The sequence below is a fragment of the Ursus americanus genome, chromosome 8 (assembly GCF_024610735.1).
Source record: "Ursus americanus isolate L20-20 chromosome 8, mUrsAme1.1.p, whole genome shotgun sequence".
NCBI lineage: Eukaryota > Metazoa > Chordata > Mammalia > Carnivora > Ursidae > Ursus > Ursus americanus.
In genome coordinates, this window is record NC_142134.1 from 75,809,447 (window position 1) to 75,881,535 (window position 72,089).

The 72,089-nt window shown below is 46.6% G+C and overlaps 1 protein-coding gene across 1 annotated transcript; it reads left to right on the top strand.

Moving 5' to 3' along the window:
- Positions 1-27,635: 27,635 nt before the first annotated feature.
- Positions 27,636-57,673, top strand: HS3ST1 (heparan sulfate-glucosamine 3-sulfotransferase 1). Its single transcript, XM_045771396.2, has 2 exons — positions 27,636-27,953; positions 55,609-57,673. Exon 2 carries the CDS (start codon positions 55,706-55,708, stop codon positions 56,651-56,653), a length of 948 nt encoding a protein of 315 aa, XP_045627352.1. The 5' UTR covers positions 27,636-27,953; positions 55,609-55,705; the 3' UTR covers positions 56,654-57,673.
- Positions 57,674-72,089: the final 14,416 nt, after the last annotated feature.

The window sequence follows — 72,089 nt, forward strand, 5'->3', positions numbered from 1 at the left end:
CAGTGCTTTCCACGTGAGTTCTGGGGCACAGGAAGATACCATAGCTAGACCACTCTAGGGACAGAAGGGAAAAAACCTATTCCTAGTCAAGGTCATGAAGTTCATAATTACACCTCTAATTTAACTTTAGGATTAATAAGTTCAATTTATTTCCACTTCAGTATGCCTAAATTGAATTTTAACCTACAACCCTAACTGAAATTGTGTCCCCTTTTATTTTTATTTTCTCTTTATGTTCCACTGACCACCATTTGCATTCATTTTATTGAACCTAAAGAATTGAAAGCACCTCATAAATTGCCTCTATTTATCCTTTCTCAACTGTTAGTATAGATACAAAGTAATTCAGCCTCTTATACAGGTATTATAAACACCATCCATACAATACTGGGTCCCATAGCGCCATATTTCCCAAGCCTGTGGCCTAATTTTCTAAGGATGCAATTTACAGGCTGAATGGCCTTTACCCACTCTCCTCTCTGGACCTCACTTAACTCATCTATAATGTATTTTTTAAAGCAAACAAACAAACAAACAAATGGAAAAAGAAAAGAAAAGAAAAAGCCAGATCTCAAATTCTGTGATTTGGGAATGAGTTAAGTCTGGGATCAAATCTGCGTCATTAGCGAAAAGACCTTGACAGTGAATGTGGAGCTGAGACAGCCTCCCCCCACCCCCCCATAAAACCAAACACTGAACGGCACTCAGCCATTCTTTCTCCATCTGAACCTGAAGATTAAAAGGATTAAACTGTGTGAAAGCACTTTATAAACTGAAACCATGTGTAAATTGTCTGCATTTTTATGACGAATTACCCCTCATGAGTTATCTCAGGCATTAAGGTATAAGGTGCTCACCTAAGTATCCGCAGCGAGGTCCTGACGAAGTCTGCGTGTCCTGGATTTCCGATTCAGTGCTCTCTCCACCCCCAGATTATGCAGCATTTCAAATATGAAAATGAATTCCATGGATGAGAAGCAATCATTCACCCATGGGCCGGGCTCTCATCTTTCCCTGCACACCTGTCAGGAAGACACCCAACCGGAAAAGCCCCGCTTACCTGAGATAAAGGCCAGTCCACGAAGGACTGCGGCGCCAGGTGGTCGCCCTTAGGTCGTGCAACACACAGCTGCATTAAGGTTGTAAGGCACGCAAGCCTTCCTGGCCTATTTCACTCCTGTCAGTTCCCAGGGATGACACTCCAAACTCTGAATCAGAGGCGCACCTTTGTTTCCATTCCAGTATAACCAAAGAAAGCAAGCTCATGATACAGCAGTTTAATTAGAGTATGCAAATCGCTACGCTCCCATTTCCCTCCTGTGTGTTCCAGGTCCTGCCTTCTTTCCAAGAGGAGAACGCAGCTCAGGAAGGGGGAGGCTGGAAACAAATAAAGCGAGCCATCTGCATGCCTCCATGGCAGAGTGGCGGGAGGGTGGTGAGGGGTGAAGGACCACAGACTCGCTGCCACAGGGGCCAGCACGTGACATGAGTCACATGTTGAGCCTGGGAGGTGTCTCTTTGCCGTGGCTGAAAAGTGGAAAGCATGCACTGCAAACAAGACATGACTTTTGTAAATGTCTTTTTAATAAGCATACATTACAGTATCCTCTTTCATGTACAGTTTTTGAGATCTGACATAGGCCAGTGTAACCACCACCACAATCGGGATACAGGAAAGCTCCATTAACACACAGCAACTGCTTTCTAGTCAAACCCTTTGAATCCATATTCTCCACCTGCCCTGTCACCCTGGCGACCACCACCAGTGCTTCATCCCTATAGCTTTGCCTTTTGCACAATGTCATATAAATGGAAATCTGGCTTTGTTCATTTGCATAATGTGTAATGTATTTGAAATTCGTCCCTGTTGCTGCGTGTATCAGTAATTTGTTCTTGTGTGTGGCCCTGGGGCGTTCTATCGAATGGATACACCACGGCTGTTCAGCCATTCATCACTTAAAGGACATTTGGGTTGTTTCTGGGTTTTGGTGATTACCAATGAAACTGCTACAAATACTTACATACATGTTTCTGTGTGACCTGTACTTTTGTGTCCTTGGGTAAATACATAGAAGTAGGACTGCTGAATCGTGGGATGAGTGCGTGTTTCAGTTTGTCAGGAATCACCAAACTGTTTTCCAAAGTGATTGTGCCCTTTTGCATGCCCACCTGCAGTGCCCACAGTGCTAGTCCACCCCTCACCAACACTTAGTATCGTCGGGTATGGTTGCTGTTGTTGTTACAGCAATTTAGCGAGTGTGAAGCGGCATTTCATTCTAGATTTCATCTGCATTCTTCTTATGACTGATGATGTCGAGCATCTGTTCACGGGCTCACTTGCCATCACCTATTCTCTTCAGTGAGATGTACATTCAAACCTTTTGTCCGATTTTAAATGAGTTGTTTTCTTATTCCCAAATTCAATAAACAATTTCGAAGCTTCCAGTTTTTATTAACTAATTTTTATTAAGTAGAAGCTGAACAGCCACAATTATTATAAACAGAATTTAAATCACAGATAGCAACAGAATGCTAAATTTTAAGAAGCCCAAATATTTATAGTTCTAGAACAATGTTTCCGAAAGAGTCGCGTATGAATGAATCACTTCGGGATCTTGTTAAAAAAGTAGCTTCTGATTCAGTGGGTCAGGGGTGGAGCTCGAGAATCTGTATTTCTAATAAGCTTACAGGTGACACTGATGTCAACGATGCCTACGTCACATTTTAACTAACAAGTGTCTAAAAGATCTTAGTTCAAATCTCCTTTTATAACCCCAAAACTGGCCAACACGCATCATGTAATTAAATCTTCCTTTACTTTTGGAAGAAAAAGGAACATGAAACTAATAAAGACATAAAGACCTCTGGAGGTACTGCTAGAACTTGAATAGGTGTGTCATAGAATTCCTGTGCCAAGTATCTGTCCAAAATTATGCTGTCACGTTGGTTGATTTTGCTAATAAAGAATAGAGGGATTTCCTCCTTGAAGTCATTCCAATAAAGAAATAGTTATCTATGTCCCTTATTAGGATCAGTGATTTTTTTACCCTCAAAATCTTTGTCGTAGTCACAAAACTTCTTGTATTTTTCTCCCCATTATGTGGAAGCAGGTGGGCTATGTTCAACCTAGAGCCTAATTTTATTGTCCACATCTCTTTGAGGCCTGGAATTTCTGTCTGATTGTTAATTTTAAAAGAATTGGAATCCTACTAGCCCAAAGAAGAAAATTATTTACGATTTTGGGAAATACAAAGACTTGTTGTAAAAAGGGTTATATATACTTTAGTGGGTAACCAAGATGAGCCATTGAGATTCAGGAAGAAAATATTAAAACTTCTATTTTCGTTCATTTTTAAATTTAAAAAATAGGAAAATTGCATTTCACTGTTGTCGAGTGTATCAATGGACACACGGGTCTTCATTCTGTCTCTATGCCATAAAGTAGAAGATAAAGAATTCCATTTTGCACAGAAGTTTTAAACATCTGAGAGAGATTTAAATGGAGATGTCCAGTGAACAGACTGGCAGTCACAAGAGGAGGAGGGCTGGACCCGTAAACCAATTAGGTGTCATAATGGAGAAGAGTGGATAGGATTGTTTGAGTAACAAAAGAAGGCATTCGTGGGAGGGAATTCAAACACTTCGATTTGAATTTCCCTGATGGCTAATGATTTTGCACATTTTTTCATGTGTCTGTTAGCCATTTGTATGTCATCATTGGAAAAGTGTCTGTTCATATCTTATGCCCATTTTATGATTTGTTTATTTGTTTCTCACGTATTGAGATTGAGAAGTTCTTTGTAGATCTTGGATACCAGTCTCTTATCTGTAGTGTCATTTGCAAATATATTCTCCCATTCCGTGGGCTGCCTCTTAGTTTTTTTGACTGTTTCCTTGACTGTGCAGAAGCTTTTTATCTTGATGAAGTCCCACAAGTTCATTTTATCTTTTGTTTCTCTTGCCTTTGGAGATGTGTCATGAAAAAGGTTGCTTTGGCCGATGTCATAGAGGTTGCTGCCTCTGCTCTCTTCTAGGATTTTGATGGATTCCTGTCTCACATCGAGGTCTTTCATCCATTTGGAGTTTATCTTTGTGTATGTTGTGAGAGAGTGGTCAAGTTTCATTCTCTTGCATGTAGCTGTCCAATTTTCCCAGCACCATTTATTGAAGAGACTGTCTTTTTTCCACCAGGTGTTTTTTCCCGCTTTATCAAAGATCAGTTGCCCAAAGAGCCGAGGGTCCATTTCTCTGTTCTCTATTCTGTTCCATTGGTCTATGTGTCTGTTTTTGTGCCAGTACCATGCTGTCTTTGTGATCACAGCTTTGTAGTACAGCTCGAAATCCGGCACTGTGATGCCCCCAGCTTTGTTTTTCCTTTTCAACAGTTCCTTGACAATTCGGAGTTTTAGTCAGTTAGAATGGCAAAAATTGACAAGGCAAGAAACAATTGCTGGAGAGGATGTGGAGAAAGGGGGTCCCTCCTACATTGTTGGTGGGGATGCAAGTTGGTACAGCCACTCTGGAAAACAGTGTGCAAGGTCCCTTAAAAAGTTAAAAATTGAGCTACTATGACCTAGCCATTGCACTACTGGGTATTTACCCCAAAGATATAGATGTAGTGAAGAGAAGGGCCATATGCACCCCAATGTTCATAGCAGCATTGTCCACAATAGCCAAATCGTGGAAGGAACCGAGATGCCCCTCAACAGATGATTGGATTAAGAAGTTGTGGTCCATATATACAATGGAATATTACTCAGCTATCAGAAAGAATGAGTTCTCAACATTTGCTGCAACATGGACGGCACTGGAGGAGATAATGCTAAGTGAAATAAGTCAAGCAGAGAAAGACAATTATCATATTGTTTCTCTCATCTATGGAACATAAGAACTAGGAAGATCGGTAGGAGAAGAAAGGGATAAAGAAAGGGGGGGGTAAACAGAAGGGGAAATGAAGCATGAGAGACTATGGACTCTGAGAAACAAACTGAGGGCTTCAGAGGGGAAGGGGTGGGGGAATGGGATAGACCGGTGATGGGTAGTAAGGAGGGCACGTATTGCATGGTGCACTGGGTGTTAACACAACTAATGAATCATCGAACTTTACATCAAAAACCAGGGATGTACTGTATGGTGACTAATGTAATATAATAAAAAACATTAAAATTTAAAAAAAAGCAATACAAAACAAAACAAAACACAACACAACACTTTGAGCTTCAGTAGAGGAGGAAGAACAATCAAGGGAAACCGAGGAAGCGGCCAAGAAGTCAAGAACCTGCATGGAGAAGCAGGTAGGCTCCTGGGAGAATGATATTTCAGAGAATATTAGACAGATGGGGCATCTGGGTGGCTCAGTCAGTTAAGCTCAGGGTCCAACTCTTGATTTTGGCTCAGGTCATGATCTCGGGGTTGTGGGATTGAGCCCTCTCCCCCCACCAGGCTCTGCACTCAGCACAGAATCTGCTTGGGATTCTTTCCCTCTGCCCTTTTCCCCACTTTCATGCTCTCTCTATCTCTCTCTAAAATACATCAATAAAATCTTCAAAAAAAAAATTAAAATAGCAGACAGAGTTTCAAGAAAGACTGATTAACCCCGTGAATTATTGGTAGAGGGCTTAGTAAAATGAGGGCAGAACATGCCTATTGGATTTGCTTATTGGGACCAATACCACTGGTGACCTCAGCAAGAGGACGACCATCTCTAAAGATCCCATGTGTAATATTGTGTATGCATAATTTTACCTAAATGGGTGTACACTTAAAAAAATAAAAAAAAAATAAAGATCTCATGTGCAAAATGCAAGCACATTTATTGTTGTAAACAGAGTTTGTTTTATTTGGGTGTAAATAAATACATGCATACTCCAAGTAAAATTTGGGGGGATTAAAGAATTGCAAAAGGTGACAAACAGAAATGTGTTTTAAATCGATTGCCAGTAACCCTATCATCGAAAGGCAATCTCTGTCATAATGTTGTGTGTCTAACTCCTGTGTGTTCTTACTTGGTAGGCTTTTGGCTTTTAAAAATCTCTTCCATATAATTGCGATTATATTTTATGCACTGATTTCTCACTTCACTTTTTAACAAACACATTCTAAATGCTTTGTAAGCATAGCATACCATAAAGGGAACATACCATATAGATATTCAGCCCATTTAGATCGTTTCCAATTTGAAGGCTATTATAAATAAAGCTGAAGGAGCATCTTTCTGAACAAACCTTCCCCTGATTATTTTGGATTATTTTCTCAGAGAGGAAGATCCATCCGGTAATTTCTAGGTCCTGTGTTATGAGTGCCTTCAAACTCTAAGGAAGGACCTACTTTAAACGAATATTGATGTGCTGTAGATGAAGAGAAAGACCCCAAATTGACCCCAAAACAAGAAAAACTCCTGGCAGATTTAATTCAGCAGCTTCCATGAATACAACGTCTATTTTCCTTTTCCTCGTGATTTGGAATATTACTTTTCCATCTTTTCCTTCAAAGGTCTAAAATTTCTCTAGTACTGAGAAGGAGAACATCACTTCCAAGAAAAAGAGAGTAGGGTGGGGGGAGAGAGAGAGAGGTGGGAAGGGAAGGGACGAGACAAGAAGAGAGAAGAAAAGGCCGTTTGCTGCCATTGATTTTAAGAAAGTCTTTGAGTCTTATGTAAACTTCTCTTTTTCTCCAAATATTTGCATTGCCAAAAGCTGGAGCGTTGGCACAGTAGACACTCACCAATTTTAGCTTCTCTGACCACCGACCTCCCCTGCCAGCTATCTGTAGTGTCCCATTTGGGAAACGTCAATTTGATAGAGTCTTGGGGAGAAGCACCTGCCCCTTCCTAGAAAAGGAAAAGCAACCACAGTTCTTCTAGTCTTGGCTTGAGTCACCAGGAGGTTAGCACATGGATTGGGTTCGACAAGTAGACAATCAATGCTGGGGTTTGGCTCTTGAGAGAGCGGTGCAATCATATGGGAACAGAGGTCAATCATCATTGCCATGGTGGTCTGAGCAGGCCAGCCCATGCCTGTGTTTGAGCTCTCCTGCAGTCCTTGATGTCAGCTCTTCCTGGTGATTACCGTCTCCACATCTGGTCCTCCTTGTTGTTCCATGAGCCCTGAGAATCCTTCAATAATCTCTCGCCTATGTTAACGTGAGTCAGTCTTCATTGCTTGTAAGGAAGTCTCTGCTTAGGCTCAATAAGCAGGGTCAAGTCACATGTAGGATTCTGGACTTTGTCTTTAGAGCAATAGAAAACCACTAATGGGTAAGAATTCTTTCAGCACAGGACAAATTATCTGTGGAGAGGGGAGGAGGCTGGAGGCCTAGGGAATGAATGAGCGTTGGGTAGAAAGAGTGGCAGCAGGAACAAAAAGGAATACACGGGTGAGGGCTTCAGGTCCTCAAGGAGCAGAAAGTGGGCTGCTTACCAGGAGCAAGGGCACTCTCACTTCTGCGTCATTCAGAGGCTCTGGACACCAGGGAAGGAGCATCGGGGGACTACATGTGTCTGGAAGCTGTTACAAGGACAAATGAGGATGCCCAGAAAGGCCTTTTATGCAGCTCCTGTGTAGACTCACAGATCTGTGTTTCTTCCACTTCATGGGGCCAAACATAATGAGTAATTTCTTAATAATCTGTTCCCCTGACAGCTCTCAACTCCTCCGTACTCATCTCTGACATGCAGAAACATGCCACACCAGCATAACGCCATCTCTCCCACCTTCAAGAAGAGTTTTCCAAGCTTCACTGATAAGATTCATCTGCAATTCTGGTTAAAAATTTAACTTTCCAGGCTCTTCCTTCAGAAGTTCTGATTCAGGGGGACAGGAGTGGAACCTGAGAATGATTTTTAACAAGTTCTGTCATGTGATACTTGTCATCATGGAAGTTTCAGAAGCATCCTGTAAAGTCTTTTACCTGATGAGGGTATGGAGTAGACATCTAGCAGGGATTTTCCTGGTCATCTGTAGTTTCATCCCACAAAGGGGTGATTTGAAGCCCAGAGCAAGTATTCTTGATTTTTCAGCAGCATCTCCTGGAGGGCTTGTAAAAATGCACATTGCTGCCCCCCCCCCCCCAGAGCTTCTGATTCAGAAGGTCTTGGTTGACATCTGAGCATTGATAGGTCTACAAAATTCTCAAGTGCAACTGAAGCTTCTGGTCCTGGACCGCATTTTGAGAACTGATGTAGAAAAAGCACAATGTCCCCAGGTGCTCAACGCACAATTATTACTCACCGATTCCTCCAGAGAAACCCCCTCCAATCAACAGCCCCTCAGCACAGGACAGGGGATCCTCTCTACAGAGTTACAATACCTGAGGCACCAGAGACCTAGACCTCCTCCTGCACAATATATCAGAAAACAAAACCTGGAATTCTCCATGTGGTTCACAAGGAGACTCAGAGACGCAGCCACAATCCTAACGCTTTTTGGAATAAATGAAACCAAAGTAGGAGATCAAAGGGAGATGAATACCTGTAGAGAGATGATGTGTCTACAGTCCAGCCTTGGGAGACCCATGGCAGAGTTGAAGCAAGGAAACAGGCTAAACCACCAGGGCCTTGGGACACATCTGTGCATGTTAGGGAGAGGACGGCCTGGATGCAGGGAAGGTTGTGCTGAACGTGGTGCCAGGGTGGGGGCCGGGGTTGTTGACAGGGCCAGGCTGGAGCTTTCCCCTCTCCCCCACCATGTGCCGTGCTCCGGGGGCACACAGAGCATCATGCATAAGGTTAGGACCACAGGACCTGAAGGCTCTACTTTTAGGAAGGCTTTGGGTAAATTCCAGACAATGCGATGTTCTAAACACTTTTCATGAAATAACTCTCTTAATACACTAACCCAACAAGTGGATACAACAAACATTGCCTTTTACAGATTAAGAAACAGGGTCACAGAAAGTCACGTATCCTGGCGGAAGTCACAAGGTTGGGACTCCGTGGAGCCACATGTCAAACCAGGTCGTTTGACTTCAGAGACCACAGGCCGGACCTCAACACACCGCTGTTGCTTTTTAACAGCCTGCATCTTTCTTGATCACCTGCAACCTTCAGGTCATCATTTTAGCTGCTGGAGGTGGGGACCAGAGGAGGGAGAAATACAATAGATACTTCCCTTGCCTTGAAAAGAGTAAAATCTGGTAGGATGGACAGACCCACTTACAGCGAACTCTGAAACCAGGCAGATGGCAAGTAGAGGCTTCTACATTCCGTGAAAAGCTACGGGGATACAGAGAAAGAATAGATGGTAAGTCATGGAGACCCCAGGATCCTTTAATCTAGGCCCTAAGTGGATTGTAAGCAAAACAATAAGAACCAGCCCCTCAAGGGTTGACACTTGAAAGAGGATATCTTGGAGGAAGAAGCAGCTGATTCTGAGGCTCTGACCTCATTTTTCAGATTCTCCTTTGCTTTGCACCCCTCTCTGGTTCCTGCTATCACCATCCTGCTGGCTTCAGAGGGTAGTAATCTTTTTCAAACAGTCTAGTCCAGACAAAAAAGACCTTTCTATTAACTCCCCACTGTACAGCTGAGGCCAGGCTGGAATTAACAATAATGAAAATCAATAAGCCCTTCGCTAAATGCTCAGGCACAGAAACAAGAAAATGAACTGTCCTGTATTACCAAGACTCTGTCTAAGAGGACTGCTCTATCCACACGGAACCCCCCGGGGGAGGACGTGATGGCTGGGATGATGCCTGCTCTTCTTAGACCCTGGAATGCTTGAGTTCACAAATGCTAGTCTCATCCCTGTCAGTTATCTGGGTTCCTCAAAGTCTAGACAAGGAGGTGGAGAACGATCTTCCCTGGAGCTGGCGCCTGTCCTCTCAGGGCCAGCCTCCCCTGTTCTAACCCCCTCTTCTCCAAGCCATTGGAAGTAATTGACTTTCTCCTCTGGGCTTTTCTTTATGGCCTTTCAAAGAACACCATGGCTACCTTGTCTGAAATCCAGTCTGGACACTTGTTAATTAACTGCTTAAGTTTGATCCAGGTACCTTATCTTCCTGACTTTCTATTTTTCTGTTGGTGAACTTTGGGGTGTGAATTAGTGGTTAACCCAGTCCCCTTTCTGACCTTTCTATAATTCTAGGCCCATTTGTGGGCATGACTCAAGTTGCTCATCGCATATATTTTGCCTCAGCAGTAATACATTAAGGAAAATTGCCTGAACCTGAAAGGTCAAGTCTATGAGGAGGTTCCATGAGCCTAAGCTCAAAGATCCATTGCTTTTAAAGAACTAGACTGGGTGAGTGGGATCTGGGCTCCTGGATTCTCTATATCTACATACATGGTATTGAAGGTGCATTCGGACTAAGGGAATCCAGGGACCCTTCCCATCTCTGTCAAGCTCAGCCACTCAGGCACATGTAGAAATCGTGTGGCTGGTACAAAAACAAAGGCTGAGTCATCAGCTTCTCCCTCCGGCCCCAGCGTCCAGCCTGTGAGCCATCAGAAATGACAAGCAGGACTCAAGCTAGTGCTTTCCTCTGATCTACACACCATTGCCCTGGTAATTCACCAAAGGACCATTAGCACGTGTATGGAAGCGACAGAATTTTATTATGACGATGATGATGATGATAAGGATCAAGCTCAAAGAGGATAAAGCCCCAGTGGAAACACAAAGTGGCCTGAGTTGACCTTATTGACCTCACTGTCATCCTACCTACTGTGTGTTGAAGGCCACACTATTGGCTAGAAGCTTTTCATCAGTAAGGGGCCTAGAACAATGCATGCTTCCCCTTTGGCAGGGGGTCTAGGAGAGCCAGATCTGGAAGATACAACAGAACAAGATGGAAATGCATCTCAATGAGTGTAAAGGCGGGATCAAAACCGGAAACTCTGCTCCAATGGAAAGTCAAAGTTAGGAGACGAGGATGGTAGAAAACAAATATTGAGACCTGGGTGCAGAACCAAAGGATCCAGAAGGTAGAAGAAGAGGCAAGCCAGGACCATTGAATGAGATGGGCAAATACTAAAAACAAAACAAAACAAAACAAAAACAACTCTATTTCTGAGGTTGGATATTAAGGTGGCTTTTTACATCCTGGTAGGATAATTCGTGGGAATCATGAAAGTCTCTATAAGCCAATCCAGCTCATCGAAAAGAGACGATGGTCTTCTGTTTTATGGGTTTCAGGGTGCATTGGCTTCCAACTGAATTTGGTTTCTTTCTTGTTTTCTTAGGATTTTTTTGTATTTATTTGACAGAGAGAGAGAGAGAGAGCACAAGCTGGGGGAGGAATAGGCAGAGGGAGAGGGAGAAGCAGGCTCCCCACTAAGTAAGGAGCCCAATGCAGGGCTCGATCTCAGGACCCCAGTATCATGACCTGAGCTGAAGGCAGACACTTCACTGACTGAGCCACCCAGGAGTCCCTGAATTTAGTTTCTACCACCTAATTGCATGGTATATTAGCTACATACCTTGCGTAACAATTTATGACAAACTTAACAACTAGAAACAACAAGAGTCCAGTCCCAGCTTCTCTTGGTTCTCTGCTTCTGAGTCTCATCTGAAAGCTACAATCAAGGGGTTGGCCATGGCTACAGTCTCACTTCAAGGTTTGCCTGGGGAAAAAAATTCTCTTCTGGGCCCACATGATTGTTGGAGGCATTCTGCTTCTTGCAGGCTATAAGAGAGAGAACTGAGGGCCTTGCTGATTATCTTTGAGAAGCTACTCTCATTTCCTTGCCATGTGGCTTTCCCCGAAGGGCAACTCACAACATGCTTGGCTTCTTTGTAGCCAACAAGAGAGACTCCTAGATTATACCGCTGTTATATCTCATGTAATGTTATGTGTGTGTGTGTGTGTGTGTGTGTGTGTGTGTGTATGACATTGTTATAATCTCGTGTAATATAATTGTGTGCATTCAATCACCTATACTCATCACCTTTGCCCTATTCCAGTAGTTTGAAGCAAGTTAGAGGACACATCACACTCAAGCCAAAGGAATTATGCAAAGGCTTGAATACGAGGACATGGAGATCATGGGAACCATCTTGGCATCTGTCATATGTAAATAGACCTGCTAGTTGGTCCTGGATCTCAAGGCCACTCTACTGTTCTCCTTGAGAAATTACACAAAGACCCCGCAGTGTGTGATGTAGTTAAGTACAGACTCCTGAACCAGACGGCAGAGCTCACTAGGTGTGCCGGAGTTGTTGGGACAGGGTTGTTTCCCCTTCCTGTTGGCTAGTAGCTGAATTTCCATCCCCAGGAATAAAGCCTTCCTTCTCCCAAATAGACAGGAACCATGGACCAGATGAAATAAGGCAGAGAACTTAACAAGGAACAATATTAGGAGCTGTACTGGGGTCCCCTAAACATACTGCATGAGTTGAGGCAAATTTTGGTAATAAAGGCCTGTGAATAAAGCTTGAGGGACTCGGTTGACTCAGTATGAGTCAGCAGCGTGATACGGCTGCCAAGAACAGCAAAGGCTGTGTTAGACTCAGTGTAATTAGTCCAGATGGAGGATTAGTCCAGAGGAGATGACCCTTTCTCACTTTGTGCTGCTGCGGCCACACACGAAGGCTGGTGCTAATTCCAGAGCCCGCATTCTAGGAGGGACATGGTCAAACTAGTGTACCTGCAAAGGAGAGTCCCCAGAAGGTTAAAGAGGTTGAAAGCATGGAAGATAACAAAAAGAATAAGGACTGGGAATATTTAATCTGCAAAGGCAAACTCCTGAACTGGATAGGAGTATTGTTTTATTTTTATTTTTTTTAAAAGATTTTATTTATTTATTTGACAGAGAGAGAGAGACAGCCAGAGAGAGAGGGAACACGAGCAGGGGGAGTGGGAGAGGAAGAAGCAGGCTCCCAGCGGAGGAGCCTGATGTGGGGCTTGATCCCAGAACGCCAGGATCACGCCCTGAGCCAAAGGCAGACGCTTAACGACTGACTGAGCCACCCAGGCGCTCCACGAGTATTGTTTTAAAACACTAGAGGACTGTCTTATGGACAAGATACTGGGGGGACAGAAAGTCTTATATGAGCCCAAGGGGTAGAACCAATGGCCATAGTGGAAATCTTGGAAGATCAGATGTCCGCTCAGAGTGAGAAACATCTCCCAGTGGGCACAGGGGCCATAGCAGAGGACAGACGTTTCTCACTGGAGTCCTCAATGCATCATCCAGTTATTCAACAAACACTTCTTAGTTCCAACTGATTGCCAAGCACCAAACTATGCAGATGCCCAACAAAGAAAATGCATCTCCTGTCTTCAAGGACAGGAGACAAGAAAGAAACAGGAAAGGCAAGAAAGGCAAGACAAGAACACAAATAATTTCAGTGAAAGACTGAAAGTAACCAACACCCCCCCCCCCAAGCCTCAGACATGTATTTCTTGGTCATGTCATATGCAGGAGGCCACAGCTCGCTTCCTGTGGCTGGCTCTACGTGCCTTCTCATTCTGGAGCTTGGGACAGAAGAAGGAAAGTGCTAGTGGAAACTTGTGATGCTTGTGATGCCTTTGAAATGTTCCGCTGGGGCGGGGCGCTGATCTGCTCACATGACAAGGACAGCAGCGTGTCACTGCCAACTCCTGCCACAGGGGGCACTGTGAGTGACACAGCAATAGGCACGTAAGCTCTACAGGCAAGAGGAAGCAAATTATCAGCAAAAATAGCACAGTTTCCTACAGTGCCCTCAGAGTTATTGTGTGGGTGTTGAAAGGACAAAATTTTGTGGAAGTCACAACTGTTTAGAAGGGTCTTCAAGGAAGAGGGGGATCACTCTTGACTGCGTTGGGCCAATCCCTCTCTTTCTAAAATCGCTCTGTGCTCACACTTCAACACGGTGTAATTCATTTCAGTGTGAATGTTCCTAAGTTAGTTAGCTCTGGTCTGAGCGGGATGGTTTCCTTGCCTGGGGAGAGAAGTGAAAACGTAAACAAACTTTCCACTCCGGGAGCGAAATCTACAGAAATTTAAATGAGGTGAATGAAATTTAACAGTTGAGAAATTACAACTGTGAAGAAGTAGGTTAGTCCAGGGACGAAAGGGAGTGAATCAAGAGAAACACATAAGAAGCTGAATTTAATTAAGGGACCTAGAAGGAAGATATTAGTAGCCATTCTCCATGAGGAATAATAAATGAAAGATTGCCTGTCATTTTGGATTGTAAAGGCCTAAATTATGGTCCTCCTCGCGCTCCCCTCCTGCAAAAAGAATTTATTTAATCTATCTGTGAAAATTTCACAGATGGAGGGAGCAAAGCAGGCTGATTACAGTGTGTTTATTTGTTTGTTTATAAGAAATTCTGATTGCCTTGGCCACCGGGAGCAAAGCAATTCCCACTACCGGAGAAGAGAAAAATGGTCCCTTTTTTCCGAAGTGTGCCTGGTGAACCAAGAGAAGTTGGATGAGGCAGGAATGGGCACGTGGCCCAAAATACTTCATTGCTCACATTGGCCGTCCTTTAATTTTTAATACGTTTTATTTCTGTGTTTGGAGAGGTTTTGTTTTTTTAACCTCCTGGTGCAAAATCCTTCTGTTAAAACTTATGGAATTAACATGCCAAACGCCAACTGCAATGCGTAAGGGCTGTGAGATGCTTCCTCAGGAATTTTCAGTTTGAAAACTACCTTGTTCTCCTCAGAGGCAAAGCACAATTGTGCTGTTTTTAAGATAGTGTGGTGATGGTAAGAAAATGACAGCAGCGTTTCCCTCCAAAGCTACCCTTGGGGTCCTGGGCTGGCACCGTGAGGGTTGAAGGTGGTGACTGCCAGTCCTTCTGGCCATGTGAGACAAAGTCACATAAATAGCAGTGACCACCAAGAAAAGAGGCAGATCTGAAGTCAGACAAAAGCATTTATTGGGCAGGGGGCGTCTCAGAATCGCAATTTGGGGAGCAGAGATTTGGGTAGCAACCCAAGTCGTGTCCACTAGGGAACAAAAGTCCAGGGTTTTTAAAGGCAACAAGGAATGCTTGTATACATTGTTTTCAAAGAATTTGGATTGATGCTGGTGGCAGAAAACTAATCTTGGCTACCTGTAATTGGTTGTTAAGGCTTTCATTCACTAAGTAAAAGGCTGTTACTGTGGCAACTTCCAGCTTTTTGTTCAGTCCTTGGATTACTTGCAGTTTGGCCCAGTTCAAAAGTTCATGGTTCCACCCAGTGAGAACATGCATAAGGCCCACCTCCTTAATGATTTCCTGGCTCCATTTAAGCCCCTTGACATAAGTAACTCTATTTTATTTCGACTTTCACAGAAGGAGAAAGGCCTTTTCGGAATTCTGTGTCCACAACCTGCTGGCAGTGGTCTCGGCTAATAATTGTAATAAACTTTTATTGAACACGTGCTGTGTGCCACATATGGTTCTAAACTTTTACATGGATTCAGTCATATAATCTTGGTAACAATATCATGGGAGATAGCTGTTATTCTTCTTTCCATTTTCTAGATGAGAAAACTAAGGCCCAATAATTTGCCCCAAATATGTAAAGGTCTTCTAAGTTGATAACAAAAAGATAAACAACCCAATGGGGGGAAAAATGGGCAAAAGACATGAATTGGCACTTCATAAAAGGGGATATCCCAATACTCATTAAATGCAGGAAAATGTGATTGACCTCATTTGTCATCACAAAAATCCAGATTAAAACCAGAATGACACACCACTGCACACTCTGACTGAGTGCCTACAGTTAAATAGACTGATGGCACAAAGTGCTGGAGAAGCAGCGGAGCGATGGAAACTCATGCTCTCCTGGTGGGGAAGGCGTCAGTCCAGCCTCTCTGGAAAACAGTTTGATATTAACCACTCAAGTCGGACATTTGCAAGTCTTATAATACAGCAATTCCACCCTCAAGGGTAGAGCAAATGTAAATATTTGCACCTGTGCACAAAAAAATATGCAGCAGAGTGTTCATAGAAGCATGATCTGGAAAGTCCTCCATTGGAAACAACCCAAATACCATCAACAGTAGAATGACTGAGAACATTCAGTATGCACATACAATGTAATACTTTTCAGCAGTAGCAATGAACTTCAGCTCCATGAAACGGCATGAATAACTCTCATAAACATCATTGAAATAAAGATTGAAACACAGAAGAATACTGTATGATTGCATGTAAATAAAGCTCCAAAGTTTGCAAAATTAGTCTCCAGTTTTAAAGTCAAGAGGGTCATGACCTTGGGGGAGGACAGAAGTAGTAATGATGAGGATAGGCATTGGGGTCTTGAGGAATGACCTCAGTGTTCTTTGCCTTGAGTGGTAAAGGCAAACCTCTCCATGTGTCTTGAACCACTTCTTTATTTTTGGTTCAAGAATTGGGTTAGGGGCACCTGGGTGGCTCAGTTAGTTAAGCATCTGACTCCTGATTTCAGCTCAGGTCATGATCTCAAGGTTGTGAGACCGAGCCATGCCTTGGGCTCCTCATTGGGCATGGAGTCTGCTTAAGATGCGCTCTCTCCCTCTCCCTCTGCACCTCCCCTCCTCGAAAAACAAATAATAATTGGGTTACAGGTCTACTTGACCTTCTTCAGAATTCCATGCACAATCAGACAATATTTTTTTTCTTCACCAAGAAAATACTGAAGTATTATACAGTAATTGAATTTTTAAAATCAAACATCTTGCCCCTGTTTGCACCTGTTTCTAGGAAACTGGGAATCCAAATGTACAAGAAATGTTATGCTTAATAAAATTAAACTTAGAAACTCTAAGTACAACAAACTGGCAATTTCAATTTCATTTTTTATTTCCCTTATCATTTATCCGGTCTTAATCCAGGAATTGCCTTTGGGTGGCTAGTAGAATTATTGTCTTGTTTTGTTTTTTCCTCCTTTCTTGATTTCTGTGATTTTCCAAATTAGCCATAATGAACAAATATTGTTTTGATAAAACAAGTGAAAAGTGTACTTGAAAATGTAGCTTAACTCCTGGATAGGGAGAGGTGGAGATGTAAAAGTAACACGGTCCTCTCTCTGTCTAACTCTGTGTCTGCAAATGCTTCTTTCTCTCCTCACTATTGCAGTAAACTCAGTAGTGAATTTTGCCATTTCAAACCCTCTGGTAAAACCAAGCCCCTGATTCTGGGACTCCAGCCCAGGTCCCACCTCTTTGTGAGGTTTTCCTTCCCTGACCAGCCAGCTGGAAGCCGGAAGTCCCTAATGGTCAAGTTAAACTGATCTTCTTTCTCTGAACACATCAAACATTTTGAAGGTTGGTACACGTTCCTGGGACATAGCAGTATCCATCTCTTGACTGATGGGGTGACTTACGAATCAATAAGTGCCTCGAAATTTGATTCTGTGTTTTTTGTACTTTCTTTATTCTCTATTATAACATGTAATTAGAAAGGTCACATGGAAATTATGGGGAAAAAATGTTATCAAACACAACTTCAAGGTGATGTTCCCAGGACCTTAAGAAATAACACATTATATTTCATTGACTTTAAGATTTTTTTCTTTTCTTTTTTTTTTTTTTTTAAGATTTTATTTATTTATTTGACAGAGAGAGAGACAGCCAGCGAGAGAGGGAACACAAGCAGGGGGAGTGGGAGAGGAAGAAGCAGGCTCCCAGCAGGGAGCCCGATGCGGGGCTTGATCCCAGAACGCCGGGATCACGCCCTGAGCCACAGGCAGACATTTAATGACTGAGCCACCCAGGTGCCCCAAGATTTTTTTCTTTTTACATTTTATATTTATGGAATTGGATTATCTCACGATGGATGGCATCTGACTATTATTGTTGGCCATACTGCTGTCATGACCCTGATACCATTGCCTGCTCATGGATGGACTGGCCTTCATGCTTCCAAACTGGCCTCCATGATCTCTGCCTCCTGGGGTTTATGCTTTCCAATTGACTTTAACCCCCTTAGTGTGGGCTGGACCTACTGACTTGCTTCCAGCAAATAGAATATGACGATTGTGGCAGTATGTCACTTCTGAGATTGGGTTACAGAAAGATAATGTCTTCCATTTCGAGTACCTTCTTTTGTTGTCTCACTTGTTCAGTATGAGGAAGCTGACTGCCATGTTATGAGCATCCCTACGGAGATACCATGTGGCCAAGGAATGGAGGGAGGTCCCTGGACTGGCCAGGGAGGACTGGCCCTCCGTCCAACAGCTTGCAAGGAACCAGAGCCTGCCAACCGCTGCATAAGTGAGCTATCCTCTCTCACTCAGAGTAGCCCAGGTTCTAGGCAAGGTGTGTGTGTGTGTCAGAGCTGCTGTCATGTGAGACATGACATGTGAGAGAGGATAGCTCTGACCCACAGGCGCCATGAGATAATAAATGTGTGTTTTGTTAAGCCACGAACTTTGGGGGTAATTTGTTATCAGCAGTATATAATTAATACACCCACTGGCTGTCACTTCCACGGAGATATTAGCATTATTTGATGTACATGTGGTAAATATAATTGTTTTTAAATGTCTTGGAAAATTGTGCGAAGAATTAGCATTTGAATAAAGAGGTAACATATATTCAAAAGCAGCAGAAACAGAGCACGGGGGTAGTATGACTTTAGGAAGGCAATGTCCTTATTTGTAGGAAGGACCCATAAAGCAACAAGTACTTTATGAGACATCATTAGTTGTCTAGGGCTATCCTAACACGATACCATGGACTGGGTAGCCTAAATGACAGAAATGTATTTCCTCATTATTCTGGAACTTAGAAGCCTGAGATCAAGTTGATGGTGGGGTGGGTATCCTCTGAGAGCCTCTCTCCTTAGCTTGTAGATGACCTCCTTCTCCATCTGTGACTTCATCTGGCTGTTCTTCTGTGCATGTCTGCACCCTAATCTCCTCTTCTTATGAAGACACCAGTTCTTGGATTAGGGCCCACGCCAGTCACCTCATTTTCACTTAATTACCTCTGCAAAGTCTCTAACTCGAAATATAGCCACATTCTGAAGTCCTGGGAGGCAGGACTTTAACTCTCGACTTTTGGCATGAGCACAAGTCAGCTCATAACACGACGCAAGGCAATATATTCACCTTCTGGGTATTAGGATACGGACATCTTTGGGGGTCATTATTCTGCCTCCGTTTGGGTACATGATGGAAGAAAAAGCATGGACAATTTCCTACATGGCCCAGCACGAACGGCATATCCCACCTGTCGGGGGACTCATGCGGGCCAAACCAGAGGTAGAGTAATGTGCTCTGCACAAGAAACAGCCCCCACTCTCAAGGATTCCAAAGGAAAGAGGCTAGTTGCTTGACTTTCCACGGGGCCCTCTTCCTCTTGCTCTGTTGTGCCCGTTCAGCGTCATCGCTTTTCAGGTGAGTGCAAGTCAGCTCGGGCAACATCAGTGCTCTGGTTAATGGCCCTATTTAAAATCAGCCACAGAATGAATATTTTCCATATTCAGCTGCTCAACATATATTGACCTGCTACGTGCCGCATATAGCTGTGTCATCTTACCTAAATCTCAAGTCCTGCATTCTGCGTAAGTACCGTGGCAGTGTTGTTTTTTGTAAGATTTATTTATGTATTTGAGAGAGAGAGAAAGAGCATGCAAGTGAGCACAAGTGGGGAGGGGGCAGGGAGAGGGAGAGGAAGAGAGAGAACCTCAAGCAGACCCCCCGCTGAGCGCAGAGCCCAGGCCTGGCTGGATCCCAGGACCCTGAGATCATGACCTGAGCGGAAACCAAGAGTCAGACGCTTAACTGACTGAGCCACCCAGGCGCCCCACATCCGTTTGTTTCTAAAGGAAGAAATGAGTTTGGCACAGATATGCAAATGGCCTGGAATGGTGGAAATTCATACTCAGCTTTGTCTGAACCCGAAGCTTTGCTCTTTAGAACTTGTCTACTTTTCTCCTCTGTGATTTTTCAAGCAACGATGACTTCGAGGCAAATGTTGTCTGTTCACAGGAAAAACTGTTCCCTGAAAGGGCCTGTATCCACAGGTCATTCGGATGCTTACTAGCAAAGTAGATGTGTTCTGTGGGACTGTTTCTTGTTAAGAAAGCAAGGACCGGACTGTCTGATTTAATTCCTTTTTTGTTTTTTTTTTTAAGATTTTATTTATTTATTTGACAGAGAGAGAGAGAGAGGGAACACAAGTAGGCAGAGCCTCAGACAGAGGCAGAGGGCGAAGCAGGCTCCCCACAGAGCAGGGAGCCCGATGTAGGGCTCAATCCCAGGACCCCGAGATCACGACCAGAGCCGAAGGGAGACGCTGAAAGAGCTGAGGCATCCAGGCGCCCCTGATCTAATTCCCTCCTATAATGACAGCACACATGCCTTCAGTGTGCCCTATAGGCCAGGTGTTCTACGGGTAACAACAAGAGAAGGGTGCCATTATTCCCCCCCTCCCTTTAAAGGAAAAAAATGGAAGAGAAGGAACTTGGGTGAAATCACAGAGCTGATACTGCAGTGCCCCAGCAATCTGACTCTGGAACCTGCCCTCGTGGGGTTTGTGATATCTACCGAATTCTGGGGAAGTTTACTTCATGTTCTTTTTCTAAGTCTGAACAGGGCGAAAAGACAGACTACGAACACAACAGATTTACAGCCACCCCAGGAAAAGACCATGGCCACGGTAACAATTAGAGACTAGGACAGGACATAATGAGCTCTGATTGCTGGCAAGGGGTCCATGAATTAGCAGCCAGGAAAGAAAGGGATCGAGGGAGTTCATCAGTTTTGGGGTTTTAAATTGGCCTCAAAAATGGCCCCCTTCTTCCCTGCCCATGCAACAAAGACTGACAGATGAGAGCTGAGTAAGTCCCGTCTCACGGATAGAAGCTAGGGTGGAGAACGTAACCATGTGAGAGCCAGGAGACCCTGCTGGCTCAACCCCAGAACGGGGTGCATTTCCCCAGGGAGGAAGAGACACCCCCACACCAGAGCAGACCTCTCTCCCACAGCGAGGACCCCGGAGGAGCAGTGAAGCCTCGCAGGTTAGCTAGCAAGGAGAGAGCTGATGAAGCATCTACAGTTTTTCTTCCCAAGTTTGCCAATAAGTTAGTCCATCTGTCTCCCTAGGCAGGCAGAGTGCTCCTGCCAAACACGGCAGCTTCCAGAAAGAGGTGAATCCATAAACGCCGGCTGAGGGTACATAAGGAACAAGACCGGGGAAAGGGCATTGCAGCCACCGCAGGATACCCCGACACCTTTCTGATTTCCAACTGCGTGACGACTGTGTCCGGCTCCCTTCTGATCTCCAGGGCTGGTAGAGAATAAGAGCTCAAGAACCCGGCGATGCTGGAATGAATGAGCAGGGACACCAGCGCTGAGATCTGAGGCACCACGTGAAATCGGGGGGTCCCAAGGTGAGATAAAGTTTGCTGGGAGCATCATCTCCATAGTAGCTTTTATTTTTAAGGGCTGATTGTATGTGGGGAGAGAGGGAAAAAAAAAACAAAACAAAAAACAATTATACCGAGAACTGAGCTCTGTAAGCTTAGCATTTCATTTTGTCAAGTAGTTTACTAAATGCAATTATAACAATATCATGACTATTGGATTTAAATACCTTATGGATAGTTAAATTTCTAGAATGTAAGTACATTTTCAGGGCATGAATAGGAACCCAGGATCTCTGCTCCTTCATTGGGAGATAAAATATAAAATACACTGGAGACCTCTTTCTAGTCGTATAAAGTGAACACACGCAGTTAAAAGAGGAAAAAGAAAATTATATCATGGGACAGAAAGAAAGCATAGAGGGACTGATTTTGACCTAGTTCTAAATCTAGCCTTGCTAGCTGTGTGACCCTCAGGAAGTTATTTAACTTCTCTGTATTCACATGAAAAATGGGGATAAAAAAAGAATGCATTCAAATCTTGTAGCACAAAGCTGATCAGTAAATGCCAGGATTTTTATTTACCTTTCTGTACCTCTTCCTTGCTTCCCATACTGTTTGATGGATTTTCCTAACTTTATACAAGTTAGCCAATTTTACAGTAGTTTACAACAAATATTGCTACAGATAGATTGAGATATGCTAACTTGATCCTTTTAAATATGAAATGCTACCTTTTTTTTTTTTAATTTAAGAGTTAAGTTGCCTGAGCTTCAAAGCATGCTGCAAAATACTACTACCATAAAGGAGAAAATATATATATATATAGATATATATATATATAATTAGCTCTTATGAGTGTCATTGTAAACCTTTCCATAAGAACAGTATTCCAAAAATCTGAGGAAAGACAACTGTAGCATCTCTTAAGAGATGCTTGCTTTGGCTCTGTTATAAATCTGGAGTCGAAACAAAGCTTAGAAAAGAGAAGGCAAAGCTGGCAGCTCTCAGGGACAATAGGGCCACACTGGAGACCTTCAGGGGGTCCTCCCAGAGGAGAGAGCTGCGAGGAAGGTATGCTGCTTGAAGCTGAGTGCGGGGAGGATGTGAGAATTTGATAGTCACAGTCCAAATGCTCCTTGGATCTTCCTAGTGTTCAGAGAACCAGGGGCTCATGAGAATTCTCCGACTGAATTGTAATTTTTCTGTTCATGTGTGTCTGTGAGCACCTTCAGGTAGGGATTCAATTTTATTCCTCTCCACAAATATACCTACCACCGGGCTGCAATATGGGACGGACGTAGCCAGCCCCCAGCAGAGGTTTCTACTCAACTGATGGGGCTGGAGAGAAAGGAAAAGATCTTTATTTTTTTAAATTTAATTCCATTTAATTTATTTTTTTTATTTTTTTTATTTTATTTTATTTTTTGAGAGTTGAACTTTCTAGCGTCCTTGAATAAGGCCTAAAAGAGAAAATCAGCAAGACCTGCTCATCAAAGCATCGGTCAGCTTTGGTCCCAGCAAACCTAAAATCAAAGGGAGTGCTACAATTTCCCACCGCCCTGAAGGCATTCCAGCACTCAGCAGGGCCTAACAATTTGAACAAGGGGGCCCCTTCAGGCCTGCAATATTGCAATTTTTGCAGCACTGATGTGTGTGATTCGGGGCAAAGTTTGACACGGGATCAGATAAAAAGCGTCTAGCTGTTTATCCGACACAACAAATGGGCTGTAAGATATGTGTGGGAAATTGCGTTGATCATGCGTACTTTACCTGAATCAATTAGGCATTCATTCTGTACAATATCGCATCTGCACGAGCCAATTTCTTCTTTAGAACTCATAGGAGCCCAAGGTACTTTCAGAGCCTCTCAAAAACGTTTTAATTTCTTTTAGAGCTTCCCGGCCTCAACAAATGTGGAACGAAATAAGAATAACAGATCCCTCTTTCTGTCGACGCGGTCATGAAACTTAATTTTTAATTAATTAATTAATTTTGAAGGCTAGGTCCCGCGAAGGTCAAAGTTATAACTCAACCCTGCAATCACACAGGTAGAGAATAAATCTGGTGTTACGAAGGGGATTAACATCCTCTTTTCAGAAAAGCATCAAATAATCTCTTAATCGTAGATGGATGTATTGTTGTTAAGGACATTGGTGAAGTTGGGAGTTGGGCAGGTGGTGGGGGAGGCAAGTGTTGGGTGAGGTGAGTCAGAAGGAGCCTTGATCCTACATGTTTTCAGGATATGACCCTCATTCTCTCTCTCCCAAGCTGGCTGCTCTAGCTAATTAGCAAATCAAAAGAAATGGAAACAATTCTAGACCTGAGCACAATCAAATTAGCTGGAGTTATTTGAGGATACCATTCTCAGGCAGTGTAATCATGCTCTCTTTGTTTTGATCAAATGAGCGAAAATCATCTTTCAAACCCAGTGCCCGCCCCCCTGTCCAGGCAGCTCTCTGGATGGTGGCTTTGGATATCTCTTCTCATCAGTTTTACACACGATCTTTTCTATGAAGACGGGAATGCACAATGTACAATTAGACGATACCCATCAAGCTTCCCCTACAACAAGGACCTTTTAAAAATACATCTGACTTTTCAGGTGATTGAGCAGTAAGAGCCATTAGTGCACCATCTAAATCAGGGCTTGGAAAGTTTATTAAAATTGGATTTTTAACCTGATCCCAATTTCCTCTGCTTATAAAGAATCCCATTGGACTCCTTAATATTCATGCTATTAACCTGAAAGATTCAAACTGTCACTATGGGAGGAAAGGCTATACAGGATAGGTAGCCCCGCAGGAAGGACTTACAGACAAAATCACACTGAGCCCAGGCATGTAGAAGGACTGTGGATCCTACATCTTCAGGAGAAGCAAGCTCTCTCTATTTCTCTCTCCCCTTCTCCTAGACTCCCTAGTCCATGGCATATTTGGGGGAAAGAAAACAAACAGAAACAACCAAAGCAAACCTAAGCAAACCATTGAATTACAGAGAGCACCCGACTCGGAGTCTAGTTTGTACTGGAAGGGTAGCTGCCTTGGGTGAGTCACCTGCACCCCCGGTGCCCTAATTACTCCCACTCACTCATATCATGACTTGAAACTTCTGTGCCTTTGTTTTTGTAAACTGAGGAAATCATAGGGGCGCCTGGGTGCCTCAGGGAGTTAAGCGTCTGCCTTCGGCTCAGGTCATGATCCCGGGGTCCTAGGATCGAGCTCCCTGCTCAGTGAGGAGTCTGCTTCTCCTTCTCCCTCTCCCCCTGCTTGTGATCTCCCTCTCTCACTCTCTTTCAAATAAATAAATAAAATCTTTGAAAAAATCTTTTAAAAAATGAGGAAATCAGAATTTCTAAGAGGTCTGGTACAAGGACAAAATGTACACATCCTGTAATTCGTCTTGCCCAAGTACCTGGCCCAAAAGCCTTGAATGAATCCCAGCCGGTATTATTACTGATTGTTGGCTGAACTCAGCTCATTTGCTTTTGTTTCCATTTTATTCCCTCAGCCTTTGTCTTCTGCAGAACATAGTTTGCAATTTAACTGATGCCAGTGAGTTTTGGTAAAACTGGGTTGTGGGGGTCAGTCTGGTTCTCCTTGAGGTAAGATTTTCTGCTCCCGCAGGGGGTGGTGGTGTCTTCACTGGCCACTTCTTGCTCAGTACCTGGCATAGCGTTGAACACATACTAGGTGCTCAACAAAGACCCTGGTATCTTATGATATTAGCAGCCTACAGATCATCTGTTAAAACCCTCTCGTTTTCCAGGTGATGGCACTGAGTAAGAGGGTCTTAGGCCACACGTGTACCAATGGCAGCCCATCTTCAAGTGGACTACCTCTGTGTCTCCCGTGAGCCTCCATTCTGACATTGACGGCTCTGATGGGAAACACATCTGACCTAATCCAGCGGTCCTTGAGGGAATGTACTATGTTTCAGACACCATGCAAGGTTCTGGGGAGACAACACAGAGTTCTCTGTGGTTCCCATCATGCTCCCCATACCCAAAGCATTTCTAATCTGGTGGGGAAGACAAATCCCTAAGCTGATATTTTCAATACAATATTTGTGTTGTTACAGCCGAGCTGAGTTCCGGCGGTCTATAAATGCCTGGTTAGGAAACCTGACTCATGCCCAGAAGAGGTCAGAGGAGGCTGTTTAAGAGAAATGACAAATGTCGTGGCAGAGACGTAAAGCTCACTAAGAACAAAAGAGCCAAATAATACTTCCTCATTTATCTAAACACAAGAACGCTGATCATTGATCAATGAACGTTGGCCGAAATTTTCTTAAAAAAAGAGAGAAGCTAAAAATCCAGTCCTCAAATTCTTTTTTTTTTTAAAGATTTTATTTATTTATTTGACAGAGAGAGACAGCCAGCGAGAGAGGGAACACAAGCAGGGGGAGTGGGAGGGGAAGAAGCAGGCTCCCAGTGGAGGAGCCTGATGTGGGGCTCGATCCCAGAATGCCAGGATCACGCCCTGAGCCGAAGGCAGAAGCTTAAGGACTGAGCCACCCAGGCGCCCCCAGTCCTCAAATTCTTAATCACTTGCCAGATCTACTTGGAGTTGCTTCCTGCAAGCAAAGTTTCTAGCAGAGACTCGGGGCTGGGGCCTAAGGTTCTAGTTTCTTTTCAGGACTTGTGGTAGGGAACCAAGCAGATGAGTTAACCTGCCTTTGGCTCCCAGCGTACTAATGGAATCACTGCCAGCCTCCGTTTGCATCTGGCAAATGAGTAGTGAGATGCAGACTATGCAACAGAAGCATTTTGAACTCTCAAGGAAAAGTAATCATACCAACTTAGAACATCAAAGCTGCTCCCCATTTTGAAGAACCCATGATCTGCACAGGGCTTAGCTGCTGGTAGGAGCTTAAGGATACCAGTAATTGGCAAGGGTTTATCTCAGACTACCATTTGACCTGCACAACCTCCTACATGGTTTTACACAGCTTCATAGGATTGGGGAGGAGAGGAACACTCCTTTTAAAGCTAATCTAAATTTAAATGCTGAGGCTTTTCAAAGTAGGGCTTTAAAGTGGCTTAAAAATTCACACACACACACACACACACACACACACACACACACACACACGTGTATATATACCTAAAATACACCTAACAACATTAGTCTGGCTCTGAGAAGTAGCCAGGGTCACAAAAACCTCTAAAAGCTTATTTTCCAGAACAAGTCTTAGTCTTGGCCTCCCAGATGCTATTGGCTTTATCAGATAGCCAGAAATGCTGGTCTTTGCTTTGCTTTCTTAAATGGCAGTAGGTAACAACAGGAGTAAAGGGATCAATTTCCTATGGCAACCATTGCATAAATGGGGAAGTATTTTTAAACCAAGCAAAATTAATGACAGGTTTTTAAAAATTAATGACAGATTAAATGACAAAGTCGAATTCTTCCAAATATTTATCTTCCAATATTTAAGGTATGGTAGATCTACTGAAACCTCACCTAAAATAACTTTGATGTGCAGTTGGCAGTTTTTTTCCTCTTTCCATGCTTCTTTCCTCCCTCCTTCCTTCTTTCTAACATGTTTTCTGACCTGCGTTTGAGAGCAGCTTCCTTTGGCTCAGGTTAGTGGGTAAGCAGGCAGTCCAGCCTCTGCAAGGAGGTTCCAACCCCACGACCCTCGAAATCTTAAATCTGAAGTTGAACTGCTTGGATGCTGGTCGAGTTCTCCCCCAAAACCTCCAGCTACAGGATCAGGGGAGGGGACAGAGAAACCCTGCTTCATTTCAGAGCTGGCGTTTACCACCCTGGGGTGCTAGCAAAAGCAGAGGTGAATTCTCCGCGCTCTCCCGGTGAATCTGCATCCACTCCCGGGCGCGCGAACGAAGGGGGACGGCGTGTTCAATGGCTACCCGGGGCGCTCAGGAGCAGGCTCCCCGCGGCGCTCAGGAGCAGGCTCCCCGCGCCCATTCAGGCTCCACCTGCCTGGCCGCTGGCTTCCGGGACGGGGGGCGGCGGCGTCAGCTCCAGGGGATGGTTCCTTTGGCCTCCAGGGCGGCGCAGGGAGCACCAGCACCTAAGCGGGGTCACCTGCCGAGAAGGAAACTGGCTGTGCGACGCACGTGGGAGCGGCGCAGCCCCGGGAACCCTGCGGGGTAGGAGAGTGCGGGAGGAGGTGGGCTCGAGTTTGCTCCTAACCTTCCCCAGCCGGGGAGAGGGAGTAGACAGGATGTCCCAGATTCGCCGCGAAGGCAGCATCACCCAGCCCATGACTGGCCCCACCCCCCGGCCGCGCTGGTCCCTTCCCCCTGGACTGAACCCAAGGAGCCGCCGCGCCGCTGGGCCAGATCGACTAGTCCGGGACCCGTCCGCTGGAGGCCTGAACCCGGCGCCGCAAGCCAAGCCGGCCCGACTCAGGGCAGCACCGGAGCCGGCCGGGCAGCAGTGGGCGCTCGCGATCCTCCTCTGCCCTGCGCGCTCTCCCTGAGGGCCCGGCCTCCTCCGTCCCCTCCTCCTGCTCCTGCTCCTCCTCCTGCTCCTCCCCTCCGCGGGACTGATCGCCAGAGCCTCCCTCCTGCAAAGTCCCCGGCGCGCGGGCAGCCGCCAGCCGCCGCCACTGCCGGGTCTCCGTGAGTGCCCGCATCCCCTGCCTCGCCCGCCTGTCCCGAGGCGCCCCGAAGCTTGCTCCGCTGGCCGCCGGTACTCCGCGGCGCTGCCCATGGCTCAGCCCGAGAGCCGACTTCGGGCGCCGGACCGGCTCGACCGCGGCGCTGCTCAGGTGAGTGCCGCGCGCCTGGGGCGGGGGCCGCCCAGCCTGGGGAGTGGCAAGACCGGGGACCGTCAGGGTGCCCTCACCTGGCGTCCCGAATTTAGGGCAAGCGCAGAGCCCAAGGTGAGTCGAGGCTGGAGCAAGTAGAGTGGATGTAGGGGGAGCAAGGAAGGAGAGACCCGGGGTTTTCCATCCTCTCACCTCCTGCCTTGCCCTCTCAGTTCTGCAAATCCCGAGGGAGTGCTTTTTTTTTTTTTTAATGTTTTATTTTATGGACAGGTATGCGGTTTCTGACTTTGTGGATTGGATCCTCCCCCAGCAGAGTCGGGGGGCTCACTCCTGCCCGCCGTATCTCCCTAGGACCGTGCGGGGCAGCCGGAGCGCAGCGCGCAGCAAAGCCCGGGTACCACTCTGGCTGGCAACTGGAGCAGGGATACAGTCAGCAGAAGTCAGTGGGTCGAGAGAGCATCTAGGGTGGGGGAAACCTGGGTCTGGTTTGCCTTTGCATTTGGTCGGAGTGGAGGAGACTTGGGACATCTCCCGAGGGGCGGGGATGCTCAGGAGGAGAGAGATTAAGGCGATGAACTGTAGGTAGCCTCTTTTCCGAATGCCAATTCTACACAGCCCTGCTTTTCCATTTTACTTTTTACCTATTTTTTTTTTCTGCTTCTGTTTCTATTTCGAGCACCTTGGGTGGTGGCGGCAGATGAGGGTGCAGGGAGGTGGGGCGCCCACCCGCGGAGGTAGCGAGTAGACCCCCTCTCAGATCCACGGGCAGACTCCGCAAGGCTGACGTCTCCAGGTGCGCTCTCGGAGCCAGATGGAGGACTGCGCGCTGCTCCCCCTTTTGGCCCCTGCCTGTCCCGGGAGCCGGAGGGCCGGCTTCCAGAGCTGGAAATAGGATGGAGAAGCCAGCGAGAGCAGGAGCGGGGATGCAGGACGCGGGTGTGGGGTGTGCTTCGCCCCGAGGTTGTGTACCGGCGCCGGGCGCCTTCCATTTCATCTCCTCCGCGGGCGGGCGTCCGCGCTTTCTCGCACACCCAGTCCCCTCTCTTGGGAATGGGGTTGAATCCCTCCACCGCCCTCCACTGTGCTGGACCAGACGTTGCCTTGCCTTGCCTTGCGCGCGTCTCGCTCCTCCCCCAGCATTATCCGCCGGCTATTTTTATCCACTACTTGCAGGAAGATGCTTTTGGGGGGATTCTGGGGAGGCGACTCCAAATCCACTCTCTTCGCCCTGCGCTCCCAGAAGCGGTCCCCTGCTAGCAGGGAGCGGCTCCAAGAAATGGACAAGGAATTGGGGATGGAGTATACCTGCTCCTCCTCCGGGAGTCAGCTCTCGAAACCCCGGCACCATCGGCTCCGCTGCGCTGCTCTGCGCGCCGCATGCCCAGGGAGCCGGTACCCGGAGAAGTCCCTTCCTTGGCTGGCTTTTGTGCTGCAGCCCAAGCGCATACATGATCCTTTGGGTCCTAACTCGTGCGTTCGCGCTTTGCAGCCAAATCTCACTTTATTTTATTGAAATGCAATTACCGACTTCCACTCAAGAGTTAATTCCAGGAATTCCGTCTTAAAAAGGGGTGGGGGGGGCATACCCTAACTTCTGCCGGCCTGTATTCCTAAAGCCCATCCTTTGGCATTTGGAATTATTCTTATTTTCAGCGTTTTCAGTAAAGATTGAGCGCAATTAGATGAGCCTGACCTCGTGAAATTCCAGGAGATGGACTCTGCAGCTCCAAATCCCCGCTTTACTCTTCGTATTTTCAGGGTTTACATTCTTTTACTCCCATAGGGCTGCAGAAGTAACATGTTCAAATGGACCATTGTGTTACATAAGGTTTTCTCCAGCGCTAGGAAGAAAAAGAGCAGTTTCTCAAGGAGACTTTTGGGGCTTCCCTGGGTCCCTTTAACTCTCAGCCGAGTTGGGCGGGGGATCAACAACTTCGTGACTAAGCACTCCTAAGTCCTAGCAGTTAATTAGGACAGTAGCATTGAGTGAGAATTGGTGAAGCTGCCTGGTGTAGGAGGCACTGCAGCTTTAAGATAGGAGATTTCTGGGGTTTTTTGTTGTTGTTGTTGTTTGTGTGTGTGTGTGTGTGTGTGTGTGTGTGTGTGTGTGTGTGTGTGTGTGTGTTTTCCTTAGGAAACTGGCAAGAAAGTGGTACTTTGAACTTGCTAATGGGATCAGGAAAAGCCCAGGGCTCTTAGCTCTGTAATTGGTACCCCAGCTATGAATCCAGGAGTCCTCCAGCTTAAAGCCTTGCTTTGCACGGTGTAGATGTTCAGGAACCCTTTACTTGGACTCCACAATTCAGCTGAGGCTTGTGCTTTTGTTGTCAAAAGAGGAAACTCCCTTACTGGAAAAGCCCTGAAAGAGCTCTTTGAAAGGAAGGCAATGTGGAAGCTTTTCTTACCTTGAATCACCATTTGATGGTGCCTGGAAGGGGCTGGAAATATGGACTGCCTTTCCCCTCTGTCAGGGCATCCACCCAGGGTAGCATGTGCCCACTGTGAGTACTGAGTCCTATTCTCTCTGTTGAGGCTAGAGGTTGGGGAGAGCAACCCTAAAATAGATTGATGCCCTGATTTCAAAGAGCCCATGCCCAGGGTCAAGGCTCAGACAGCAAGTTGCAGGGCTTGTTTCTAAGCCAGAGTCCTAGCAGTCCTGGAAGGGGTGAAGGTGAAGCTGGAGAGTAGTAATGTTCTAGTGGCTATGTAGGAAATGCTGTAACTTCTCAGTGGGCCTTGGAAAAGAAGGGGGTTGTTCCCCAACACTTTGGTGTATCTTCCTTCAATCCCAATGACCCAGGGCTTCCCGTGAAGCTGCCCTTTCTAAGTGGGGAGGCTGGCGATCAGGCTAGCTGGATTTGGAGCCAGCCTCTTGCCCCAGGCCTGAAGCAAATAATCTTTCCCTCTCTGAGGGAAAGAATCACTCAGATTCTTCCTCTGAAAAATAGAGACTGAAAGGTTATTATGAAAAAGTGAGAAAATGTATGTGAAAAGCATTTTGGCAATTCTAAAACCCTGGTGGAGTATGTTCAGGGCTACTGAACATGCTTTTCCTGCGAAGTTCATTAGGTCTATTTTAATGTTAATTTTAATTACAATTTGTGTATGTCCTTGTGAATTACATATGCTAAACGTTAAATGGGAGAGAGGATTTCATGTAATGGGCCAGTATCTCCTTGTGATGACCTGAAATCCATCAGTACCAGACCTCAATGCTTCTCGGGATAATTAGTCTCTTGTTTTCAGGGTCAGAGTTAAATTTTTTAGAGTTTTTTTTTTTCTTTTTAGCTTTATAGATTTTATATGTCCTAAATTATATCTATGTATTTATCTATATTTATCTATCTATCTATCTGGACGAAGGGCCCTGATACTGATTAATCAGGAAAGGAAAAAGTTGCAAATGAGTGTATCAGTTGGGGAAAGTGATACATGCTCAATTTCAGGAGGTGACCTCGGTCTCCCTTTTCTAAATCTGTCATCAGCATAAAGCACGGGCTCTCCGTTGCATTTTCGGCATTCCAAATTGCCCCCAGGACCTAGCTAAGTGCCTGGTCACTTAGTAAAGGCTCCATAAGTATTTTTGAAATCAGTGAATGAATGATTGAACGGAATCTTCACAGCAACCCTGTGTTGTGCACAGGCAGATGGCATGCTTTCTATTTTAAAGATTTGGAATCTGCAGATCAGAAGAAAAGTTAACTGGTTTTCCGAAGGTACAGAGGATTCCAGATTGGAGCTCTCGTCTGTCTGTTCTCCTTCTGCTCCGCTGCACTGTTTGCGGTGTCCTATCTGTCCCGTCACCTCCTAAACTCCTCCTCATCCATAGAGGACTTTTGCATTTTGGAAGGTGCCCATGGAGGGACTTCTCGGTGGGAGGTGGAGCTCTCTTGGCTTGTTCATCTCTCTGGGCCCTGCACTGGGCCTCAGGATGACCCCACCTGGGACGGGGCATCTCGAGGGACTAGCTGAAGGACACAAGGACAGCTACGTGTTCCTTTACCACCCTGAGTCATGGATCAAGTGACGTCAGTAACGGCATGAATATGTCAGGATTTCCCCAGGGTCCTGTTCCCATGGCATGATCCTGCCGTGTTCCCTGACACTAAGGTTCCTATTATCCCTTCCCTTTTAACAAGCCAGGCTTTTCAGCTTCTCCTCAATTCCTAGAGGTAACCCTTAGTTTCAAGTAAATTCCTTTTTCTCTTTGAGCTAGCCAGAATTGTAACCAGCTGACGTACAGCCTCTCCCGATCCTTCTTCAGGCCTGCCTCCGGCATGAAGCTTTCTCAGCTTCCTCTACCCACAGGGAATTAAGCTCATAGCTTTTTCAGGCCGTTAGAATAATATTTACTGGGCCATAGTTTGTCAATAGTTATGTGGTACCACCAGAGTTCTAGAAAAATGAATACATTATTCTTCCGAGGAATAGCTTGAACATAACAGAAATAGATCCCAGTTGGCATCTTTACTTTTTTTTCTCCATGCTGCCTGCTTTTTGGTAGCTTTCCAGCAGGGGTCGCACACCAAAATGCCTTAGGTGGCCAGGCCACTCACTGCTGGAGCGAAACAGGCTTTAGGGCTTGTGCATGGGTAAGAAGAGGGGAGTGGGCACCTGAGCTCAGACCCAACTTCGGGTTGCCAGTGGGACCTCTGGCCCGCTCCGGCCACATCTGATTTTCTTTTCTTTTCTTTTTTTTTTTTTTTCAAGATGGTGTGTAAGTTCACAATTTTATGTGGAATCTACTGAGTTTTAAGTGCCAGCAGCGGAGTCAGTATTTTTAAATAATACCATGTGGGCCAAGCAGAACACTTCTGTAGGTAGGCCTTATATCCGTCCCACAGGCCTCCAGTGTATGGCCTCTGGTTTCTGGGGATAGAAAAGAAATGGGTGGGAATATGAGACTTCGTGAAATCGGTCACCCGGAATTTTGGTGCAAGGGTGTATGGCGCATGCTGTGTAGACAGCATCCAGTGAGTGGACCTTCATGGTTATAGAGTGTTTGCTTGTATTGCTCCTGTTCCCTGTTTTAGTTGCAGTGTTCACATTTAGACCTTTAGCAGGTGTCCCGAGTTCTGACCACGGACTGAGGATGGTGCTACTCCCTGGTGACCCCGTAGGGAATAACACAGATGGAAATCCTTGCCGTTGTATTTAGCTTCTAGTGGACGGGACAGACGAAAGCAAGATAAATAAGTACGATCTGTCCTACGCTAGGTAGGGTAGTGCTAAGGATAAATCAGAGGAAGGCCATCTGAAAATCCAGGGTGCAGGGGATAAAACCTCAGGCAGGTAGCAGGGACCTCAGAGTTTTAGTCTGGACTCAACGTATTCAAAGTAAAATGTCACCATCTGACATAAAAGATTCCTGCATGTGGGCGTTTAGACACTTGATTATATTCTCGGAGTCGCTCTTGTGTGTAAACCCCTGATCACAGACTGTTCTCTTAAGTTTAACGAAATCGGCTACTGAGCCTGCTTACTGAGTGTCCAGCATGTGCCAGACACTAGAGTAAGTGCTGGAGTCCATTAACGCACAGAACCCATCAAGGACCAGTCCTTAAGGAGACCATAGACCAGCAAGGAAGACGTTAATAAATGATCCCGACAGAGTAGGTAACTAAGGTGAGGAAGCAGCGGGGAAAGGCCGTCTTCACTATTGAGTTAGGGCCCTCAGAACTCTGAGGTTCAGCACCTCTTTAATCGAAAATCTGATCTGTGCTACGAGAGTTTCCATCTCTGTGGCTCTACCTAGTTGAAACCAGGACCCCATCATCAGTGAAGATACTTTGAAGCTTTAATTTCTTTACCTGGCAATGGCATTTGGTATTATTACGAAAGTTCTTTCTGCGTCACAAAAATGAAGTATTTTAAAAACTGACTCTATGTGTGAAATGTACTTGTGCCCTTTGCGACTCTGATACACCCTCCCCCAAACTGCCCCAGGCTTTGATGTTGCCTCTTGTCACTGGGGCATTTGTGCAGAAGAAAAACAAAACAAAAAAAAACAGTAGGTCTTGTCCTTAAAGAACTTATAGTTAGTCTCGCAGGCAGGTAAATGAGTACATGTTTGCCTAGGAGGTGGTGAAGGCCTAATGCTTGGGCCTCTGCCTTGGTCAGTGGCGGGCCTTTCCTGGAGAACACCTCCCTGCAATCACTGTGTTTCTTCCTCTCATTGCAAGCCTTTCTCTCACATCAAGATTTGTGGCAATGATGATTCTCTGGAGTCATCTTCTTACTGTCTCTGACTCCCCGTCAGAATCCGTGCCCTAGGCGAGCAGACATCTGGACCCACACCAGTGTCTCTCCCACCAGCTCCTAGAACAGTGTGCCTCCTTCCAAGTGGTTACTCAGAAAAGAAACAAGAGGCAACGTTTCTGTCTGGGGGAACTAGGGAAGGCTTCGTGGGGGAAGAAATATTTAAGGAAAGAGAGAGGCATGGAGAGAAGAGCCAGAGAAGGATGCTAAAACATAGTCAACGCGTGTATGGACCCCCCACCCCAAGCCCTCGCTGAGGCCTCATCTGTCCCAATTAGGGATTCCCCATGTGGTCAGTGCAGGTGAGTAGCTGGCATGATTGTGCACACCCCCTTTCATGGAACAGATCCTGGCTGTGCAAAAGCACTCTGGCATGCAAAGAATGCAAAAAAGATTTCAAAAGAATTTTTAAAAACTGAAAAAAAAGAGATAAGAATGAAACTGATAATTCCTTATTTCTGTTTACCGTGATAATATCCACATTCTCCTCTTTGTACCTAGCCCTTCAAGGGAGATGGGAGCTCTTAGCATCTTCATTTTTATATTTAAAGAAACTGAGGTCTGGGCAACTTTTCTTAGATCCTCAGAAAGAGGGCGGCAGACCCCGATCCACAGCCGCTGATTCTCTACCTGCAGGGAGCAGATGGTTCAAGGTGGAGACGCCTTGAGTCCCCAGACCGAGGAGCCCGTATTTTCTATAAACGAAGAAATATATTTAGATTTAAAACATTCGCATCTCCTTTCATTCGTCAAGAACTTCCATTTCAGCACTTTCCGAGACGCATTTTGTGTCTTGTTGAATTTCGCCTAGAAGGGTGCAGATTCCCTACACCCTGCGGTAAACTGTTTTATGTAAATGTCTCCACTCCTTCCTGGAGGAGAGTAAATCAGAGTCCTGCATCAGCAGTTAAATACAGCGGGAGAAAGGTGATTGCAGACGCATCTGAAATGAAAAGCATGCTTGCCTCGCTGTGCTCAGAAAAATAAATACTCGAGTGGTGAGGAGCGAGCGCGGGCTGGGCGCCTCCTCCGGAAAACTCGCTGGCACTTTATTTAAATTACGTCTTACACCAGATTTTTCCCAGCGTCCTGGATAGGAAGGAGGGAGAAGGTGACAGTGACAGATTTCTGGGATTAGATTTTGGAGTTATTCTTGGGGCGGAGGGAGCATGGCTTTTGAAGTCACATCTGTTTGAATTTCTGATCTCGCCCTTACTGGCTGTGGCATCGTGAGAAATAGACAATTTTCTGGGCTTCAGTCTTGTCAACGTTCTAATGAGAATTATAAGAGATTGCCAATATAAAATGCTTAGCATAATACCCAAGGAAACACACGTTCTTCTTGCGTAGCATTGCCAGATTTTACAAATAAAACTACAGGATGTCCAGTTACATTTGAATTTCAGAGAAGTGACATGCAATGTGTTAGCACAGGTGTATCCCAGATACTGAATGTTAAGAAATTATTCATTATTCTGTGAAATTTAAATTTAACTGGAAGTCCTATATTTTATTAAACATTCCTATTCTTGTGGAGATGGTTCTAAGCGATTACTTTGGTGAAAGTCCTGTAAGTCTAGGAAGTTAGAGAGGGGAGAGCACAGTAATCTTGACCTTGGACCTGGGTGTGGTCCAAGAAAACGAAGGGTTGTTTTCTCCGGTGAGCTAAGCAACCATCAAACCACGGCAAGCTTATTTGTTTGCTTGAAGAAGCAAAAGAATTGTGGGGCAAAGCAGGTCTCTCAGTGCATTTAATAAGTGAGACAGATTCTCTCCCAAGTGGTGGCGGCGTGCGCCGGATTATTCCCAGCACCCTCTGCAAGGTGTTTCTACCCCGTGAGGCCACCAGGGTAGCAGTGAGTCCACCAACGCAGTGTCTTATTCGACACAAACACCGAGCCTGTTCCTGTGGGGCTGGGATTGCAAAGACGAGGCCCACACAAGACCTCCACCGAGCCCACTGAAGGAAACTTTGTGCTTTGAAAACCCACACCTGCAAATGCTCCCTCATCCACTGAATCCAAAGCTAATAAAACTGTTAGGGGGCCTTCCAGACTCACTCCTCCAAGTGGATGACCTCAGGTGATAACATGGAGTCAGAGGGCTCCCCTAAGACCGCTAGAGTAGCTTGTTCTGACAATGGCAGTGAAAATGTTGTGTTTCTAATTTAGGTAATAACCTGGTGGGGAACGAAATTAAAAAGGCTTCTGTTGCCTGCAGACCTTCCGAGCATTTTTATGCTTTCTGCAGGGCTGAGATACTGCTCGGCCCGATCACTAGATTCTGTGGCAGAACACATTACTAACTCTTCATTTAACCTGAGCTGCTCACTAGCCACGTGCTCACGTGCAGCCTGGACTCGAAAGTAGGCAGAAAGGCGCAGCGGTTCGCACACAGGCTTACCCAGCCAGGGAGCTGGTTAGAATCCACCGTGCTCCTCAGCCACGCAGCAGGAGGCGTAACTGCTCATTGCTAAGCCTCTGTCTCCACATCTGCAAAATGGGCATAATTTAAATTACCACAGAGGACCGTTTAGCGCCCAGTAAACCAAATGAGTATGGCGAGCATTCCAGTGCCCGGATCATAGTTAACATTACCAAAAAAAAAAAAAAAGATGCCGTTATTAAGATGACAGAAGAAAGCCATAAGCACGCTCAGTATCCTATATGGAGACCAGGACTGATCGCACATGACATTTTTATGGGAGACGGTCTGAGTCTTTTGCTCTTTGTTTCTCTTGTCTTCATTCATATAATTTAAACAAAACTTATTTCAGTTTCTGGGCCAAGAGATGAGAAGCAGCAATGTAGAGAAGGTATGGAAGGAGCTGTTAGGGCAGGCACGCAGTAGAGAGAGGAGGGGGATCCCCAGCAAGAGGGGAGGGAAGACAAGGAATTGGAGGAGAAGCCAGGGCAGGGAAACTATTAAAAAACAGACAGGAGTTCGAAGAACATGCAAGGCCGCGACGTGTTGTAAAGGGGCAGTCTTTAGCAGCCTCTGCCTAAATCCCCACGCTGTCATCCCCGCTCCCTTCCGCAGAGCTTCCCAGGACCCCAGCTGAGTGTCCACGGCCTTGAGGGCAGGACACAAAGCTGTCATGGGGACGCTGGGAGGAACAGGGAGCGGGGTATAAGAGGTGAAGCTCCAGACTCTCTCCCGTCCGTGTGGCACAAAATCACAGATAAAGATGCGAGACAAGGGGACCCAGTGCCATCTTGTGGAGGAACTGGCCGCGGTGCCTCTTGTGGTCCTCCTCTGACTGCAAGGGGCTTTGTGGCTCTTGGTTTGGTTTTAAATTTCTGTTCAGTGAGCATCAGCGCTTCTAAAGAGGGTTTCAGGGGGCATCTCTTCGGCCCTGTGGCTCCCTGTGAAGTGGTTAGGCACTTCTGGTCTCTAAGCCCCATCTACACACAGCATAGGAACCAACCCTTGCCGGGGGTGGGGGGATGGGCCTGCCCTCCTCAGTCTTTCTCCAGGGGAGAGCGTCCTCCGGAGTTCCTGGTGACTGGGCACAAGAGGGACACCTCCTGCTCCAGAGGGGAGTATATTATTTGACTTTGGGGAAATGATTTTGATTTTCTAAACTTATTTGCCTTACGTGTTCACTGGATTTATACGTCCTCATGGACGTTTGGGGTGAGAATCACATAATGTACTGCCCGTAAAACATCTGTTTGAGAGCCTGCGGTGGACTAAGCATCCCAATGGAGTACTTGGTAGCACCCATTAGCTTTGCGTGCTGGTCAGGCTGACTGTATTTGAAAAGCAGGAATGTCCTTAAGGACCTAGTCATGTATCACCTTCTGGTCTGCCTCTTCCTTCTGGCTGATCCCCTCCAGGCGGTGAGAGGGCCATGGTGTCCCCGGGTGGCCCCTCTCATCATCCTGCTCTAATTTTGGTAGAGAGCAAGGTGGGGGGACTCTCTTCTTTTAATCAGGGAAGGACATCTTTCTCAAAAGCCTGTGCAAGATTCCCCTGTAGGGGGACGCCCAGTGGCTCAGTCCGTTAAGCGTCTGCCTTCAGCTCAGGTCATGATCTTGGGGTCCTGGGATCAAGCCCTGAACTGGGCTCCCCGCTTAGCGGGGAGACTGCTTCTCTCTCTCCCTCAGCCCCTCCCCCTGCTTGCGCTCTCGCGCGCGCTCTCTCTATCTCAAGTAAACAAATAAAAAAGATTCCCCTGTAGGTCCCATTAGTCAAAAACTTGGGTCACATGCCCATAGCTCAGAATTATAAAAGGGGAAACAGAGGCACACAGACATTTGACAAAGTGGAAGACAGCAGTTAATCGAATACAGTAACCTGAATTGATCTCTCTTGCCTTTGAGCAACTGATACACTCAGGTTTGTACACTGCAGTCGGCGATTGATCCTGCTTCGTTTCATAATGTCTTTTATTGCTGTCTTCAGCTGAAATACAGATCTCGTATTCTTCTGCTTTCACTTTTATTTTCCTTCCTAGCTCAGTAACTTTCAGCATCCTTTGCCATCTGCAGTATTTCTCTATGTAAATCTCCCCCCCCGCCCCGCCCCGTGACCCAAGCAAATTTTGCAAAACCTAATCAGGTCCCTGCCCTGCCTGCTGATAGAACATCCCATGGATCCCCATTACTTAGCGTATTAGAGTGCAGGCCCCTTAAACACAGGGAGAGGCGTGGACCCTGCCACGTTGCTTCGTGGCAGCATCCCCGTGGGCAAGGTAGTCATCTCTCTAAACTTCATGTATTCTTCATGACTTTAAATTATGCATTTTATACACTTACCTATTTAATGCTTAATCTGTTTCAGTAGATTACATTGTAGGGGGCTGGAGATGTTGTCTAGAGCCCCCAAACCCGGATCAACCCTGAATCAATGCCTGGCAGACAGCACCCAAGAAATTATTCAGGCCCCCGATAGCCTCTGTTTCAGAGCCGTGGGGATGAAATGTGGTGATTCATACGGAGTGTTTAATGTGCATTAGTGGGTGTCCAAAGGCGGGCTTTTCTTTTGCCGTTTTGTCTTTTATAATAAAAGTAATGAAAATTCACATGCCGCAGCATGGCATTCAGTTTCCCACCTTTCGCGCCTCACCCCTGCTGTAGTCTGTTTAATGCAACACCTCACATTCAGACCACAGCACCACCGGCCAGATAAGCCAGGAATGCGGGCGTTCTGCCCTGAGCGGTGGGCGTCCTTCCCTCTGCCTTCCTCCCCAGGCTCAGACCTCACTCTCTCCGGCTTGTCTTGGAAGCTCTCCCCACCCACTGCCCCCCCCCCCCCCCCGCCCGCGTGTTGAATAGCTGTGCTGTGGTCGTCCTGTGCACAGACACGAGGGTTCCACTTCTCCTGTTCGGAGGTCAGCGTGGCCCTGTGACTCGCTGTGCACAAGGGAAGCGAGGGGGATGTCGCATCTGGCTCAGAGCTTCGGGAGCCGCCTTGCGCCTTGTGCGTTTCCCCTTCCGCTCTGGCGTGGTGACGGGCGCTACTTGAGACAGCAGGTGTTCTGTCTTTCTAGGTCTCTGAGAGACTTCAGTGAGCAGAGGCCCACCCCCAACCCACGCGGGACAAGCAGCTAAGGAGGAGGTGCTGCTTAGTGGGGGGGGTGGCTGTTTATCTCAGCCTAGCGTGGCCCGTGGCCCGTGGCCCGAGTGGGGCCCTGACTTTTCAGTTGTCCCAGAGCGCGCTTTCCCACGCAGGTGGCATCGGTGTAATGACTTCCCGGCTCGGCTGCATCTTCGGGAAGCAGCTTCCCCGGAGAGCAGGACCCGCCGCTATGCACCCCTCGTGCCGGGTCCAGGACGTGCGTGCCGGACTGCTGAAGCACACGGGACACGTGTGGTGAGAAGGGGTGGGAGGGTCCCCGCTGGTGGAGCTGGGAAGTAACAGTGCCAGGATTATAAATAGAAATAGCAGTTTCTGAGAGGAGGCTGATGTTGGAGTTCGGATTTCTTGAGCTCAGATGGGCGGCTATGCTTTGTCCCCCACAGGGGAATTAAGGTGTTCCGAGAAAATGTCTGCTGTCCTCTGTAGAACGTTCTTCCCTGCTGCGTGACCTTAGCCTCCCCCATCCTCGCCCCACCCTGTTCCGGGACATCTTCACACCTTCAGTCTTGAAGGTGGGTCTGCCTTGCCGGCTTGTGATCCCCAGCTACCCTCCCTTCGCCTCCCGGGTTCCCCAGAAGCAGCAGCAGGGCTGTGGTTGGCATCGAGCAGCCTGTGAGGATCCTGGTTACACAGGCCACAGGCCCCGCTGATTTCAACTAGCCCATGTGTCCACAAGTGCCTTCACCTGCTGCCTTTGCTCACTTGAATCGTGCTTTATGGTCCTCTGCTAAAGATGGCACAAAGGCTAATTACCTCATAATAGTTGTCCTTTAAAAACATTACGTTAAGAGCCACTTTATGCTTTGAATCCTGGCTTTTTCTTATCATCTGCATCTCTCTGCATAGCTATCCGTGTGGCAGAATTTTCTGCTTTCAACGAAGAATTCTTTTTTCTGATTTGCCAACTGGGGGAATGCTGCAGTTCGTTCTTATGACAATTATTTAAGCAGCCTAGTTGTTAGAAAACCTGAAGTGTTGCTGGTGTCCTTCCGTTCTTCTTCTCAAGCTAATATCATCACACCACTGTGGCTTGAGCAAATATGAGTGAGCTCCTATGCATTAAGGGTCAACCTATCCTGTGTCAGGTGAGCTAGGGTTCCCCCCCCCCGTAATATTTAATTCTTACAGCCACTCAAGATGGTAGAAAAAGTATTCCCTTCCTTTGGTTGGGGAAACTGAGGCCCAGAGAGGAAAATACCTTTTCCATGGGCAAATAACTAAGGCAAGGACTAATCCCAGTAGATCTGAACTCATTGCTTTGATCTTCCCTCACCATTCATTCATTTCCCTATGTCCCTGTTCATATGCTTTACGCTGGACTTCGGTTAAAAGCATTGAACTTGGTTTTTGTCCTCACCAGACCTCAGAATGTTTCTTAGGGATCTCTTCCATGAAGCATGTCCCAAACTACCCTCTTCTTGGCTGATTTTTAAGTTGCTAAAATAGTGTCTATCCCTAGCTGCCTGTGTCTCAGTGGGTTGGAAGTATTTGTCCCCGTATCTTTCCTCCTACACAGTGGGCCCCTGGCGGGTTAGAGGGGACCCATTTTCTTCCTGTGTCCCTGGACAATGCCAGGGAGAGCGCCAGCAAGCAGGAGGCCTGGTATCTGTGTCCTGAGTGGATGACCTGGACCCCTGGGTCGTGTCTGAGGGAAGAAGGAGGATAACAACGGTAAAAGGGAATCCTCTTGGAATCCAGTTTGGTGACTCACATTATTCGATGTCTTTGTCTCCACGACTCTAGCATTTGCAGACAAATTACGGAAAGCCAAAACCAGAAATCTCAGCATGATCTTCAAAGCCTCGTTTAATTTGAACCATTGTTCCTTGTCAAGCCTACTCCTTTTCCACAGCACGTGGGACACTAATAAGCCTGCTGGTTTAGGTTTGGTACCAGCGTGAAGTACAAAGGCCCACCTGCGTGTTCAGGGGAAGTGAAGGTGGTTGTTGAAGTCGAACGGGAACATGGCCGCAGTCAGTTTTGTTCTTTTGACGTCTCTGGAAACTCATCGTCTTAGAAGCATCGCATGGGCTGGCAGATTGCAGGGCCTCAACGAGTGTGTTGGCTTCTTTCCTGCATTAATGGCCTTGAAGGGGTGTTAGGGTAGCAGGGAGCCTCGAAAACCCAGTTCATCATAGGAGCTGTCACACAGGTGCATAACACACACACACACACACACACATGAACACACAAGCACTTGCAAACACTCATGCACCCTCACACAGATTTGGGGCCACGGGTTCCTTTTGGGAGGAATTGCCTGGGGTGCCACGTGAGTGAACCCTACTCAGTCCCTGCAAATTCACCAGACACAGCTCCAGGCAGACTCCTGCTTCTCCTTCACTCCCTCCCCCACCAATGCCTTTGCTTTTTCCTTCTGGTTCACAAAGAGTTGGAGAAAGAAGAACAGTTCATGGGACGTGGTCCTGCACTCCTACATCGTTTTTCATTGATCTTGAAACACAGACATAAACGATTTCTTTCTTTTTTTTTTTTAAAGATTTTATTTATTCATTTGACAGAGATAGAGACAGCCAGCGAGAGAGGGAACACAAGCAGGGGGAGTGGGAGAGGAAGACGCAGGCTCCCAGAGGAGGAGCCTGATGTGGGGCTCGATCCCAGAACGCTGGGATCATGCCCTGAGCCGAAGGCAGACGCTTAATGACTGAGCCACCCAGGCACCCCAAACTATTTCTAAATGTAGGTCTGTAACAGTTCTTATCTCATGACACATGAGCGTGGCCAAACTATTTTATGTATGACGCATGTGTGTGCAGGATTCTGTTGGCCGTGCGTCTTTCTGCTCCTCTAACAAGCAGCCTGTCCACAGCTCCCTTCCAGACCTAAGCCCAGTGCATTCGCCACACCCTTATTTTAATATATGCTTTCTCCTCGATTTCCACCCCACCCCTGCACTCGGGCAGGTACCTGAGGTGTTCCCGGAAAGGGAGGGGATGCTAACTTTGTCTCCAGTTCCAGTGCCTGGTACATAGCACATCTATTTAGGTCTTGATTCTGAATTGTAGGTATTCTGGGCAGACTGACGCTTTGGTTTTCTCACATCCTAATATTCTTCAGAGGTTACTTCTTCATTTATTTAGAGAGAGGCTGAGTGTTATATGTGGTAAGAACCAAGTAGTCGGACCTCCGTGGGGGCTCTCACCCTCCTCTGTTATCCCGAGCAATTCTGCTCACCCCCAAACTTCCATACCTCACTTAAGCAAGCAAAAGCCCTAAACTGTCTCCATCCAGCCTGGAAGGTCATCAAGCTGACCCTTTGGGGTTGGGTAAAGGGAATCGTAGCTCACTCCATGCAACTCTTCTGCCCCCACCCTGAAAAGAAGCTGAAGGGCTTCTTCTAACTGTATATTTTATTGTCACTGAGACACTTCATATCGTGCTCATTTCTACATACTTGTTTTGTTCCAGTGATGGCTAAGCATTCTTTATAGTTTGTCCCCAAATCCAGCCGATCCACCTTTTAATCACATCTTAGGTTGAATTAATATTCATTGAAGGAATGCTGAATATGGTCTGAATAGAAGCAAGGCGGCAGGTGCCGTTAGGGAGATCTGACCCATGGGAACAGTCTTTTCCTGCTAGAAGCTCTCTTGTTTCCCATTATCCAAAAGACCTCAGCAGTATAGAAATTTAATATATGTGACTACCTTTACCCTATGAAATGTTAGATTGATTGCCCACACAAGTAACAAAACGATGTGGTTTACTTTCCATAGTAAGCGTTTTGTTTGGCATTTGGCATAATAGTATCTTGCCATGACAAACAATTGCGTTTCTTGATTTCTCTAAAGCCTTCACAGTTCAGGGTAGATATAAGAGGGCAGAGGATCTTTGGATTTATGACCCGATTGTTTCTTGTTGTAAACAAGGCTTCGAGTATTTCTGCGTCCTCGCCAAGGTCACACAGAAGTCAGGACAGAACCTGGGGCTAGACCTCAGCTCCCGAAGCCCCAGCTCAGTATCCTGTTCACTTGTGTGCATAATTGACCTTTTCAAACAAAGAAGACTTTGTGGAGATGCATTGTCTGTGCCCGGGATGATCCGTGTTGGCGATATTGACTACCCGAGTAGGACCTTTCTGGAGCAACGGAAGCTGGAGATCAGTGATGATAATGACATTTGATAAGGGTTTTCTTCTTAGCACTTTATGTGCTGTATTTCCTTTAATCCCCATGACGATCTACAAAGTTAGTGCTGTTACCAACCCTACATGTCAGGTGACGAACGAGGCCCACAGGGTCACAGAACTTGTCTTTGGTCCCCCAGGGGGAGTAAGGGATGAGGCAGAATTCAAACCCACCCTTTTAACCACCAGCCTCCGCCTTCTGTCTGAGCTCTTATAATTCATCATGACGATTCCTGAACATCTTCCCCTAATGCCAGGTTGTTTGGGAAATTTTAAGTCATCAAAAATGAATAATATTTTAAAAGTAGAAAATAGAAATCCTATTTTGCATCAACATTCAGAAAGAATAAATGATCAGGCCGGTGCTGATTTAACTTAGCATGTAGTAGAATATTGAATCGGAAGATACTGGAACAAGATAACAAGAGATCACAGAGAAGGTTGTGTCAAGTGTGAGGTCTTGGTGTTCTTCCGGGTAGATTACACGGCGCTTCAGGAGTGAGATAATTAGACTGGTACTCCCTGTTTCAGTAAACTCCTCGTAGAGAAGGTAAAGCTCCAGTGAGAGGCAGAGGAGACACCGACTCATTTCGAGGAACCCAGAGGTTCAGAAAAAAAGAATATTCAACTTGATTGGTGTTTTTGAAGTTTGTCAAGTGAAGGATAGAAAGAAATCATAGTCGCGCATGTGTACGTGTGTTTAGTGGAGGAAAAAGAAAAAAAATGTGTTGTTGCTTCATCCCATGCCATCACGCGAACGGGAAGGATTTAATTCAGGCCAGGATGAAACGCGGGCGACATCAAATCAAAACCAGCTACGGCAGCCCGCTTTAATTGTCCCCACGCCCGTTCCCCCCTCAGCTCCTCCCGGGCAAGGCCGGCTGCCTCATTGATGTGCTGGTGTGTTTCCCGGTCCCTGTCAATGCCAAGTGCTCACTTAAATGTCTGTTTTTAAATGACCCTGTTAAACCAAGAACAGGCATATTCAAAAAGAAAGACAAAATCTTGGGCCAAACGTGAGCAGTAGCTTCCAAGATTTTCCATTAAGTCGCCCCAACTGGGAGCGTGTAAGTGATGTTGCTGGGATTCAGGCTCAGGACCTGACGCTTCCTTCCATCTCCAGGGCTCTTTTCCCTCCCTGTCTTTCCAAATCCCTGAGCCCAAGCCTCTCTGGACACCACACCTGCTGGCTGGGGCAGCCTTAGACGGTCTGCCACCGTGTCCCACAGACGGCCCCTCCAAGCCAGCCCCAGCGCAGGAGCAGACCCCAAGTCTCCTCCCAGATGGGCGCCCGGACATCGGCTGTCTTTTCCGGGGGATCGTACAGGGGCTCCCCTGCTCTTCCTCCAGCCCTGGGCTGTCTCGTAGCTGCAGTCGGATCTGTGCTTATGCTGAACATAGTGGTCACTCTCCTTCCAAGTGTGTCTTCTACTTTACAGGGTGCTTTGAGGACAGAGGCTGGATTCTGTCTCTATCCCCCGTAACTCAGAACAATTTTAGAAACATTGCGGGTGCCTCGCGAAAGCGATCGCCTCTGTGCAGAGTCTGGACCTCAGGCATCACCAGTGTCTGCAGGCTTACCCATCAGTCTTCCCCACCCCCCACCTTCACCTTACTTGGCAACTAATACCTGTCTGGGACCTTCATAAAAATCAGAAGTTTTCACATAAATATCCACAGTTGAATCTGGAAAACTTTAAAGATCAGACATGCTGGTCCTTCATCTCCAACATCTGGGGAGTTGACAGCAGTGGCGTCCTTCAGACAGATCCATACACAGCTGCTTGCTGAAGTCCTCACCATCCAGCCAGCTTTGACCCTAGATGTCACCTGTTACCCCAGAAAATACACAGCATTCTCAGGAAACCCTTTGTCTTTGCTTTTACCTGGAGGTGCTGTGTGTTCCTCGTCCTGGGCATCTGTAATGAAATGCAGAGACCACATGGCTGAAACAACAAGAAACATTTTCTCCCACTTTGTGGTGCTGTCTGGGAAGTCCAAGATCAAGATGCCCCGGGTTCAGCTCCTGCCGAGAGCTCTCTTCCTGCCTTGCAGGATGTGTCCTCACATGGCCGAGAGAGAGCCCTGGTCTCTCTTCTGCTTATCCCGTCTCTAATCCTGTCCTGGGTCCTTCCCTTACGACCTCATCTAGACCTAATTATCTTGTAGAATCCCCACCTCCAAATACCATCCCATTGTGGATTAAGGTTTTAACATACGAATTTTGAAGGAACACAGACATTCAGTCCAGAGAAGCAGGCTCAAGAAACGAGATAAATCCTCCCTCCACTTTGCTTGTCTAGGAGAAGAATTTCCTTTGGTTCGCTCATATTTATATTCAGCAGCAAAGTATTCTAAGGTTCTCTGCCCTCACACGAGGGAAGCACAGATCTCCACGTGTCTCGCGTCCAGTGGGGTGGGAATCAGGTGACCTGGATTTCCAATTCAGTTTAGGCTCTGTGTGCTTGACCTTGGGGTTCCCATGCTGCTCCTGCCTTACCTCCCCCTCCTGCGGGGATTAAGGATGAGACCAGATGATGACATGTGGCCCTTGGGCTTCTGATAGCCTGTGTGTCTTTGCTGGCTCTTTCTGGGGAAATGCTAGGGATTCGTGGCTGTTGGCCACCTGCAGGGTGTTGATGACTGTCGTCTGCCCAGCCGCAGAAGTGCCCACAGTCACATGGCCCCTGTGGGGAGGTTGGGTCACACCTGGAGCAGGGACCGAAGTGGCCCATCCCCAGGTACCCCAAGGCGGCGGGTCTTGGGTCTTCTGCCTGCTAGCACGGCCCCTTTTCCACCCCGCTGCACCGAGTAATAAGAGAGGCTCTGTCCGCCCTCCTGTCACAGAGCTCCTCGGAGCTGCCTGTGCCAGCGTGTCTCTGCTTCTAATGAAGGATTTATTTAGGTCACCGCTGCCTTCTGTGCACAGCCACGCAGATTAAACATGTCGAGGAGCTCCTCCTCCTCCTCCCCCACGGGGCCTCACCCCTGCCGCACACCTGGCCGCTTCTCCTTCCTGCAGGGGGCATTTACGGGGGACCCACCACGTGGCCCTTCACAGACAGAGAGCCTGGATCCTTTCTCCATGTCACTGTCCTTTCTTGCTTGAGCCTCCGTCTGGTTGAGTCACTGCAGTGCTTTGGACCGCGAGCAAGTGTGTTTGACTAATTATCATCCCCAGTCCCATTTATACCACAGCCGGCTTTTTTCTTTTTTCTTTTTTTTTTTTTTTAGGGACAAAAATAGCTAGCATGATTTGAGGGCTTGCCATGGGCCAGGCAATGTGGCAATACCTACAGCTTGCACATAGGCCGTTCTAGTTAATCCTCGCAATTAGTATATAGAGCCAATGCCTCCTAGCTGAGGCTCCAAGTTTCAATGCCGTCTTGTGGATTTGAAATTATAGAGCTGAGATTTGAGCCGGTGTTTTTGGCTCTAAATCCTTTGTTCATTCCAGTATGTCCCCTCCGCCCCCCTCTGCAGCTAATTCCACCTCTGCGCCCAGGCCAGTCCCTCTCTATTTTGTCTACCACAATGGTTACCAATCCTGGAATTAAAAACAAACTGCCCCAACAATAGGAAGAAACAAAAACCAAAGGAACATTGGCCGCCCTCGGCCCCAGGCCAAGGCGATCAGAGTCTGTCCCCGAATGAGCCCCGGGGATCTGGAACTCACCAGGTCCTTGCCATTCGGAGGGCTGAGGGTGGGCAGGCCAGTTCCCCCGGGAGCTTGTTAGAAACATAGGCTCTTAGGCCTCTCTCACCAGACCTCCTGGATTAGAATCTGCGTTTTGAACTAGATCTCCAGGGGACTGGTGTGCACGTCTGAGCTTGGAAAGCACTGTGCTAGGCAATCGCAATGCGGCCTCCAGAGCCCCTGGGTAGGGCGCTGAACTCACCCCCCACCTGCAACTCCTCATCCAGACCCTTTGGCCCTGATCTCTCATCTCGTTTGGAGAAGGATGTTGTGCAGGTTGGCTTCAGACCTCCTGGAGGACAGTTTGCATTTATCACCGTCATGGTATCACGGAATTCTCCGAGGCTCAGGAACAACAGTGAGATAGAAACCTTCTGGCCCCAAATCCCTGCCACACCATGCCGCCCTGCCTGACTTGTCCAGGTACTTCCTTCCTTCAGTCCTGCAGAATTCATTATCCAGCCTTTTGTAAATAGGGAAACTCCCAGCACTGCTGTGGATGCCAGGCAGCGTAGAAAGGCTGGAGGAGTCCGTGTTCAAAAAGTCCTCTTCTCTCTCAAGGGGAAAATGGGGCCAATTACACTTCCTTTCCCCAGACAGTAAATGTGACCCAGAGAAACTTATTTGCGTCATGTGGACTGACCTTGGGTCTTTTCTGCCCTGCACCCTTTCCCCCCATGTCAGGTATGCCTCACAGCAATTTCCATAAGTAAAGCCAAACAAACGCAGTGTCAACATTTGTTGAAGAGTGTCATGTGCAGGCAATTTCAAGAAAATAAATATTTATGGAAGTCTTGAGATATCACTGTCCTTTCATAGACTGACAGGCACGAGCTGAATCTGTTTCCTCCCTCTTGGTTTCCAAGATGACCTGCCAACGATGGAAATTCGACATCACTGCAACGTGCCCTTAAGTAGTTGTTTAAAAGTGAAAGTGAAGGTGTTTTTGACTCCTGAAGAGGAACAAAAAAAGCATACACTGTTGATTGCTCAGAAGTTTGGTTGGATATGGAAATGACAGTTCTGTTGTGCTCACTGAGGTTTCAGTACATTCCAGAAAATCAAATCACTCAGCACCCTGGATGCCTGTTTTTGTCTGGCAGTCTTATAGCTCTCATCCTTTCTCCTCTTCTCATCTTCCTGGGAAAGCTCCCCCCTCTGCCTGCAATGCACTCCCCACTGCCCACAGGGAGGCATTGCCATTCAAAGGAAAAGAAGCACGGGGGGCTTTAGAGATGGCCCATGGCATGTTCCTTCTCTCACTTCTTAGGTCTGTGACCATGAGAAGGTCATCGAACCTTAACAGGGGAGAAAGGCAGACCATTCTCATTTGTCGAATGTCTGCTGTGCTATATATTTGGCAAGGGTAATATTACTTAATGTTGATGGCATCCATGTGGAAGTACGTTTCGCCCATTTTGCAGACTGGCATGTTGAGCCCCACACAAGGAAGACACTTACCTGAGTTCAGACAGCTAGAAGAATACGAGCCTACATCTGCCCAACTGCAAAAGCGCCTTTGCTTTTCCACGACTATATGTTACCTTTTCATTGCTTCAAAGGAGGAAGATAAAATGAGAATAGCCACCTCTTCGTTCTGTTGCGACTATTAGAAGGGATCATTTATGCACTCGTGCTCGCCCCCTGGCCCACACTGGGCGCCCGATTCGTAATCTCCTCCTTTCCATCCCTTTCTTTAAATCCCTTAAACGACTTTGGTTGAGTGTTTCCAGCATCCCTGTTATCCTAGAGGAGCTTCTGGTCTGTGCCAGCTGTGCCACTAGTTTTTGTTGAAGGGCTGCAAGGCTGTCCTGCAGACAGAGGGATTGTAGGCAGTGCTATTTCTGATGCATTAAATTTACCGCTCGTGGAATATTCTAGTTATTTCCCTTTCTCCACGAATATGTTGCAGTGGTGGGACGGAGGGAATATATTGTAGTTAATTACATTTGAAATCTAGGTCATGATGTGAATTATGTAATAAGAAGACTTAAGGAGAAAATTAAAATATTTTGAAGGGTTATTTCGTGGTTTCCCCTCCTTTTTTTAATTAAAATATTTTCTAGACTCTCAGGTGGTTGTGTCCAGTCACCATTAGAAATCATGACATCTAGTTTCTGCCTGATTCTCTCGGATGAAGAGCTCACTATGTTTGATACAGTCTTTTTCATAGACAAACTGTTCAGGATGTCTTTCTATTGAATTAAAAGCCTTTCTCGGTACCTCGGGCCATTTGCTTAACCTTCCGCTACATTCGACATGTTCATTCAGCAAACAGGATCTCAAGCACCTACTGTGCACAGAAATCACGCCAGGCCCTGGGGGATGCAGCAGAGAGAGTCAGGACACTGTTGGGAGGCTCTGAAATTATCATTGTCGGGTGGAGGGGCAGACTGCAAACAGGCATATATAATTTTGGATAGTACATGAGGCATATAAAATGGGATGCTGGGAAAGAATGTGGTTAAAAGAGAACGGGTGGGCCCATGTTGTTGGGAAAGCCAGTGTTTGAAATAAAATCTGTATAACAGGAAAGAGCCAGCCCCAAAAAGCCTTGGACCCAGCATCCTGGAAAGAGGGAGCCGCGAATGCCAGGGCCCAGAGCTGGCACGAGCTCGGGGTGTTCAAAGAGACAGAAAGGTCAGCGAGGTGGGAAGTTGGCTTGAAGGAGCAGATTGAGGCCAGAGGGACAAGTAGTTCCCACCCTGGGGCATCCCTGGGCGTGGAAAGGAATTTGGATTTAATTTCAAGTGCAAGGGAACCTCCATCTGCAAAATGCTGTGAGCTGTCCCTGGGTCTCCCAGGCCTGGCATGTGGTCAGCACCTCCGGTGGGGCCCAAGGAAGCCTAGTGTCGCTGATGGGGAAGACTCTTGCTTTTTGAATTTTTGCAACTCAGGGCCTGGTTTAGCATTGCAGGACCAAGAAAACAGCATCCTTGATAAAAGGAAGTGAACAGAGAGGAAGTTAGATCTCTCTTTGGGACCTTTTAACCCACGTACAAAGGGAAAGGAAGGGTTTGTTTTGTTCATCCTTCCAAGAAATCCTGTCCCTCATCGAAGGATCGTTACCAGGCATGAATGTTCAACAGGACCAGAGAGGTTCACCGTCAGGCCCAGGAACTAATTGTACCCCAACTCCAGGCATCGCCAAGGGGTGAAAGGGGCGGCAACGTCCCTGGCTTTGTCCGCTCAGACTGAGTTTGGATCCTAGTTCAGCCTCTACCTTTCTGGACAAACGCTGAATTTCTCTGAGCCTCACTTTCTTGTAGTGAGATCAGTTCTCCTGAGGACTTGCGATGAGCGTCACAGGGGCCCCGCGGGCAGACCTGATGTCTGCTCAGTAACAAATACTCCAGATGGGAGCTGCCATCATTGCTTGCGGTGAGGCAGCTGGCCTGGGTTGCAGGTGCTGTTGAACATTCTCTCCCGGCCCATGCCAGCTCAGGGCTCCAGGCTTCCAGAAGGTTCTATTTGGTCAATATTAACCTGTTTCGCTTCTGGGGAGAGGATGATCAGTTTGTCTTTGTGCTGCCTATAAGTTCAAACTTCCTAATTTGTGAGTGGGGTGGGGGGATCTGACTATTCAGAGAGCACTTTCCTCCCCTAAATTAAGAATTGCAACTCTGCTCAGCACTGGGTAGCTTCGTGCTTCCCCTTCAGCTGCCACCAGCCACACGTGGCCTTGAGATGTGCTGTCGGAGTAAATGGATACACACTGGATTCTGAAGACTTCAGAAAAAATGCAAAATATCCCCTTAATTTTATATAGGGATTATGTGTTGAAATGATATTGTTTTGGATCCTTGGGTCAAGATAAAAATATTTCTTTTTTTAATGTGGCTCCTGGGTCATTTGAACATTTATAATAAAAGCTATAATAATAGATGGCTTTGTCATAGGGTGAGATGTAACTGTCAGAGACACTTAGTAAAAAATAGATGGTGGTTCCTGTCGCCTTTAGGAGGGGGACTGTTGCCTCAATGAGCATCTCTAGATTGCCTATGAATAAGGGGATTTTCCTGGGAATGTAGTAAAAGTCCATGTTATACTTTGATTTCTATAATTCATTTATATATACTTTTATTTATATAATTCATTTATATAATTCATGGCTACTGTGGGGCAGGTGCTGCGCTTGGCATTATGGAGGGGAGAAGGGATTGGTAGGAATGGAAAGTTAATCTTATAACTTAGTTAAAATGTCAGATAGGTAGCTTAAATTCAATAAATTTGGATCTTTGATAAATGAATCAGTGCATATCACATTCATATTTCCATTGTAGAGTGCTTATAGATACGTGTCACCTCATTTCAGTCTCAAGGAAACCATTTGAGGTGGGCAGACTTATGACCATTTTACAGATAAGGAAACTGAGGCTAAGAGCAGTTAAGCCGCTTTGACTGAAGTAAGACCCAGAGACAGGATTCCTGATCCCAGATCCTGAGTTACTCCTGTGAACTCCCCTACTGAATAGAACAGTGAATTCTGACCCCATGCTGTTCTGTCCCTACCCTTTGTGTCAGTGGATTCTGGACTCAGTGGCTTGGGACTTTGTCGTGGCTCGCTAGGTTTTTGAGGGTCTTCCTTCTTAGGACCCCCAAATCTTTGCCCTTATTAGCCTGTGAGGGCCACACTCTAGGGAGACTGCAATAATAGCAGATAGATCATGGAAAGAACTGGAATTCTAGAGCTACAAGGTCTAGGCCTGGATTTTCTATGTGACCTCAGACAAGCCGTCTTGGGCCTCCTGGCCACGGCTCTCGTGTGCTCTGACGTCAGGATCAGTGTGGCTCCGGGGTCGTGGCTCACAGGTTCACCCGAGTTTAGGGTCATCTCTTTCCTGAGAGTGTTACGAAAAGGCCCAGAAATTCTGGCTGTGCCACTGAGGTCAAATTATCCAACTACCACAAGAGGAAGTTGGCTCGTAGTGACCACTGTGTGTGTGTGTGTGTGTGTGTGTGTGTGTATGTGTGTAATATGTATTATACATATATTTAGATGTCCATATATGTGTGTATATATACATATGCATGTGTAAAACTTAACTAAAGATCTGTACATATACACGCTATACATACGTATGTAACATACATATATGTATATAGCTCAAACATATACATACTTTTCTCTCTATATATAATATGTGTGTATGAGACTTTAGCTAAGGTTTTTTCCTATATACCTCAAATATTTTTGGAACGTAGAAGGCTTTAGACATTGAATTCATTTTTAGAAAGCATTAAAGTAGAAGTGAGGAGCTTTTAAATTACTAGCTGCCCTTTTTTTTGTAAAAAGTGTATATATATACGTATATATATATAAGTTCTTCTCGGCTGTTTTTTGGTAATTCCCCTTTAGGAAAAAAAAAAACAACTCAGACGTGCACTGTACTAATCAGGGTGCCTCCTAATAGAGTAGCAAAAGCGTGACTAGTTAGACGAGATGGGTTTCAGACCTGGCCTCTGATTCTGTACCTTACGTGTTGAAGGACTGGGATCCCTGGTTGCTTTCTGAGTCTGAATACAGAGCTCAGAGATGGGGTCAGCAATACTCCTCATTGAGAATAGAGTGATATAGGGGAGCCTGGGGGACTCAGTCGGTTAAGCATCGGACTCTTAATTCAGCTCAGGTCATGATCTCAGCATCATGAAATCGAGCCCCCTGTCCACACCTCGTGGGGAGCCTGCTTAACATTCTCTCTCTCCCTCTCCCTCTGCCGCCCCTCACCTCGGTCTCTTTCTCCCACCTCTTAAAAAAAAAGTAGAGTGATCTAGCATGGACTTCACCTGCCTCATACAAGAGCACACACGTGCACAGACATACCCAAGCAAGCACATGCACAGGCGAACACGCACACCCCTGAAGCATGTAAAAGGCAGGCCCAATGGCATCCGTTTGGTCAACCCATACGGGTCAGACCCACACCGAGGAGGAGATGAAATTTGCCTGAAACATACTAAGACATTCGACTGAGTAAGGGAAGCTTCCATTAAATTGAGCTCATTCAGTAGAACACTTTGGACCACATCTTGATCCGTCATCCGTCCTTCTTTTTTTTTTTCCCTACATAGTTATGTCCGCTGATCTTACAAGTCCCTTCTCCAATTCTGTGATTCTCTCAAAATGTCCAGTTTTTCATTGCTTTTTTACATTACAACATTTGAATAGACATTTTTCAAAGCAGCTAATACAGTTGATATCCGACAGAGGTGGTGCAATTGGTTTGATTATAAGAAATGGAAGACATAAAAATTCTTCGTTTATACATTCTGAACAAGTTTTAAACTAATAAAGTGAATTTTAAACCTGGCATAAAGAAGACGATGGGCCCTCTTGATGGAGAACATTCTCATTGGCTCTTTAAAGCCCACAGTCCCCAAGGCAGGCCTGTCACTCACCCTTCCCTGTGTTCGGACAGATGACTTACAAGAACTTCCAACGCCCTCTTTCTGGGAGACGGTCAAACAGCTCTTGATGACTGTCGTTTATCAGTTCCCTGAAACATGGACATGACTCCTCTGTCCTTGGGAACCCCCTGCCCTTGTGGGACTTCAATGCCTAAATGTTATAAATTTCAGATAGGTGAAGAGGAGAAGGTGTAAAGGAGGCAGTTTGTGGAAAGAGCCCTGCGTTCAGAGTTCTGATTTTGGGCTCCGAATTTTGAAGTGGACTACATTCTCATGTCCTTGGGCAAGACTCCTGCCTGTACCCATCCCGCTTGCTACGTGCACTGTAGGGTCACAGTGCCCATCGACTGAGCAGACTGCGAAACCACTTCATGAGTCCTACGGCCTTGCACACGGGGAGGGGTTTTGCTTTCTAGCCACCTCCCCTGTTTGTCCTCTAGGCTCACTTCAAACACCTTCTCTACCATGAAGCCATCCCAAGTTGTTCCAGGCGAGATGAGTAAACATGTGTCCTCGTATTAGCCTGCCTAAACCGTAGTCAGGGCGTATAGAGCACGGATGCCTGCAGCCACGTGAGATCATTTCACCTTAGCCACATTATTCTGCAGTACCAACCACCCAGACCCCACCAGCTCGCAGCCAGAGTGATGCATTCTCTCACAAGCCGGGATGGCCGTGTTGCTCACAGTGGACTTGCGTGGTGCTCTGCTGTACAGGTCTCTCACCTTCCTCTGGAGCCCAGCGGCTGGCCCAGCACCTTCTGCTCACGGTCATGGGAGAAGTGCAAGTGGGCAAGTGCAAACACAGAAAGCTTCTCGAGGCCGAGGCTGGGGACTGGCACCTTGTCATTTCCACTCACAGGTCATTGGCCAACCCCAGATCAAATCGCTGGGGAGCACACTCACTCCACAGTGAGGCCGTAGCAAGAATTGGATGCAGGGAGGAGTAAAGACCGGGGGTGAATCAATTCAGTCTTTCATACAGGTTCAGGAGCCCCTGCTGGGTGCTGGGGGACAGGAACACCATCTGCTTCTATGTCAGCAGCCCCTCTGCCTGGGGCTGCCGGGTCGTAGGTATTCAGTGATGCTTGCTGAGGTCCAAAAGACCCTTCCCACCCTTTCATGTACAGCAGAGGTTGGCACAGTCTGACCGCAGCACCCAATCTGTGCATGTTTTTGTGCACAAGGAGCTGAACGTATGAATTGTTGAGAAAATCGAAAGAAAATCGTATTTAATGATGCATGAAAATTATATGAAATTCAGATTTCAGTATCCATAAGTAAAGTTTTATTGGAACACAACCGCACCCATTCCTCTGTGTGCTGTCTGAGGCCACCTGAGCAAAACAGTATACTTGGAGTTGCCATAGAGACTGTCCCGCAAAGCCTAAAACATTTCCTGTCTGGCCCTGTACAGAAAGTGTTTGCCACCCCCTGCACCGTAGGGTAAAGAAACGCAGAGAGCCCCAGAGAGGCGACTGCCGTTCCCAAGACTACAGCGTTGTCGGCTCCAGGCAGCCCTGTATGTATTTGGGGTTAACATCTTCCCCCTTTGTTTCCTAGTAATTGGCGGCCTGCAACACCCATGTGCCACTGATCAGGAGGCAGTCCCCGCGGCAGCGCTTCATGACCCAGCGGCACCGGGCCCAGTGAAGCCACCATGGTGTCCAGCACGGCCGCGCTGCTCCTGGGCGCGGTGCTGCTGGTGGCCGAGCTCCAGCTAGTGCCTTCCCGCCCCGCCGCGCCAGGGGCCGAGCCGGGCCAGCCGGAGCTCGCGCGCAGAGCGGCCACTCTCCAAGGCGAGGGCCGGGAAGGCGCGGCCCCTAACGGCTCGGCCCAGCAGCTGCCGCAGACCATCATCATCGGAGTGCGCAAGGGCGGCACGCGCGCGCTGCTGGAGATGCTCAGCCTGCACCCCGACGTGGCGGCTGCCGAGAACGAGGTCCACTTCTTCGACTGGGAGGAGCACTACAGCCAAGGCCTGGGCTGGTACCTGGGCCAGATGCCCTTCTCGTCGCCGCACCAGCTCACGGTGGAGAAGACCCCCGCGTACTTCACGTCGCCCAAAGTGCCTGAGCGCGTCCACAGCATGAACCCGGGCATCCGGCTGCTGCTTATCCTGCGGGACCCGTCCGAGCGCGTGCTGTCCGACTACACCCAAGTGTTCTACAACCACGTGCAGAAGCACAAGCCCTACCCGTCCATCGAGGAGTTCCTGGTGCGCGACGGCCGGCTCAACGTGGGCTACAAGGCGCTCAACCGCAGCCTCTACCACGTGCACTTGCAGAACTGGCTGCGCTACTTCCCGCTGCGCCGCATCCACATCGTCGACGGCGACCGCCTCATCAGGGACCCTTTCCCCGAGATCCAGCAGGTCGAGCGGTTCCTGGAGCTGTCGCCGCAGATCAACGCCTCGAACTTCTACTTTAACAAAACCAAGGGCTTTTACTGCCTGCGCGACGGCGGCCGGGACCGCTGCTTGCACGAGTCCAAAGGCCGGGCGCACCCCCAAGTCGACCCCAGACTCCTCAATAAACTGCACGAATATTTTCATGAGCCAAATAAGAAATTCTTCGAGCTCGTGGGCAGGACATTTGACTGGCACTGATTTGCAATAAGCTAGGCTCGGGACCTTTCCTGTTGTAAGTTCTGGTGTACATCTGGGGGAGGAAAAAAAAAGAATTTTAAAAGGGCATTTAAGCTATAATTTATTTGTAAAATCCATAAATTACTTCTGTACAGTATTAGATTCACAATTGCCATATATACTAGTTATATTTTTCTACTTGGTAAATTGAGGGCATTTTGTATTGTTTTTCATGGTTGTTAACATTGCGTAATATGTCTCTATATGAAGGAACTAAAATATTTCACTGCAAAAAAGAAAAAAGAAAAAAAAAAAAAAAGTCCTGGAGACCCTGTCGTTTTTGTATATAATTAACTTGCCCCCGACTCAAAATAGCTGTCTGTGTTATACTCATTGCAAAATCTATATTCCTTTGTTACTTTAAAAAGAAATGTTTTTCATGGCTATTATGCTTCTCTCTTGCCCTCTCCTTTCTTCATTGTTCATTTTAATTTTTAATGTCTCTGTGGTCATCAGATTTATTTTTTACTTGCATTGTGAGATTTGTCTTCACTGAGATCCCCTATTATTCTGGAGGTAGAAGGTTCACCCATTCCCAACTTCAGCGGGTCCCTGAGCGTGGATGTTAAAAAGCCCAGTAAACTCAGAGTGGACAAAGCAATATTCAGACTGGAGAAGTAGTTTATACTAGCAAGAAGCTCCCTTGTCACGCATCTTTGCCTCGAAGAGTGCTTGCATACATTTCTGATCTCAGCAATGGGCAAAACCTACAATAATGAGGGTGAAACCACTGGCCTTCAGAATGGTCTCGGGGCTGTGTACTTTGCCCCAGGTGGCAACGGGTCTCTGGAAACCCACTTAGAAAAGAGAAGTTGCAAACTGTGTGTGTTCCCACTGTGTAGATTTTTGTGGAAAGCCGACTCATGGTGTAGACAGACTTTTGCTCAGTCTCTTTATCTATTTCCTGAAAGATCGATATGCATTTATAGACACATACTCCGTATGCACTGAGACATAAATATGTGTGTGTTTTAAAATCAACTCTGAATGTGTAGTCCTGAAATGGAAAGGAAATTTAAACTCCCAGGGGTCAGACTTGCAAAGAGAAAAGCACAAAGTGGAGGGAGAGAGAGAGAGAGAGGGAGAGAGGCCTGATTTCAGTTTCACTTCCACTCCTTGTTGGAGGTGGCCATGCAGGCCCCCTGAGTCTTGGTTTTCTCAGGCATTCTTTCTCACTCAGCCTTTTACAGCATTAAATACACTGGATGTGTTTTCTTATCATGAAAACAAAACATAATCATTATGTAAAACAAACAAACAAAATACGAAGAGCAAAATAAACCCGTTTCCTGACAGAGTTTATATTTAAGGCAGAGGAGTGAAATGGACATTATATATAAGAACTCATTGACAATGCCCCCAAACAACCCCAGGAAGTAGGAATTATTATGGCGAGTTCAAGGAGGAAGAAATAGGCACCGGGAAGATAAGGAACTTGCCAAGGTCACACTGACTTCTCGCCAGGGCTCGGAGCCCACTCAGAGCCAAAGCAGAGATTGTGGTGTTATGGTTTGATCCTACCCTACGCTTTTTGAACTCAAAAGGAAAGGCCCAGGCTCAGAGGCCCTTCTTCCTGACTTAACCTGACAGATTCCCTCCCTGGTGCCAAATGTCTTCCACCTACAGGTGTGCCTGAGCCGAAGGAGAGGGGCAAGTCAGGGCCTGCGCTTTTCTCCGAGGTGCTATCGGGGAAGTGAGTCACCTTGGTCAGAGGCGGCAGCTCTAGCCTGGCTTGACCTTGGCGTGGCCCAGGCCCCACCCCTAGCCATGCAAAGACAGCAGGAAGAAGGCCTCCCACCTCCGAACACCTTAAGGTTGCGTTACACAGCCAACTCCCCAGAGGGTGTGGCCAAAATATTTATAGCAGGCTTCCGGTAGACATGGCACTTTGCAATCTGGAGACTGCTCTCCTCTGCACACACCGTGGATCTTGCTTCATCACACTCATTAAGAGCTGAAGAGAGGAGAGGCCCAGAGAGGTTAAAGTGAGTTTCCGGGATTGCCCAGGAATTTGGAGCGGAGACTCCAATGGGAGACTCCTGACTTTCCAAAGAATATTTCTTTGCAAAATACCCAGGGATGCCTGTGCCTTAATGGGGATGTGGTACTTGAAGCATGCAGTGTTGGGGTCAGAGGTGGTGGGCAGGAATGGAGGAAGGAAGGACTGAGCACTGGGGACATGACCTAGTGGCTGGGGATAGCACAGTTCCTGGGATCCTGGTAGGAGTGGTCCAGTGTAAAGTGATAAGTCAGTATAAATTCAATAATTGTTGATTTGTGGTGTGGGTCTTGACTGAGGATGTGTTCATGGAAGTCTACATGGGCAAACGGGTCAGGGGTTCTAGTGGTTTTCTGTTACTCCATTTATGGCAAAAGCGCAGCCAGTCCTTCAGAAGATACAAGGAGTACTTGAACTCCAGTAGCCCAGGTATCTTGATTTCATCCAAGCACTCCCAGATTCAGAGAAGGCCCTGCGGTGGACCTGGGCCTGCCTTCCGAGGGGCACAAATGCAGTGACTCGGGAGCCAGATGGCACCTGATCCCTCTCCAAACACCATATCAATTCTATTAACACAGATGCCAACTAGAGGGGGTGAAGTTCCTGTCCCAATCAGCCTAGGGGCAGGGACGGCCTGGGAGCCTCCAGGTGGGGCATTCCAGAGACCCAGCTGGGACCAGCTGAGAGCAGAGTCTCAGCTATGGGTTTGGACTGTTCCCTGCACTTGATGCTTCTGAGTCGGGACAGCCCCTGCCCCCTCCCTTCCTCCAGGAATCAGGTAGTGCTGAAATCCCACTGACACTATCTAGTTACCGGCTCACAGCCTAACAATGTGCTAGTTGAGCACGAATGACGATGTGCCTCTGAGCACGGGGTGGCTTGCTCTTTCAGTCCTGGGATGCTATTACTCAGCTGAAGGGAGACGTAGGGCAGAAGAGTCCAACGCGCAGGGTGACCACTCCTTAAAGAGGTGGAATCCGAGATCACCACCAAGATCACCACAGAGGTGGTCACTATAGTATTTTTCCTTTGAGCCCTACTAGGTGCTTAGCATGGTGTTAGGCCCTCAGGAGTGTAAAAGAAAACACAACAGGGAACTAATAGGCACTGACTCTTCTGGATCTACATAAAAAGCATGGAGGGGCCAGGAAGGCAAGGGAATGACGCTTCCCTGTGCTTGGGCTGGCCATAGCAGCATGCTCTGTACTTTCTCGTGTCATCTGGGAACGTCCCTGGGAGGAGTCCGCTGTGGAGAGAAGGAAACTGAGACGGAAGAAATGGACCTGCCCTCCTTGTTTGAGAAGAAAGAGCTATCATTCCATCCAGGGGGATAGTTGCCCCCGAGATGGGGAACGTGGCACTGAGGGGCACAAAGAGAAGGTGAGAGAAAGCAGAGGCGTCTCTCAAAATGCCACTGCTCAGGAGTAGGAAGAGAAGGATCTCCCCAAAGGGCATGATCACTTAACTCCCGGGCCACAGGACCCTGTTCGTTCCATGGAAAAGCTTCTTGGAGGAATTGCCATGATGCTGGGGAGTGGAAGACAAAGGATGTAACCAGGGCATTCTGGACAAGGGTAGCTGGAGGAACCAAGACAGTGGTGACGGGGAGGGGAAAGGAAGAAGGGGATGCAGGCAACAGACTTTAAACACATCGAGAATTTGCTATGCGACAGACACTTGTGGCCTTGACAGCTACTTGCCAAGTGGTGAGAGCTTTCTTAGCAAGCACCCGGGTATCTGTCACAGAAAAATAACTACCCTTTATTGCACACTCACTGGGTGCTTAGTGTTTTAAACATGTTGCTTCTAATCCACGTGACAATTCTGAGAAGTAGGAAATGGCATGATGCTGATTTTACCGAGGAGGAAACTCAAACTCAGACCATAAAGGCTTGCCCCGGATGCTAGAGCCAGTGACCTTACAACGGGAACTTCGTCTCCGATGCTCTGCTACTTTGCGGTCCCTGCAATCTTGGGTGAGGGGAGGGAGAAGTGAAGCATAAACATCTGTTAAACAGAGCGGAGCATGTAAGAGAAATGATGGGCACCCTGGATGTGAGGATGTGCAGATAGGCATACCAGACGGTCTTCAAGCGAACGAGTGGTCGGGGACTTGATGCAACAGGCACCTGATAAAGCAGGCTCGTTCCCGGCAGACCTTCATGTAGAAAGTCTGCGCTCGCGCTAGCCGGGGGCAATGCAGCGGAGCTCTCCACGTGGCAAACAAGGGGCGAGGACCAAACGCTCCACAGAACTCTGAGCTGCGTGGCTGAAATATGCAGATGTAGGGCATGGCCTTGGTTCTTCAATTCATGCTCCTATCAATACCTTTACTCCTTTTCCTCCAAATTCCCCTGTTGGGTCACCTGAGAGAAAAAGCATTTAGAGCCAGGAGTCCTGGGTGTGTATCCCCACTTTGCCAGTTATTGGGCATGTGGCCTTGGGTTCAAATTCTCAGAACCTCATCATTCTTCTCAATATAAGTAGGCCGATATTTACTTAATTCTGTTTTGGGGGAATTCAATGAGATAAAGCAGGTAAAAAACTATAAACTCTGTGAGGATATGGCTTAGTGGTTAAAAGCATTTAGGATTTTAGGAAACAGACCCAAACTGGTTTCGAACCGGTCTGCAGACACCCACTGCCTTGGCCTCCCTATCGGCTTCCAGCTATGCAACTGTAGCCACCGCGGTTAGCACCCCACCCAGATCCCATTACTAGGAAGTCTCCCACCTCCAGCTACCGAAAGAGTTGGCTGCTGAGGGCTCACCCTGCCCTGCTTTCTGGAGGATTTCCCTGAGTTGAGGAGTTGCCTTACCTGGAGATGCCTGGGGAGTTGAGCTCCCTCAGCTTCCCTGCTTTCTTAGGGGTTGCCTGTGACTAATGATGGATGGAGGTGGAAAGGCAGTAGGGTTGAGGGATAACTGCCCAGCCTGCTGGTCCCGGAGCAGAATGACCTCTGTGGTACAAGCCATGCTCCAGAACTCCTTGAGGTGCCAGGTCAACTCCAGACTTCTCCAGAAACCACACTTTGCTTAGCTTCTTTCCCTACTCTGTCCTGTGTCCTTCATTGCCTTACCCACTTCTTCTGTAATCCCATTCTCAGCAGGCAATTGCCCAAGAATACAGGGATCCTCACCCTAGGCTTTGCTTCTAAGGCTTCCATCTAGTTGATAATAGTCAACTTGCAGAAATGTTTTAGCCTCTCTGTACTTCACGTGGGTGATATGACCAACCCACAGGAGTCTGATAATTCTTCCAGTTAAACAAGAGACGAGAAGGAATGAGCCTATCTTATTGGCTGATACACAAAAATGCTGAATATAATAGTAGATGCAATCATTATCAAGTAATGGGTCTCTTTTGTTGGCTTATCAGACTATTAAAATAATGTTAATGCCTCAATACCAAGCATAAAGTCCACCTTCCCGGAAACTTCCTTGTTCTCACAAATACGAAGGCCCTGCTCCATCTTACTTATGCTATAGGGCTTTGTATCTCTACTGTTCATCAAATATTTCATGTGGAGCTTGTGCATAGATGCCCCTTCCTCTTGATTGCAACACCCTGGCACCTAACACAGGGCCTGGCACATGGCAGATAGGAAATACTTGTTTGTAGACTGAACTGTAACTCCAGTCCAGGAGCCCAGCTGCTGTGAAAACCTCTTCTCTCATATATCCCTGCTTTGTAGTCTGGCTGGCCTCCTGGAAACACCTTCTCCAGTGCTTCACAATATACTGCCTCATTTAATCCTAACAAATCTCTGAGCAAAGAATCAATCCAGGTTCCATATTTTTTGCTGACCATCATATCCCCAGCAAATAGGGCAATGCTTGACAGAGAAGGTACAAATATTTACCAACTAAATGACTTACGGAGGTTCCCAGACTCTTGCCGCTATGCCATACTATACAACGTGTCCTGACTATTGCACTAATGGAGAACCTAGTATTCTCCAAGGCAACCCACTACATCTCCAAACTGGCTATTAAATTCACACTTTCTGTACCTAAACTTCTACTCCCTAGCTTTCTCCCATGGATATGAGTTCTACTACAGGGTATCGTGAAGAACAAGTCTCATACCACGTTGTCATGTCGGCACGCTGGAAAGAAAGAACACCGGCCTTGGATTCTAAAGACCTGAACTTAGGGGTTTGGCTCAGCCTTTTCCATAGCTATGTGATGTTGGTTTCCTCGATTCTCTGAATTTCTGGTACTTATCTGTAAAACAGGATAAATGATGCCTTCTTTGTGAAGATTCTATTACATGGCTGGTGGACAATGTAAAAATAAAAGAGATCCTAATTCTATAAATACTCTTTTAATATTGCAAAGTAACTCCACTCTCGTGATAGGTGTCATCCCCTCTAGAGGGCAATGGGATAATAGCTGAGTGTTTACTAAAAACTAGGTAGGTATTATCTCATTTAATCTTCACATCAGTCTATGAGACAGGTACTACTATTAACCTTTTATGGATGGGGAGTCCAAGACACAGAGATATTAAATGCCGCATGGCTAGTAAATAGTAGAGCCAGATTTGTTTCCTGGGGAGTCTGTCTTCCCAGCGAGCCTATATTACCTCCAGGCTACTTTCTCTTTCAATGCAAAAGAGACCTTCTTCTCCAACATATCTGTCCATGGAAAGTGCTAGAGCACAAAGCAGGCAAAAATAGAAATCAGGAACTTAAGACAAATACCAGCCAAACACTATAGCAGGCAGAATTCACAAATGGCTCTCCTATGCTCCCCGCCCTTGCTGAACACACCCTGTCTAGCCCTTACCCCTTGGAAGTTCACAGGACTTGCAAATAAGATGGGATATCTACTCTCTTAATTAGGTTACTTGATATGGCAAAGACAACAGGGTATGACCATATATGATACGTGAGACGGACAGTGGACTGGAGAGACAGTCTCCTACTGGCTTTGAAGAAGTCACCTACCATGTTGCAAGAGGTGTAGGAGGGGGGGTCAGTGTAGCCAGGGACTGTAGGGGCCAGTAATGCTGAGAGTGCTTCACCTCCATGCCCCTCATCCCCCGTACCAGCCAACATCCAGCAAGAAAACAAAGCCTGCAGCCCCACCTTTGCGAAGAACTCCATATTCCAATAGCCTGGAAGCTTGGAGGAGGGCCCCAAGCTCCAGATGACAGAGCACCTGGCTGAAACATTACGGGCTGCCTGGTGAGGTGGAAGCAAAGCTAGCTAGGACTCGTTCCAACTCCTGCCCCGTGGAAAGCGAGGTGCTACACGTATGTTGGTTTACACTGCTCAGTTTGCGGCCATTTGTTATGTGTAGGTAACTAATGCAAAGACAAGGCTACCTTCTTGCCATTCATCTTGGCTTAAGCTCACCTTTTTAATGATCTCTCTTGAAAATAAACCCAACCCAGAGTTGTTACCCAAGGAATACATGTCAATCGTATGACAACCGGATCCTTCAAGTAAGACTATTCAGGGGTAATCATTGTCCACGTCTCGGTTTGTATGGCTCCAAATTTTTCCAACTCATAAATGTGTGTGTATCTGTGCATGTGTATTAAAATCAAGTTGCATCTTTTTGATAACTCACCCAAAAACTGGAGGGGAAAAAAAAAGACAGTTGATATCTGTTGATGCAGTTCAAAGGGAACTTAGAAGTCATTTAAGCCAATCTTCTTGGTTTATGGATGAAGAATGTGAGGGTGTGGAGAAATAGTCACTGGTCACACTCACAGGGTTAATAGCAAAAACCAGACGAGCACTCAGATCAACTTCCTGGTGCCTGTCCCATCACTTGTCTAACTCCCCACCTGACAGTTCGCACCCCGGGTGGAAGATAGTGCCTCACACGGTCATTTGCATAAAGAAAATGTCTAGTCGATAGTGGTCTAAGGAAGCTACAGTCCTCATTCAGTAATGTGTTTGGTGCAGTGGGAAAAGCAACAAGAACGAAAGGGACCTGGCTCTCCAGTCACCCCCGGCTGTGTAACAAACCACCCCCAAAATGTAGTCCTTTGATGCAACAATCTATTCTCTGTCCTAGTTCTGGGAGTGCTCTGGGAACAGGTGGGCAGGTCTCGCTCAGGTGCTCCCCTGTAGTCAGGCAGTGACTAGGACCGACGTTGGCTGAAGGCTGGCCTGGCTTGTATGTCCAAGGGGCTTCCTTCATTGCACGGTTGAGGTCTCAGTTGGGATGACTGCAGCACCTGGGGCTGCCTAGGCCCCACTGTCGCTCTCTCTCCAGGTGGCCAGCTTGGGCTTCCTTGCAGCACGGTAGACTGAGGGTCATTGGTGGGACTTCTTACATGGTAGTTGGCAGTCCCGAGAGTGAGTGCTCCAAACGACCATGGCCAAAGTGGCAAGGCTTCCATATCAAACGATTGCCACATCCTATTGTTTCAATAGGGTCAGCCCAGATTCAGCGTGGGAAAGGACTACAGAGGAGCTGAATAATAGGGGGTGTGGTTCTCAGGGGGCCCTCTTTGGAGGCTAGTTACCATACTTGGTTGTTCCTTGACAATAAAATGGACAGAACACCTACCTAATGGATCTTTGGTCATACTTAAAAGGGAGATTAGTATAGGTATAAGCTTTCATGAACCTCAGAGTCCATTATACTAATGTAAGGTGTCATTATCGTAAGTCCTTGGGCCTGCTATGTAATTTCAACTATTTTGACCTAAGGCATTTGACTATTTTCAGTCCAATCTTTTGATCATATGTGATGGCGATTAAAAGCATAAATCATTCGTTCCATAAGTAGGATGCAGGCATCAACAGTGTGTTGCTTTCGCTGTATTTTGACAGAGCCCAGCCAAACCATCTGAGAAAAAAGGATATGCTCAGAACAGACTGTGGACTGGGGTCGGCATGGAGAACTTTGTCTTACGTGGGTGCAAACCCTGGCAGACCTACAAGACCTCTTAGGTAATTTGTCAAACATGAGAGAATGTTGCTGAGATATTTAACACTGCATGTTAAAAGCTGTACACAGCATTTAAAAAAGAATGCATGGCAGACTCCATTTCCACTTTCCTTAATTTGGAAGTTCTATCTTTAGTAGCAATTTGCATTTTCCACACAATTAAAGACTGTACCTAGTTCTGATTTGCACTTCAAGTATCCAATTCAGCTGTGATTTACATTTTTTTTTCCCTCTATTTATCTGTTTATCTGCTTCCCAGTAAGAATGCTGGGCTTCTCAAGCTTGCCATAATCACTTAAAATGTGGGGAACTCTGGACAAATTTGATTAACTATCTAAGAGGGTCAGTTTGCTCATATATTAAGTGGGAATAAGATTTTATTTAAGGAATTGCTATGCATCTTAAAGGCCGTGAGCATATCCAGGGGCAGCGTAGGCATTTGATACATGTGCATTCATTGTTCTTTTAATCCACCCTTTGTGGGCCTGTCCAAAGGATCGGTGAATACAAACTCACTGCTGGTGGTAGCATCATCCATCGGTTATCACCTTCCATCGTGAACACCAAAACCGACACAGCAAAGTCAATGAGTTTTTCTGTGCCTCTAAAAATAAACAATCATATAACCCAGACTACGGACAAACAGACACAATGTTTGAGACAATTACCCAGATAGTAAAGGTCTGTTCATTTTCTTGAAATATTCAAATAATGAGGAAGAAAAGTTTGAACGGTCTTTTTGCTTCTTTCTTCTCTATACATGACATATGCAGATTAAAGGTAATATAAAAATAAAATTTCTTCCACTAAATAGTTTGGAAATCTACCAGTTTTGGTAGAGAAGTCTTTTAACTGGTTCCCAAAGACACAAAATGACTATTTTGTAATGAGCTCCCATATCTCCCATTTTTACCAAAATCACTCCTTTAAAATTCAGTTTCTCCACTTTCCTGATGTACAATGTCCTACCTGATTAGTTTTTTCCCCTTGGGGCAGGGTGGGGGGCGGATATGGCAACTTTGGAAAGGAAACCTAAAGGGTTCTAATAGTCAAGGGATATTATAGCCATGCCCACCTATTTGTTGGACTCCAATCTGGCAATCCCCAAAAGGCAGAACCAACTCAAGGGTTCACCAGGAGATGGCTGGATTAGAAATGTGGTCTGACCGTACAATGAAGCAGTATTCAGCCACGTAAAGGCAGGAAGGGGCATCCGGGTGGCTCAGTTGGTTAAGTGTCCAACTCTTGATTTTGGCTCAGTTCATGATCTTAGGGTCATGGGAAGGAGCCAAGCCCCGAGTAAGGCTCCACACTTAGCAAGGAGTCTGCTTGGGATTCTCTTTCTCCCTCTCTCTCTGCCCCTCCCTCCATGTGTGTGTGCGCGCTCTCTCTCTCTCAAATAAATAAATAAATAAATAAATAAATAAATAAATAAATCTCTTAAAAAACAAAACAAAGCACAACCCAGAAAGTTCTGACCGGTGCTAGGGCATGGACAAACCTGGAAAACATTATGCTAATTGACATAAACCAGACAGAAAAGGAAACATATTGTATGGTTCTAATTATATGGTAGATCTAGAATGGGCATATTCTTAGAAACGAAAAGTAAAGCAGAGGCTTTCAGGAGCTGGGGAGAGAGGAAGCAATGAAGAGCCATTGCTTAATAAGTGCAACGCTCCCGCTCAGGTTATGACAGTTTGGGAAACAGACAGGAGTGACAGATACACATTTTGTAATGTTATTGATGATTCTAAATTGCACACTTAAAATTTATATATATGTAATATTTAATAAAATATTACTTATATATATCCAAAAAGGAGAATAAAAATCCAATCTCAGACTGTATTTCACTGCAAACAAACCCAACCCCATTCTTGATTCATTGGCAGTATACGCAGAAGGACTTCCATAGAAGTGCTAACTCTATGCCTCGTCATGGCACAACAATTCCAGCTTCCAATTGCTGCATTATTTGACAGTTTGGAGATGGGAAATAAACATGATAATGCAAAGCAGACCTAATTACACCCACGTTTTATGTGGCTAACTTGTGGCTTAGCTTCGAACCAAAGCAGTCATTCACAGTCATCATTTAAACGTCTGTGCACAGTTTTCCAGTTCTCCCGCCCTGAGAAGGACATTATTGCCCGTGTAGATGGTGCTACTCCCATCTACCTGGGAAATGGTCAGCATCACAGCTGCAAGATATGTGACTCACCAGTCAAATCGTCCCACAGTGACGACTAACCCATGGCCTTGTCAGTTCTGTTTGACAAAAATTCACCATCACGGGTTGAGCTTAGCTGACCAAACTGCTTGAAATAAATGCTAAAATGATGAGATCTTTAGTAAGCAAAGACAGATTAATATGCTTAACCTCTATTAAAAGTAACTGGGAAAAAATGAAGAAAAAACAAAGAAAAGAAGTAACCGAAAGGACAAATTAATGGTGGGAGGCACATTAAAAACACCAGGTTTTCTTGTTTTGTTTTGTTTTTGTCCATCAGTCATATGGGCAAAGTGATTGAATAGGTATCATTATGTCTCATATACCAACTTCCCAGGTATTGAATGGGAAAAAGTTAGAGCACTAGACATAGGACTGCTTTATATTTAACTTCATAGAGAGTTACTCATGCATGTCTTCTAGAGAGAGAATTTGACACCATAGAGTTTATAGTGTGATGTCTATAATAGTTCAGCAATTCAAAAGAAGTCCTGGGCATGGGGGCATTTCTCCTAAGAGGGGTTTCTAGGTATAAAGGGTTCGAGGGATTTGGGGCTGGTTAAGGAAAAAGATTGTTTACTGAGTGACACTTGGACAGGGTAGCGTGGGGGGGAGTCACACACCAGAAGCAAGGGGATCACCATCCAGAGGGGGAGGAGGGCGGGGGAACATGGGGGGGAGACGGGGATCTGAATGGGGTTTAGGAGTCTAGGGGATGTCACTCGGCAGCATGGCCAGGAGTCTCCGAGTCCGAGAACTCTGAAGGGCAGCAGCGGCCTGGGGACTTGTAACTACAAGGCTGTCTCTTATCAAGGACTAACAGTTGCTGGGTGAGGGTTTCCAGGGTACATGGCTGGAAATCTGCTTGTTTGGGTTATGTTAAAAATAACTGGATATGTATGAGTTAGGGGTCAGTGTGCTTTTGAGCTAACGGGTCTCAGCCTGCCACGAAGAGTTCAACAATCCAGGTGCCAAAGCACACAGGCCATCTTTGGGTCATTGTTTATAACAGTAAGTCCCCAGAGTGTCTGCCTTGTATAGGAATGGGTTTTTCTCCTGTAAGTGGGCTTCTGTTAACCCAGAAGATCCGGCAAGGCGCTTGTACTAACTTCCTATCGACACTGACAGATGACTGTACACTTGACTAATGGCGTAAGACAGCACACATTTATTATCTTACTTTTCTGGAACATGGAAGTCCAAAGTCAGTCTCAGGGAGCTAACATCAAAGTGTGGGGAAGGAGTTGTCCCTTCTGGAAATTCTAAGGGACAATCTTTTCCATTGTCCTTTCTAGCTTCTGGAGGCTATTCTCATTCATTGGCCAGTGGGCCCCCATCACCGCTCTTCTTCAGACCACTGCTTCCCTCTTATAAGGGCCCTTGTGGTTACATTGGCTCACCCAGATAACCCAGGGTAATCTCCCTACCTCAAAAGTCTTACCTTGATCCCATCAGCCTAGTCCCTGTGCTATGTAAGGTGCCATATTCACAGATTCCACACAGAATAGGGTGTGGACATTTTCGGGGGCCATTATTCAGTCTTTCACAGGGCTTTGGACAGAGCTCTGATGTGCCCCAACATGCAGACTTCAGATCTCTGAATGGTCTAAGGTTTAGACACAAAACAAAAGGAGGATCAATGGACTCTCTTCAAGGACCCTGGGTAGCCACACCCAAGGGCCTCTGGAAGGGAGAGCTGCTGTTTTGCAAATGGAGGTGGTGAGGATAGAATTCATGGTTTTAAGGGTTTTTTTTCCAGTCTGGGGCTTCTTTCTGATTCTCAGCCCTGGGGCAGTTTGAGAGATGGGAGCTGGTAATGTCAGGCTAATGTTCACTCACTTTCCTTCCCAGACCATCCTGTCCTGTCTTCCCTTTTCAGTTTGGGTCTTTCTGTCTGCACTCTGAAATCCTACTGTATGGCCTTCTGGACATTCTTTCAACACATCGCAGGAGGCTTCTGATATATGCAAAACGGGGCAAATGGCTCAGACAGTCTTACAAGTGGGGAGGAGAAAGAGACGGAGAAGACCACAGTTCAACCTGCAAACCCTGCTGGAGTGGAGGATAGAGGACAGGGTCCAAAGGGGGCATGGTGGTCACCTAGACTAGGGAAGGTAGCATAGGACAGAGGATATTTGACCCAAGATTTGATGGATGGTCCTGGGTTTGCCTCCATCCCACTACGGGCCACAGTCCCCATTCTCCAGTAGATTCCTGAAGGTTGTCTTAAATTCCATGTCAGCTCCTCCATCAGAGTTCTAATGATGGCTTAGACAGACAAGGCACCAGGGAGCTTTTTCAAAAGTTTAACTAAGGAGGTGCCTGGGTGACTCAGTCGGTTAAGTGTCTGCCTTCGACTCAGGTCATGGTCCCAGAGTCCTGGTCTCTAGCCTTGCATCGGCTCCCTGCTCATGGGGAGCCTGCTTCTCCGTCTCCTCCCCACTTGTGCTCTCTCTCACTATCTCTCTCTCTCTCTCTCAAATAAATAAATAAATAAAATATTTAAAAAAAAAACGTTTAAGAAGATGCCACTTCCAACAGATTCTGAGTCACAGGGATGGGGCTGGGTTTTGAGAATTTGATTTTTTTTTTTTTTAACAACCACCAGTTATTCTGAAACACACAGAGTGATTCAATGTCATTCTCTGATTTGGATCTGAGGAGGGATACTCGAGAGTGTCTCCCACTTGACGGAGTTGGGGCAAGGCCCCATGTTGGTGGAATCACAGCCCGAGTCCAGCTGCTGGGTTCAAATCTCTGGGTTCAAAATTATGTGTTTTCTGTTCATTCCTGAATCCTCAGGGCCTACTGCAGTGCCTGGTTTATGCTGTCATTACTTACTGAATGAATAAATGAATCATCTTTTTCATCTGGCACATAGACACAGGTAGAGAGAGAACAAGAAAGCAAACTTCAAAGATCAGCAAGAGACAGAGAGCTTGGGTGATGGGAAGCATCTCATGTTTCACCCTCCTGATTCTCTGTGGGCTGTGCTTTGTCGCTGTGGTCAGCTGTGGAAAGTGACGCTCAGAGACAGCGAATAACTTCCCCAAGGATGCGCAGCCAGACAGGGACAGAGTCGGCATTCTAATCCAGGTCTATTTGCTTTAGCGACCTCATCTGTTAAGAACGACACACACTTAGGTCGCCTGGGTGGCTCCTTCGGTTAAGCGTCCAACTCTTGATTTCAGCCCGGGTCATGATCTCAGGGTCATGAGATCCAGCCCCAAATCAAGTCAGGCTCTGCATTGACCGTGGAGCCTGCTGAAGATTCTCTCTCCCTCTCCCTCTGCTCCTCCCCTCCTCCACTAAAAAAAAAAAAAAAGAAAGAAAGAAAGAAAAGAAAAAGAACAGCACAAATGTACTGATTATTGAGGAGAAAGAATAGTGAAGGATTGGCCAAGACCTCAGTCACACACGAAGTCTCTGGTCTGTGGACACCACCACATACTCATGGAAAACTGATAGATGCTTGGATTTCTAAGCAGCTAGGGTTTAGATACCTGAAGAGATAAATCACTTCGGAGTTTATGAAAGAGGAGAAGAAGAAGAAGAAAGATGGAAAGAGGGGGGAGGGAGGAGGGAAGAAGTGGGGAGGGAAGGAGGAAGAAAAAAGAAAGTAACAAAGTAGGGCATCTAACTGACTTTTTGTTCACATCGGTGTTTCATCCTTGGCCAGCAATTATGCACTTGGAGTTGTTTCCCATCCTGGAGGGATTTCTCAATAGCCCCCTATGAAGGATTCCTCCAGCGGAGGTCCAAGACTCCTCCCAGCTGGGAGGCTCCCTTCCTTTCCCCGCGGTCCCCCTAAACCCTCTCCAGAGCCCTACATCTCTGGCCTTCGGCCAGGCACTCTGACAAGCACTGTTTTGTCAGCCCGGAGACCACGTACCTTTGTCCAGAGTGGCGGCAGACTCTCTGGTGCAAATCTGGGAGAGATCCTCGTCGGAGCTGGTGTTTCTCCGACAACATGGGCTGTGTAGGTCCTGCGCCAAGTTTCAGGTCATTTATTCACCGGCTCTGTGATTTGAGACAAATACCTCCACCTCTCCAAGGCTCAGATTTCCTTCTCTGAAAAAGGTCATAGAACTAGATATCTTGAAGGTCCTGGCAAGTAACACAATGTTGTAACCAAACCTAGGTGAGACAAGGAGGGGAGTTTTGTCTGTTCTCCCTCCTGTCTGTTTCGGTTTCCCTCCCTTCCTTCCTTCTTCTTTCTCTCTTTCCCTTTTCCTTTCTTTCTTCTTTTCC

What these genes read in the sequence shown, in the direction of transcription:
- HS3ST1 (XM_045771396.2), top strand. Translation starts at nt 55,706, where the DNA reads ATGGTGTCCAGCACGGCCGCGCTGCTCCTGGGCGCGGTGCTGCTGGTG.